We start from the raw sequence: 61,510 nt of genomic DNA on the forward strand, positions 1-61,510 counted from the left end.
GGTGTGATTTTTCTACAAGGAAATAAATTGTATGCTTTAGAAAAATTGGTCTGTGGAACATTATAAACACTCCTAATGAAAGGAAAAGTTTAGTATTTATGACATCAGAATCTCTCCCACTGTGCTCACTGGAAAAGCTCACTTTGACTTTAAGTAAAGAGGAAAAAGTACAAGATAAACAGCTTACATTCTGTCTCTGAGTCCTTACTCAACATGAAAAAAGCAGTAAAAACATTCCTATATAGTATTTCAATATGCTTATTAATTTAATTTCAGTGCTTTTTGTTTAAAGTGAAAATGAAAATGCTATTCACTGTGAATTAAAAAAGGTGGAAAGGCAAATCAAGAGCTTATATGCAATTTGTAACAGAAGGGAATGTGCGTGAAAATTTCTAAAGACTATTTTGATTAATTTTAAGAAAAATTTCTACAAGTAGAATGAGAGCTTTTACAACATCTTCTCTGTCTGTAGTAGTCATTACACAGTATTCCTGCAATGTCTTTAGATGATTTGAGCCCTCTTGCAAACAGGAACAAAACTCCTTTAATAACTTTTCTGCTGCTCTTACACCCTGTTGCCCCTCTTCCTTCTATTCATCTGAATTACAACAACATTAAATTCTCACTGGCATTTCCCAGCTCCTCAAATAATGACTAATATAAGCAAAATGCAGTTTTTGTCCATAAATCCTGGCTTCCCCATGTGTAAACAGGGTGGTTACTCATTTACTTTTCTAATTATCTCATAAATCACACCTTGCCCCAGCCTAGAAATTCATCACCTAAAGTGCTACAACCTGCTCTGTAGCTCCAGTGCCTTCAATCCAGACCCAGAGAAACCCACAAATAATACCAGGACACTGCACCAGAGCCCAAGGCTTGGTATTTCCTTCTGCTGCTTCTTGTGACACTGCTTGCACAGTTCCTGGTGTGGTTTTGCCCCATGCCAGCCACCACAGCCCCTGACAATACTTGGTCGTATTTTAGAGCATAAATTTTAGAGCAAAATGGGCCAAGAATGATTCCAGTGGGCAGCTGGGTTGCCCACACTCTTGTTTAGAGATAAAAGACTTTAACCACATGGACATGAGATGTGTGTTTCCAGCTGGACTCAGGAATAAATAGTGTGTGCCACCCATTTGGTTACTAATAGAGTGATTTATTCATCAGCTGAAACCCTCCTTTGTGTAAGCCTGATGCTGATGCAAAGTGTTGCAATTAATCTTTTCACCCTCAAGTGCGTGATGAGCAATATCACATTTTTTAAAAGTCTGGATGCTGTAAAACAGTTGAGCAACAGAGTTCTCTACTCATGGTCATGGTTCTGACCCATAGTAAACAACATAATTCAACCTGAGTGAGACCAGAAGATAGTAAAACAATATCCTAATGGGGATTTTCAATGGCAAACTTTAATAACAGTATTTGAATGACTGTGTTCAAGTTCCTCAAACCCTGAGTGGTTTCCCAGCCTCCTCTATTCTTTAACAGTGGCAAACTGTTTCCTCTATTCTTTAATAGTGGCAAAATTAGGAAACTGCCTTTGAAATATTTTTTAGATGGGTTTTGGTATTTTAGAGTAAGATGATCACCTGCAGCAGTGGCAGGTCCTGAGTGGAATCTCCTTCCTGCCCTGAGAAATCCAAGGAAAAGGATTGCAGAACTGAACTGTGCAACTCCAGGGTGGGATGCTGAACACTTTTAGCTCTGGGGTAACAGAGCTGACAGCTTTGCACTGAACATTGTGCTGATGCACAAAGGTGGGAATGGAAAGGAAAGAGAAAATGGCTTTGACACCTGGAACACGAACTCAAAATGCCTGTTTTGGTGTTAAAGGCCATGCCAAGGTGCTCAAGCACAAAGCACAGGGTACTGTCAGTACTGCTGAAAGGTTTGTGCTGTTCTTGAAGAGCTCACAGCGACTGGAGCAAAGAGAACATTGTGGGTTTAAAGGAGCTGAGGACACAGTGGCACATTGTTCTCTCCCTGGAGAATAACAGGATAACTCCTTGGAAGTGGTGAACCAAATTAGTCCCTTTCAAAGGGTCAGAACTTGCTTCAAGCACTGAAAAAGGACTGGAAAAATGAGTTCTGCTCTTGACACTTAAATGAAAATGCACAGGAAAACTTCAGGATAGCAACCAACCTTCCTTACAGACAGCCCTGCATGTACAAATGTTGGATTTGATAGAGACAAAGCTTGGGAATGGAGCCTTATCCCAAACAATGGAAGGAGTGGTGAAGTTCACCAGAGCAGAAAAATCACTTCCAGAAGTTATAAACAATCTGTCAGAGAAGTTGTGGTCCTGTTCCACATGAAGAGCCAAGGCCCCAGAGGATCTGGACAAATCTGAAGCACACTGTTCAGAGCTCTCTGTCCTTTCCAGCTTTCCCAAATTATCCCAGAGCTTGATTAGATTGTCCATATGCCTATTTGGAAAAAACAGAGGCTGACCAATCTTCTCAACATGAAATTTCCATATTGACCTATATAAAGCACCATGAAATAGAAAAGTTGTTTTACAAAAAAAGGACAATTTTGAAATATTTGCAGTAAGCATAGGTCTGCACATAAATTTAAAAACAGTAAGTGCATGATTTTCTTTCAGATAAATGTCTAACTTTTTACAATATATTGATGAATGTACAGGTTTTCTCATACATATGCCATCCTTCACATGCCATTTATAGCTTCACAGTTCTTACAGTTTTACACATCATGTGCTTGCCAGTTCTGATGCACAGATTAATGGAAAATCAACTCTTCAAAAAAGAGACAAATCAGGCACTAAGCATATAAACCCTGCCAAGGAAGAAGTCAGCCTGGGAGGAAAATTAGTTTGTTTACTTTTCCCCAAGTACCACAACTCTTCCTTCCAATCATGACAGCTTAAGTACCTTGTTTCTGATTATATGCTCAGACAAGGAGTGCTTCTGCAATTAATGAAGTACTTCTGTCAGGCACTAAATAAATTTAAACTCTGTCAATGGCATGTGTTGCTGGAAAGCTGCCAATCCAAATCTCTCCCTGGGACACAGATGCCTTCATTTCTCCAAACTTCTCCCTGAAATCTCCAGGCTGATGCTCCCCCTCTCACCCTGAAATCACAGCACACCCCCGAGCAATGCTAAGTGCACAAAGCTCCCTTTGTTTTTTATGAAAATCTCATTAAAAAGGAGATTTTACGGGTCATGCCAGGTGTTAACTGAGCTGTTTAACACCATCCACAAAAAGACACCTGCGTGGCTGTGATGGTGACAAACAAAATCCAGCTCAGTGTTAATAAAGAACAGCATTTCCTTTAACAACTGGAAGGAGAAATCCCTTGGGGCAGCTGGGGAGGGTAATTTATTTATTTATCAGAGGAGCATTAGGGCACTGGCTCGTGGCTCTGCATTTCCAGGTACTGATAAGTGATGATCAGTGCTGGGGGTGCTGAGTGTTGAAGATTGCAATGCAAGATGTTTTCCATTACCATCTGTATGGCAGATTAACTTTGTCAAGTGGGCACTTTGCCTTATCTCTGTCTTTGAGTGACCACAATCACACCTCCCTCTGGAGGGGGCATTGCTGATAACAGCTATTGAATGTCACTGCATGGCTGATAAGAACTGCAGCATCCCATTGGGAGATGTGAGCCCAGAGGGAGGAGCCAAGCATTCCTACCTGGATATAATCCAGAGGTTTTGAGACACCAGCACAGCTTCTCCACTGGATTCCCCAGAGGAACAGCAGCTGCCTCTTCTTCCACTGGATCTTCAGAGGAAGAATACATCCTTCTCTACAGGATCCCTGCTCCAGCAGAACCACCCCTGACACTGCAGGAGGGCTGTAGCCACAATTCCAATGGGACTGCCACCAACACCCTGACCCACAGGGTGTCAGGTTGGGTTCTGACTCTGTCAGTGTTGTTCTAGTGTACTGCATTGTTTATTTTATCCTTTATTTTTTTTTCTTTTCCCTATTAAAGAACTGTTATTTCCTGCTCCCATATTTTTGCCTGAGAGCCCCTTAATTTCAAATTTATAGCAATTTGGAGGGGTGGGGAGGGTTTACATTCTCCATTTCAGGGGAGGCTCCTGCCTTCCTTAGCAGACTCCTGTCTTTCCAAACCAAGACACTGAGCTGCTCCAACAGCTTGTTGCTGCAAAAAGAAGTGACTTGTTATCACTCCATTCCTGGTAACAGATCCCTCACTTGCCTTGAGCTCTGGAACCTTTCCTCTCATGGGGTGAAAGGATTTGATTCACTAAGCCAGGGAAAATGTACTCCTATTTTTGCTGGTTGTCTTAGAAAGCTGAATCAGGTGCAGAATTAAGGCTGGAGGAGGAGCAGGACCTCCCCATTTCAGCACAGCAAGTTCTTGAGGGGCTTTTTAGTTGGACATCAATGCTTACAGAAGTAAAAAATATGTACATCTAAATAATGAACATTTTACTGTGCTTTTCATCCAGTGCTGCCAGTGCCATGCAGGATAAAAGATCTGTGCCATCCACTCTCCCAGCCAAATCCCAGCCTGCAGGGAGCTACCCTGGGCAAACACGAGGAAATCACTAAAGATGGGAACAGATTCCAGTTACAATGTGAGTTACAAACTGAGCCTTAGAGCCACACAAACTGCACAGAATCCAAAACTGTGGATTTGCTCTGAAAATCCCAAATCCGCAAACATTCCGTCACATCCCTTACCAGCAGCAGAGTCCTTTGAAGTAGTTATAGCCAGATTACAAAATTTACTTTTTCTTCAACATTCCAAAGAGTTTTTAAAAAATATTTAAATTCTTTTCTCGTTTTATTAAAGTTACTACTTCTCAGAAAATTTAATATCTCCAGGGTTGAAAAGTTACCTAAAAATTATAAGGCATTAAATTACATTTTATCACTACCTTACAATAACTCAGATGATATCAGATCTGGAAAAAATTAAATACTGACTTAAATCATGCAGACTTAATTCTGTTTTGTTTTGTGTCTGTAGCAAATCAGAGAAATACTGCTTTTCTCTTGGGAAAAGAGTAAGGTTTTTAAAAGAAATTATGGCAGAGCCACAGAGCCAAGAGGAATTCAGATGCTGCTGACATCTCCAGCTTCTAGAAGTAGAAAGCTCTTCCAAAACTGTCAAATCTATTAATTCTCCATGTCACACTACAGAAACGCCTGTGAAATCTTGGATTTTACCCAGAAGGGGAAAATTTTGTAGGTAAAATTAAGAAAATGGAGTTTTCATCTTTTCATAAGTTGGTTTTTAAAAACTTGTAGTGGAAATCTGACTAAAATCACAATCTTTAAGCTTATTTAATGTTATATATTTATGATTTTTATACAAAATTCTGGTAAAGGTTTATTGCCTGTTCATATTTTTATTTCTTAAACATGAGATCTCTCCTCATCTAGAATACAAAAACTTGTGAAAATGAAAGGAGATGAACAAATAAAAAGCCCTACACATGCATTGCTGTTAAACAATATTCCAAATTTGTTTACTTTAAATTCTATCAGAATAGATAATAAATTAACTAATATTACCATTCCATAAAGCATGTAGGACATTTTCCCTTTTTAGGAAGAGTTCCAAACCCATCCTTAGGAGTCACATTGTAATGGATGGATGTTATCTGTGTCACCACTTTGGTGACAAGGACCTGAAAAACACATTTTTTTTCTTTTTAGATGTGTGTATTGAGTGAATATTTTTTCCCTCCTACAGAGACAGTTTTTAGGAGATACAGATATCTCATTTTCATAATTTCATTTCTTTACTTCTTTTCTATGACTTTCTCTGGAAAAAAATTAGTGATGCCAACCTATCTCATGGAGCAATTTCCTACTTGGTGCTTTTATGTAAAAACAGTTTGCTGGTGTGTAGTCTGGAGAAACAGTTATTGCATCTTGACAATCAATCACCCAAATTAAAAATAAGCCAACTTCATTATTGTCTGAGAAAATAAGAAGTAATTAAAAATGAAGTATTTAGATAACAATTGTAATAAGTATCAAGAACCTCTTATTTTCTCTCTGCTGAGTTCTATCACAAAAGACAGAAACAGAGCAGATCGATTTTTTTTCCAAAACAATTTCAATCTAGTTTTATAATTAAATCAAAGATAGATTTCCCCATTAGCACAACTATTGCAGTATCTGAGTAATTATGAATAATCAGCCAAGGGTATTTTTTACTGATTTTCCTTGTGCATCATTAATTATCTGAAGTGACAGGCCTAACATAATTTCTATCATGAATAAACAAGCAGAGGAAACACAGAGGAAGTCAAGTACAAATAACAAGGAGATGGCCTCTCTTTGAAAATCAGAGCAATCCTGCAAAATGTTAATGGCTGTTCTATTTAAATGAAGCTGCAAGACATTAAAGCTTGTGATATGTTGCATATCATTAATTCTCAGTAAAAGTGTAGATGGAATTCATACTTAATTCAATGCAATTTTCTGCCAGTTAATGGCCCTGAGAATCAAACAGTCACAAATGTAAATGGGAGTTTTTCCATACCAATACTTTATGGGCTTTAAGAACTGGCTTTTACTGTGAGTAGAAAACTATACCTGAGCAATTTTCCCTTTTCTTGAATGTGACCTGATTTTTATATTTGTAATATGATGCTCTCTTCTGATGATTTACTGTATTACATGTGGCATTTAAAATATTTTTCAATTTGATACATTTTATTTAATGGAAAAATAAGTACAAATATTGCTAACGTGTCTAAATTTCCTTTTAAAGTTTGTGTTCCTGTTTGGTTGTTATTCCATTTCAATGCCAGAAATACCACTTAAGAATGCCCCTATGATAATTCCATGATTTTGAAAAAATTAATCAATATTTCCTTTTCTATATTTTTGAGGCTGTGACACCAAAAGAACAATTTCCCTCACCTTGTATAGTGAGATACTGCTTGAGATTTTTAAAAATACTTTCTCTGCTATTTGTTGGAGTGGAGATTGAAGCATCTTTATAGCTTTCAGCAGCTTGTGCATAGTCCTGGTGCTGGTGGTGCTGGACATTAATCAGTGCTACCAAATTCTGCTGGGAAGAAATTGGTCCTGGCTCTGGGTTTATCTCGGCTGTTTGCAGGGGCCTGGAGAGCCCGGAGGTGGCCCGGAGGTGGCCCGGAGGTGGCCTTGACGCAGCCCGCGTATCAAAGGACGAGAAGAGGCTTCAGTTCTTCTTTCTGGTTTTATGTTTATTAATTGTTTATCTAAAAGATGTTCTTTCAGCTCAACAGAGATCTGCTCAGCAGTCAGCCATGGGCACACTCCCTCCCCCTCCGGGGCAGGCACCTATCTTTATACCCTTTGCTACGTATACAATATTTATCATTTTTCCCCAATACCATCTATTGTTATAACTCGGTGTACTCTTAGTAATAACCAATAGAAAGGTGCCACCGTGGCCAAAGAAGATGGAGGAGAAGAGGAAGAAGGAGGAGGACAGGACACACCCCAATTCCTCCATCTTGCTCCTCTAAACCCCCCTGTACATAAATCCTAAATCCTGTTTCTCACCCTCTAATTAACTAATCTTTCCACCCTTCACCCTGTGAAGCCCTCATCCTTGTCGTCTCCTGTGTAGGGTTAAAGTCCAGCTACCAGACACTTCTGGCAACATTCCAGGACTCCCGAGACCCCCAAGCTGGTCTCGGAGGCTCAGCATCTCAGGGCTGAGATTTTGAGATCCGACACCTGGCTGCTTTGAAGGGTCAGGGTTCTGTGTTCTCTGCTGTGTGTCAAAACCCTGCAGCAACGATGAAAAGTGCAGAAAAATAAAGTAATAACCACAACAATTCCTGAAAGATTTTCAGAGCAGTTTCATTTGTGTCTGTGTGAAGGGTTGGGCACATTGAAATCTCCTTTTCCTGGTCCAAACCAGAGCACTCAATTCAACAACTGGCTGGAAACTTCTCTCCCAAAGCTCTGAGGTGTCTTATCCCAAAATCCCAGTAATCCCAGTGTGCTGATGGCTGCATCACTGACTGCTGACAGCCCAGCTGAGCAGCTCCTGCATCCATCCTAAATGCTGGAGAATTTCCAAGGGTCTGTTTGCACAGGAAATATCTTTGCCTACCAACCTGATAGCACCAGGGCAGTGGCACAGTAAGGGAGACTAAAGAATAAACTGGGGAGGCTCTGCAAGGCTTTGCCATAAGAAAAATCAGATGTTAAACTCATATAATGCTCTACACAACTGCAATGAATAGAGCTGTACCACAACTTCCTTTACCATCAGCATCTTATTTCTATGAAATGGAAATTCTCTTTTGTGAATACAAGAGGGAGCTTGAAACACACCTGAACAACAAAATCCACAAAAATGGACATGGCTGAACCTTTGCCTCTGCCTGGCAGCTCTTAAATGTAGAATTATCTTTCTTTATGCTTCTCCAAGGTTAAAAGATTCAATGCTTTACAAGTTCTGACGAGGTGATACTGTTAACGAGGTGATATTGTTAACAAGGTGATGATAATTTAAATTCTTTATGTATGATGCATATATGAAAATGTTGTCTAATCACTGTTAGAATTCCCACTTATGAGCATCCTGTGCACGCCTTCCAAGAGGTATAAATAAATCTGACTGAGGATTGTGACAGATTTATTAATATTTACCAGTGAAGTGGATAATTCCATCAGATACATAATTGTTCAGGACTAAATCCAGTTGGTTCACATGATAAAGGTCCTGCAAGTCATCTGCACAAGTGGAAGATGAAATGAATCTCCTTAAGAAAATGCAGTTTAAACTGGTTTGATCCATGAGGTGCTTTCCTTTTAATTTTGAATAATAACTTTCTGTAAACATTATTGTCCTCTGTAATGTTGAGGTCTTACTCCCAATTATTTTGACCACAACATTGTTTAGGGTCAACTTATTTAATTATCCTAAAATTTATTATATGTCCATTACTGCATAAATATTTTGAATTTATAATAAAGAACTAATATTCTATTAATATTTTTCATTATTCTTAACTAATGAAACATATTCACAGATTTTTTCTCTGTATTACAAGCTTATTTTTGAAGCTTACTGATTTTAGACAATCAATATTTGAAAACATTATTCCTTTGAGATTTTGAATGTTATTCCTTTATAATTTCTGTTGAGTTCTACAGCAAAACAGTTCTGAAAGAAGCCAAAATCTTTCTACTACACAATTCTTCTGCCATACTGAAAAATTACTTGTACAACGGGCTTGAGAAATGTTTAATAACAGCTACAGTCAAGAATTGCCTGGTTTTCTCCACTGACTGAAAAAAGAAACCTACAACAAGCTCAGCTGCAGCTTTTTATACTGTATCTACAGATCTAAATGTAGAGCAGCCAGCACACATTTCACATTTACATAGGGACCTTTAGAAAAGACTGATATTGCAGGCAAGCTGTAAGTGCTAAGCACACAAAGACCTTTGAAAAATAAGCATTTAAAATGTGCAGCTCTCTGCAGGATCCGCCAGCTCTGTGTGACATTGTTTTAGTTCCACTGCCATGAATGATAAATGACATTTCTTTCAAAATTCAATACCTGCAAAAGCAAACACCTGATGTAGATATCATTGTGTGGAAATGCCACAACACTGAAGTATTTGTAGTGGGTTAAAGCCCTGTAACAACCACAATATATTCTGATTTCTGATATGCCAGTTGTTATAGTTCTAACCTTGCATTGCCAATTACCTGGTTTTTATAATGGACTGATTTTATTAGAAAAGGAAAATCTTCTGTGGACAAACTCTTTTAGAGAATGCCTAAAATATTAGTTTTAGCTATTTATTACAAATAATACAATCCTATTTTCACTGTCTAATACACAATTAACAGAATAAAATTTTAAAAAGTTAAATTTCAAAAAGTATTTGCTAAGAAATTTGACAACAATTTTCACCCACCAGTTAAGGATTTACCAGTTTTTTATGACATGAATGTGCCACCTTTGTTCAGTGTCACATGGGACCAAAAAGTCTCCTTTGACTGTTTTCAGAAACTTTTTAAGATGCTAAAACTTGAGCTTTTAAATGCAGACTGTTTCCTGTACAAGACAACCAACAAGGAAAGAATGATTACACCAAAAAAAAAAAAAAAAAAAAAAAGAAAGAAAAAGAAAGAAAGAAAAACAAAAACTCGCAGGAAGAAGAGGCTGAAAAATCTTATAGTCCTTGTACCTTTTTGTCACTAGGTCAGCATTTGCCTCTTGGGGGAACACTCAGTAAAACCTGTTCAGAAAGCTCTTTAATTCCATCTTCCTTGCCTCTGGCATATAATTAAATCAAAGTAATTCCAAAGTTGCAACCAAATGTAAGTAGATGTGATGAAGCAGTGTAAATCTCAACCATTATTTTATTTTCCTCTGTAGAAACAAATAAACTTTCTTCCTTGTCTGTAAAAGTTTTGGAATAATATAGAAATATTTACTAAAAAAAAAAATCAATGAATTATCCGAGATTTTATGGTAAAAAAGAAATGTAATCTAGATAATTATAAACTAAGGTACAGTATACATGAGATTTTGCATATTTATATTTATTCATATTTGACTAAAAGTCCAATGATCTCATTTTACTTTTTAAATAGTGAGGCCTTCTGCCTTGCTATGGGTGAAATACCATTGATACATTCCCTCTCAAGATCCAGGAGACATTTTCAGCCTTCTGTCAAGTCCTTCATCAATTTTATCCATTAGCTATAAAAAAGTTCTTGTATAACATAATTAATTAGTTTCCACATTCTTCCTGTTTCTTTGATTTTCCAGCTCTAAATCATCCTCAATCTAAAACCGAAAATATTAAAATTCTAAAGACTGAACCAAAAATGGGCTAAATGTGAAAAATTTTGAGAAGTGAGGTAACATCAACAAGACTCAAACAAAGAAAATCCTCCTGATGCTTGAAACACACGTGCATGCTTCTCAGATTGTGGTGCTGAAAGGAAAATTGTTCATCATTTACCAGATTGGAAAGTAAAGCAGTAAGTTTTCTCCTTTAGAAAGTACATTTTTAAAAATTAAATATTTTTGAAAAAAAAGTCACACTGAATATACAAATTATATATTCACATACATATTATATATATAACTCTCCACTGACAGATCTTTGTTTTCCTAAAATTTATTACCTCTAATGGAATAAGTAACTTTCTTCTCTAGTGTCTGAAACACTCTTGTGCTGATGTTCCAGAAACACCCATGCAACCATTTAAAATAAATCTTTAGTGAGGCACAGAATCATCCTCAAGGGAGCCACATGAAAATAAAACTCAGTTCCTCTCTGTGAGAAGACACAATGTGTCACTACAAATTCTGCTATGCAATGCTGCTCTTTAATAATTTATTGGAGTCTCTGTGCCCTGGCTAAGCTGACAAATTTAATATGGAAGTGCTGCTCAAGTGTTGAATAAACATGAGCTAAAGTATTTTTCCAAACAAACAAAACTGCTGCAAAAGAGTGGCACAGGGCAGATTAGGTTTTTTCCATTAATTTATTGACAGCAGCACTATTTTTGGTGCTAGTTTCTTTAGTAAATTAGATAAAATACTACTTACAACATGCTTACATTTACAAAATCACCTAGATTTGATTTGTTCTACAGCTCCTCATTGATCCTGCAGAGGTGGATGAAACACTGGGCTAATGGATCATCAGATTTCAGACTGAAGGAACTTGTGACAAGCAAAATGTAAAAGCAGAAGTTAAAAAAAGGATCATCTTATCCATATTTTTACACCTTTTGTTATCTCAGTGTATATCTCTCTTTCCAGGCTTTTAGATTATGAGGAAAACCAGTGTTTGGCTCTTTTGATAACGCTTTGAATGATCTTTCAGTGATCATTCACTCTCATCATGTATTTATCATTTAGCCACTCATTGATACAAATATAACTCAAAGCATTGCTGCTTAGTTTCCTTAAAAAAGCCTTGATAAAGCTTTGATGAGAGAGTTTTGAAATTCAAGCCAGCAGATTGCTCCTTTTTGTGTATTTCCAGATGTGTGAGACAGGGTATTCCTTTATCAGAGCTATGTGGGCTCTTCCTGTGGCATTCACATTTTTTGAAAAAATTTCTTCACCCTCTATCTCCTGAGCAGCTGAGAAACCTCAGAGAAAAGGGAAACAATTCCTATCTCATTTGCTTCTCCTGTGTTGTGCTCACATGTGGAATGTGTTTGGAGATTGTTTACCCACAGGTGATTGTTCCATTGGATTCTGCTGTGAGTTGTTTTCACTCTTTGGCCAATCAGAGCCAAGCTGTGTCAAAGCTCTGGAAAGAGTTACAAGTTTTCATTATTATCTTCTTAGAATTCTATAAGTATCCTTTATGTATTCTTTAGTATAGTTTAGTATAGAATTATTTAATAAATTATAGTATTATAAAATAATGAATTAGCCTTCAGAGAACATGGAGCCAGATTCATCATTCCTGCCTTCATCGGGGCAGTCCCGCAAATACAATATCTTCCCAAGAATATAATACTCAGCTACCCACTAAAAATATTACTTATTGGAGTTTCTTTTACTTTATTAAGGCTGGCAGACATCCTCTTCAGATCTCTGCTAGAATTCCTTGTGTCTTATGTTGGAAATGGGTGTGTGTATTCTGTTCCTATCTGATGGGGCATTTATCTGCTGTTCATGGGGCAGTTTTCTCTTTATCTCTCCCAGAGCCAACCCTCCCTCCAGGAGATCTCTGCTGTCCATGCCCACTGAGTGTCCCTGCAGGGCTGATCCAATCCCAGCATCCCGTGGGGAGATGCTCCGCCCAGGGGAGGAGCCAAGCAGTCCTACCTGGATCCAATCTGAGCCTGGCAGAGCGCAGTAGCCTTTGCCCCCTGCATTGCCAGAGGAGCAGCTTTCTGCTGCCCTGCATGGCCAGAGGGAGCCCAGGCCCATCTGCAGCAGCCCTGGAGCTGCAGAGGAAAACTCCCCCCTTGTGCAAGATCCCTGCTGCAGCAGAGCCACAGCTGGCACTGCAGGAGGGCTGAGCCCCCATGGGATGGGGCTGGGACACCCCCCTGACACACAGGGGGCAGGGACTGCTCTGACTCTGGCAGTGGGGTTTTGTATCACTGCATTTTTATTTTAATTTTCCTCTTAAAGAACAGTTATTCCTACTCCCATATCTTTGCTAGAGAGCCCCTTAATTTCAAAATTTTAATAATTCAGAGGGAAGGGGTTTGCATTTTCCATTTCAGGGGAGGCTCCTGACTTCCTCAGCAGACACCTGTCTGTTCAAACAAAGACACCTTATTAAAAATTTGGATGTTTTGTATTTCCCAGCCTCCTGCAGCCCAAGTGCTTGAAGCAAGCAATACAAAACATCTGCTTGTGGTGTGCCAGCTCATTCCCCTGCTCCTCCAGAAAGATGGGGTAAGTACCATCTATTCCTGAAAATTTATTGCTTATTTTCTCTCTTCATGGGCTCTTTCACCTCCACCTTAACATAAGACAATGCAAAGAAAGGTTGGGGATGGAAACATCCTCATTGCCTTCTGTGATAAATGCAAAGAATTCCTCTTTCCTTTCTCTTTCCTTCCTCTTTCTCTTCCCATTCTCTTCCCATTCTCTTTCCATTCTCTTTCTACTAATTTAGTACTGGAATCAGACTCTCTCCTCTGGCATCTACTTTTGGTAAGTCTGAAGAAATGTTTCTCATTTCTGTTGTTTGTAAAAATACAATTACACGGCCAACACTGCAGCTCCTCATTGGTTCACCTGTTATAAAGACACAAAAAGCAGTTTAATACAAAATACAGCTACGAGATAAGGTTCCCAAATATACACAGCATAAAAATCCCTCAGATAAATGTTAGGCATATTTTTTTTTCTGAATACTTTTATTTCCCATCTGCTCAATGAATGTGATGCACAGATCTGCAGTCACAGCTTAGAGACAACTCCAGGGAAAAGTTACTTAAAAAGGCTCCTGAGAATATCCTGTGCTTTCTCTGGATAAATATGAACCAAAGTGTGTGGATTTTCAAGCATAAATAGCTCCTGAAGTGTGACAGGGAATGTAAGAAGTTCATTTGGAAGTAAAGACAGAATGGAAAAAACAGCTTTTTTTTCCCCTTTTTTTACTGTTTTTATGCATCACACTTTATGCATCACAGAGATTATGTGGATGGATCCTTTGAAAAATGAGATCTTGGAGGTGACAGCAGAACTACCAAAGAGTAGTACTGAAATCAGTACTTTTATACTGAAATGAAAATGTTAATGCAAGAAATGAAATTAACATTTTAACAATATTAATGTAATAACACTTCCAATTATTTCTGCTACTTTGAAAATTTTCAGAACTTTTCCATTCATGAGTTAAAGGCAGAATCAGAAGGATCCATCCTAAATAGAACAGAGTGGGGCAGACATGAAATTTCAGGGGGCATAAATACCACCTAAAAACCTCTTAAATAGAAATACCTTTCTACTTAAAAATACTACAAACTACCACTTGTAAAACAGCAACATTGGATTATTGATTTAATAGCATTAATCAATGCTGAATGTTGTCTCAGCTGGTAGAAACACTGTTCTTGAGCACAATTCTCTGCCAAGAGAGAGGAACAGAAACACAATATCGCTAAAAACTTGGCAATAATATCTTTTTGGATTATACTAATAGGGGGATGATTTTTAAAGGCTGTTAGAATTAGAAATAATATCTTTTTGGATTATACTAATGGGAAAATTTTTAAAGGCTGTTAGAATGAGAACAGTAGTGGGCAAGTTTGGGGATTTTTTCAGTTTTAAGCTGTGCCAGGGGAGGTTTAGGTTGGACATCAGGAGTGTGAAAAATGCCAAGCACTTCTTTTATTACAATTTTAAAAGTTTAATAGTAATAAGATGGTTATAAAAATAGTAATACAATTAGAGTAATAATAATTTGGACAATTTGAATTAGAACAATATGAGACAACAGAAACAAAGAGTTACGGATGTCCAGGTACCTTTTTATGGGCAACATGAGCCCGAAAAGGGACCCACTTAATAAAGAATTAACCCTTAAAAACAACAGCCTGTTGCATATTCATACACCTCATACATGATACATTAATTCCATTCAAACACAGGATTCTGTCTGGGCAGTGTCAACTTCTTCCTCTGAATCCAGCAGCGCCTTTGAGGTGGGAAGAAGTTCATTTCTTCTGATAAGAAGGCAATAAATTATTTTTCTCTGAAAGATTCAGGTGTCCTGTGGCTGCTATCTCACTGCAAGTCCTTTCTTTAAAAAAGCATCCTACATAGCATAGATTCTATTTTAACATTTTTCATAACCTATTTAACACACTTACTTAAGAGAATTAATATAGCATTACTTTCTAACACAACACATATAATATTCATTGTAATATTTGCGAAAAGCCAATCATAAAATTGGCGTTTTTCACAGGAGGAATTTCTTCACAGAGAGGGTAGATCAGACATTGGAAGGGGCAGCCCAGGAAGGTGGTGGAGCCACCGTGCCTGGAGGTGCTTGTGGGAACATTGAAGTGCCATGGGCTGTCCCCACGGTGGTGTTCGTTGAGAGGTTGGATTCAATGATCTCAGTTTTTTCCCAACCTAAAAAATTCCGTAATTCTGTGAGTTTGTGGTTCTGGGACTCCAGCGCTGGCCCCGCCCCTCAGGTATGGCCCCGCCCCTCAGCATAGGCCACGCCCTCAGCATTAGCCACGCCCCTTCTCCTCTCCCCACAGCAACGCCTCGCTTCTCCCGCCCCGCCCCCGTCGTTAGGGGGCGTTCCCCACCGGTCACGCGCCAGGGCGCGGAGTCGAGCCGCGTTCCCCCATCGCTGCGCCTTGACCCGGCGCTGCGTTCGGCGCTCGGTTGCTCCGGCCTGCGGGAGCGGCGTGCGGGCGCTGCCGGGGACCGCGGCCGCCTGAGGGCCGGCTCCGCTCGGGTCCGGCGGAGCGCTGCCGGCTCGGCCGCCATGGGGCTGGGCTCCAGCTCCGAGGGCCCCGGCGGCGGCGCCGAGGGATTCCACGTGCACGGGGTGAGGCGGCCGCGGGGAGACGGAGGGAGGTTGGGAGGGCCGCGAGGGGCGGCGGGCGCTGGGGCGGCTCCGGCGGGGTCCGCACCCGGGCCGCCCCGGCTCCGGCTGTTGGCTCCGTCCCGGAGCTGCCACGGCGGCAGGGGCGGGGCGGGGCGGTCGCGCCGCTCCCGGGACCCGCGGGGGCTGCATCGAGCTCGGGGCCGCGACCTGGCGGGAATGGGTGCTGAGCTGCCCGGGAGAGCCTGAAATAATTCGAGAGTAGAGCAGCGATTCTTCCCTCCCTGTTCCCCTCCTTTTCTCCCTGCTCTCTTCCCTGCTTCCCTTCTCTTTCTGCTCCCCTCCATCTCTCTCAGTTCTCTCTCTCTGCTCTACTTTTCTCCCTGTTCTTCTCTCCCTATTCCCCCTCTTCCCTCCTTTCTCTGCTCCCTTCCCTGTGAATCCCCTCAGCATCACGTTAGGGGGTTAATTCCCCCTACAGCGGTGTTTCCCCCGTGGCTGGCTCTCCCAGATGCAAGTTTGTTGTAACTCCTCTATTTAGCAGATGTCTGCACGTACAGAGGTGTAAGTGCATATCTGGAAGTTTAAGGATGGTCAGATAACAGCTGTTTGCATGAATTATGCTTTCTTTTAGTGGGTATTTTCTTTCCCTGGAATAAGAATGGGAGCGTTGTTGCCACGTGTTGTTTCCTCTTCATGTGCATTCTGCGTTTCTCAGCATCTGTATAAAGCCGCCTGCTTGCTTTTGATGCAGTTCAGGGCTGTGATAAAAGTTAATACTTCGACTCCAGCTGTGGTTACAGTGTTCGGTCTTGACTGTTTAAAAATAAAGCATGAATTTTATTCTTATTTTTGCTTTAGAAGCTTTACTGCAGTAACTATGCTATTAAATACATTTTTATAACTTTTATAGACAGTTGTGCCAGCAAAGCCCCAATACCAATACAACTTTATCTATTAAAAACCCCCCTATATATATATATTTATATTTATATATTTGTATATAATTTTGGTAACACCAGATCAAATACAAGATGTAACTTTTCTAGCAATGAACTTCTCAGTTTAGGTGATGCCTGGGTTTTAATTTTGTGCTTAAATTGTGAGGTGGCCCTCAGGAGTCAAATATATCTCAGGTTAAGGGCTGCTGAGGTAACAAAAAGTGAAGTCAAGAGCAAATTGTCAGTGATTCCTTAACACCATCTTGCTTTGTCAGTGCACCTTGAGGTGGGTGGATTTAATGTAATTGCAGAATTTTTGTGGGGTTTTTCCTGGTATGAATGTGTTTTATGAGTGTTCTCTCTAGTGATGGCATCTCTTCTATGACAGCTTTGGTTCTAATGAAATTGAGATGTCCCAAATCTATTTCTTAGGAATTTTTTGTAAGTGGTGGCAGTTTCCTTGACCAGAACTTGTGAGAAGTGTGTGCTTGTGTAAATATTCCTGTTCCTGTGGGCTGGGAATGTGGGAACCCAGCTGTCACTTGTCTTCATGGAAGATGGCTCTGATGCAAGTGAGGACTCTCACAGTGCTCAGGTTGTTAGAACCACAGGAGAAAATCCTGCAGCAGCACCTTGAAAATCCAAATTTTCTCCAAAGTATTCAGAATTTAATAATTCCAGGCTATGAACTCTGAATCACATTATTTGTGTCTTATATGGGGTTCAAAACCTGCTTTTTACAGCTTGATTTGGGTATCTGTTCATAGTTATATAAAAGTAAGAGCCTAATTTTGGGCTGCTGCTTGAGGGTGGTCATTTGGTGCCTTATCTCTGGCTCAGCTCAAAAGTAAATATTGAATCAAGTGTAAAGATTAACACTTTCCCTTATGTAACTGGAGGTCAGTGTGGAATAACAATAAAATCTGTGTTCTGCAGGTTCAGGAGAACTCCCCAGCCCAACAAGGAGGACTAGAACCTTTCTTTGATTTCATCATTGCCATAGGACACACGAGGCTTGTAAGTCTGAGATGATTTTGTTTTCCACCTCCCATGAACTGTGGGCACTGTAGTGATGATGAAAGGTAAAAACCAGAACTGTCACAAGCAGAGAAACTTTTCATATTAGACATTAAAACTGAAGTAAAACTTGCAGAGGTTCAAAGTCTCTTTGGCTAGCCCCAAGTTTGAAGGAAAGGTTTTGTTTATGCTTTTACTCACATTAACTTCTTAGCAGGTTAACACAATGTTTTTGTTATTGCTCATTTGTACATATTTTCTACCACAAGGTGAATACTGAACTGGTGAGTCAATAGAGCTCAATGTTTGTTTAAACAAACTTGTTTCAACACTTGATAAAACATTGAAAAGAATCAGCCTACTTATACATCTGAGGCCAAGAACACAGTTCCTGTGTGTTGAGTTACGAGAGAAGAGTTGAGTTTTGGTTGATGGGGTTTTTTTGGGTTTTGGTTGGGGTTTTGTCAGAGCTGTGCCTTGTATGCTCCACCATAACCACATTCAAGCTGAATTCATTAAGTTTGTCTTGGTTTTATGAGAGGAGATGTCTTTTTTGGAAGTGATCATTATAAGGGCAGATTTTTGGGGAAGATCATTTCATTTTCTAACAATTCAGAAATGAAGCTGTTCTTTCACAGTCAGTGTGCAGTAACTTTGGAGGGCTGTTGAAGAGGATGTGGCTCAGACACATGAAGGGAAATGTTGCTGCTCCTTGTTAGACTACAGCTGGCATCTGATACTGCTGGTGTTATTTAACAGCAGTTGTGAAGGACAGGAATGCCAGTGATGAAATGGAATAACAGGAAATACTTATGTAAAGGGATGTGTGTTGACAGTACTGACTGCCTTCTAGTAAAAGAAAATTGAACTGGAAATTGCCGGGATTGTTTGTGAACCACACAGCCTAAACTTTGATAGTTTTGGCTCTTTGTATACAAATTCTGCCACATGCTACAGGTGTGACTGGAAATAATGTTAATCCTGCATCTGCTTTACAGAACAAGGAGAACAATATGCTGAAAGACCTGCTGAAGGCAAATGCTGAGAAAGCAGTGAAGCTGGAGGTGTACAACATCAAAACGATGAAAATCCGAGAGGTGGAGGTGATCCCCAGCAACATGTGGGGAGGCCAAGGCCTCCTTGGGGCCAGTGTGAGGTTCTGCAGCTTCCAGGGAGCCAATGAGCACGTGTGGCATGTTCTGGTGAGCAGCAGAGCTTGGCTGGCTCCTGACTGTCTGTACAACCTTGTTTTACTGTGTGATGTTTAGTGATGTACAGTGATGCAGCCACTCAGGGGAAGGGAACACTGTCTTGAAGGTTTGTCTGAGCTGTTTGAGTAGGGACAAGGACAAAAATAACTCCATCCCAAGCAGACCAAACAGTACAGGTGGGAAGGGTTTTTTCCTTTTATGTTGAAGAATCAATGACAAAAGTAAAAAGATTCTGATTGGTGTCTCTGTAAAGCTGGCTAAACTTCAGTGAAGTAATTTTAATCTTACAAAAAGCACCATGAATTTATTTTAAAATTAAGAAGAGCTGAAAGAGTAGAACTGAATAGGAAAGAATGTTTATGTTTGTGGTTGTTTAAGCAAGTGCATTTTCTCAGCATCTTCAGAGGATGCAATTTTAGATTGGTAACATCTTCTTACCCATCATGTTCTACATCATTCTTACTCATCATGTTCTACAGGATGTCACAGGTAGATGTAGACTATTTGAGAACTTCTTTTTTTATCCCATTAACAAAATGTTCTTTCCCTCCTTGCTCTGGGAGTTGGTTCTTTTTGATCTTGCTGGTTTCTCCTGCTGGGGGTGCAGATAACTCGTGTCATTCTTTCACAGGACGTGGAGCCTTCGTCTCCTGCAGCTCTGGCTGGTCTCCAGCCTTACACTGACTACGTTGTGGGATCTGATCAGATTCTGCAGGAGGTAGGGTGCACGTTCCTTCCAGCAGGCAGTGGTTGTCTTTGTGCCTGCCAGGGGTTTATTGTTTTGTATAAATCTCATCAAACACATGGTGGTGGCAATGAGGGATTTTGGAGGGTTGATGTTTATGACAGAAGCTTTATTGTTAAGGTAAACATTATCTTTCTTTGTAGTCTGACAATAAAAAGAATTTGCCACTTAAGATCAAACTACATTGGTGATTTTCCAATCTCTGGATGTTTAATATCTCACATTGAGTAAATAACTATATAAAATGTGGACTTGCATGTATGAGTTTATTAACTACTACTTTTTATCATTTTTTTCCTAGTCAGAGGATTTCTTTTCCCTGATTGAATCCCACGAGGGGAAGCCTCTGAAGCTGATGGTTTATAACACCGAGGCAGATTCCATCCGAGAGGTAGTTGTGACTCCCAATGGAGCTTGGGGTGGAGAAGGAAGGTACTGATCTCTCTTGATGACAGGTTTGACACTTGCTGTAAATGAGCTCCTGTTAGGAGTATTACTACTATCAGTTATTGGTGTTTCCATGTTAAGCCTTGTTTCCTCACACTTGTCACCCAAAGCTGTTAATCTTTACATTAAAAAAAAATCAGCTTAGAATTAGGAGTTGGGCACAGTCAGGATCTAATCCTGCTCAGGTAGAATCAAATTGCAGAACTCCTGTTTTGAGTTGCCCATTAGCAGATTCATTATCTGCATTCTCATAGTCAGAACATTCAGCTAAAGCAAGAACAAAGCCCACATCAGGTCCAATTAAATATTTTGTAAAGATATAAAATAGTTCACTGAAAGCTAAGCTGTGCATGTTTCAAACTTGATTGCAGAGCATTCCTTGAGTACTCTTTAGTGGAAATTCTTGCAGGTAGGTATTTCCTGCTATAGATAAAAGACATAAACTATTCTTGTTTTAAAAAGTCAAAATTTAAAATATTAGCTTTGTTAAGAACACCTTTTTGTGTCTTGATTTTTTTTTTCTTTTGTACAGTTTAGGATGTGGTATTGGATATGGCTATTTGCACAGAATTCCAACACAGTCCACAACATCCAAGAAAAAGCCAGAAAGCAAATCAGCTTCACCCTCACCAGAAACTGGAACTCCTCTGCCATCCACTAATGGTTACACAGAGGTAGGAAAAAAACAAATTCCAAACTCTGCCACGTTCTGTGGAGTTGGAAAATTTTCTGTTGCTTGGGACAGTGGTAATACAGAATGTTTGAGTACAGCATTCAAGTTTATTGAATGAACTGGAGTTGGGTGAAGGGAAGGGGAGAGCAGGTCCCAGATCACCAGTGGCAGCTGATAAAAATTCTTGCCAGATATTTTCTCCCTATTTTCAAGTCTTGCATGCTACAGCTGTGCCAGTCAATGGGGATCATGTTAAAACACCTACTTCACTAGGAGAAAGATAGATACACCTCCAGGAACCAAGTTCTGAGAACAGCCAGGCTTTGAAAGGCTGAGCTGGAACATGTCCTGAGTGGTGTTTGTCTTTCAGTTTCAGCATCACAGCTTCTCTCTGAACTGCTGCATGTGGAGACAGGCAGGATGCTTCCATGGGAGGGTTGGTGAAGTTTTTGATGTAAAATAATGTTTTTACTTCTTGCTGTCTTATTCCAGACTCCATTGTTGGCACCTACCTCTCAGAATGACAGCTCTGAAGCAGTTATGAACTTGGATCATTCCACAGAGCAGGAAATGAGTGGTTACTCACCAGAAAGCTCCCTTTCTCCTCCTCCCCCTCTCCAGAGAGTTATGGATCCAGGTATGTTTTCTTGGGTGCTTTTTTTCACCAATTCTTTAGAGTACATCTAAATAAATTAATATGGTCTTAAACAAGCTAGAGATTTAAATTCGTAACTGTGAGCACTGGTGGTGGTTTTCCTTGAGGTTTTTGATTTCCCTGGATTTCAGAGCTGTAGAATTTAGCTACCAGGTAAGTTAAATTTATTTGCCTTTAGTAAGAAGGGCACTTCACTGACTTCTGTCTGGATTGAACATGTCCTTTTGAATCTAGCATTTTGTGTTGCATCTAACTAATTCTTTCTTTCTCCTTCAGGATTTCTAGATATGTCTGGAATTTCAGTTTCTGAGTTCACAAGCTTAACAGAAGTGTCCAACCTATCCTCATCTGCCCCCTTCAACATGCCAGCAGCAGGAGCTTCTGTAGGCTCTGAAACATTAATGCCAAAGAGTGAAGCCTCTGCTTATTTTGGTAAGTGCAGTCATTATTTCCTTTGGGTCTTGTTTCTGGAATGGCACCAACTCATGCTAGCTTGAGATTTTGGAAACAGGCAGATTTTAATAAAAATCAGCAAAAATGGGATGGAAAAAGTAGCAGAAATCAGGTTTAGAAATGGAAAAATTGAATGTGCTTTTCCTTACGTTTATAGCATGTGGGTCTCTTTAAATGAAAATGCCGAGGCACTGTCTGTTAGCCTGATATGTTTTGGGTTTTTACCAACTCTCTCCATTTCCCAGAAAACTCCTCAGCTTTGGACCCTGAAGGACCAGGCAGGCAGCCCCCCCTGGATGACCTCCTGCCTTCAATTCCATCTCTACCTTCTCTTGATCTTCCTCATGACATTTCTTCAAAAACAACACTAGGAACTGATGGTGATAACCAGGAGCCCAAGGTGCTTGTGAACAGCATGGAGAGCTCCCTACCCACTGCTCCAGACACACCAGAGCATGAAGCAGCAAGTGAGCAGAAAGGAGAGGCAGCTGCACAAGATCCTCAGTGAAATGGACCCTGCTGCTGTTTACAGACTGCTGAATATTTTTCTGATCTTGAAAGAATTACAGTTACTCTATTTTGTTAGTGTAGACAATACTAGAAAAGAAATCACATGAAGTACATAGCCTGTTGTCTTTTCCAATCACTGTTTAATGGATTGATCTATGTTCAGAATTTGAATGCTGTCCAAAATCACCCAATCAATAGACAAATTGATGCAGAAACAAGTTGGACACGGGCAGAATGTCAAGTTCATGAATTCAGATTTGCCTAAAAGTGCTCCTGAATGTATTTACAAAGGCACTGTGCCTGAAGAGTGACACTTAGTGATGATTTTTATCAGTATGTTTGATGGCATTAAAAAAATATTTATAGTTTTAATTTGTTAGAAAGCTTTTCTAATGGTACATCTTGGTTAGACTGTTCTTGTGGCTTGCAAGGCATTTCTTACACTAAGATACTTTTACTTACTACTCTAGTACTCTAACTATTCTTTTTCTTGGTTTAATTCCCTCCTCTGCAACTGTCCTTTGTGTACCTTCTTTATCCCTACTTGGGCAGGAAAGAAATAATGTGGGGTTTGAAAGTGCAGCCTCAAATGGGACAAAGCCATGGTGGTGGCTCCTGTCATTCACTTCTGCTCTTGAGTGGACCAGGTGGGGGCCTTGCAGTTAAATAAACAGTGAGGGGGGGAATGATGGTGCTTACTTGAAATAAATTGAAGATGATTTTAAAGTAGGGGTGATGAATCTTTTTGCTGAAGATTGAATGTCTTGGCTGCTGTAGTGACCAAGAAATAGCTTTCCTTTGTGCTTTTCTATTTACTCATTGCTATTTTTATACAAATTATTTTAAGTTTAAAACAGGGCTGTTGTGCAGCACCAGCAATTGGTTTTTTTAGCCTTTTTTTTGTTTGCATTTGTCTCCAAATCACTTCTGAATGTAAGGGCAAGCATGACATAAACAATGGAAGACATGGATGGTTTTATAATCCTCAGGGCAGTGATTTATCATGAATTTCAAAGCTGCTGATGGGCAATAATAGAGCTACTGCAGTGAAAACCCTTTGTAAGTGACGAGAGTGGCGTACAAGGCTGGTGTGTGTTTAGGCTATAAACTAAAGTACACTTATTTAGCACAATATTGCCTGGTTTAGCTTTCCCTGCCCTGGCTCCTGCTCTGTTTCTGCACTGTCAGAAAGTGACACTGGTGCTGATGGAGGGGGGACTCAGGGTCCCACAGCTTTACCTGTGACAGCTCAGCTTCAGCCAAAGGGTGCAGGCAAAGCCACAGCACATGAGGGCTTCAGATGAGTCCACCCTGACAAAAAAAATCTGTCTCTGATCTGTTGTTAGTCTAAAATACTGCAAGCACAGTAGTTCTGAACAGGATTGACAAAGTACCTGTTGCTTTAAAGAATGTATTGAGTTTTGACTAAAGGCAGTAGAATTGACAGTGGATTCTAGTCTGCTAAAGGGTCTGTTAATTATGGGCCAGTTTTATTTCCCATGTTGCTAAAATAAATTTCCTATTTTGTTCCCTCAGCTGAATGTTACAAGGGTGAACAGCCAAACACTAAAAATAAATGTAATTTAAACTATTCCTAGGCTTGTTTGATCTTGGAGCTTGATGCCTAAGACACTTAGGTGGTGTTTTATTCATGTTGTTTATTTAGGACTGTTTCTAGTCCTTTATCTTTCTCAAAAATGGCCATGAGATGGCAATAGCTTATTTAAGTGACTCTGTACCATAAACACCTTTTGGAAATCTAAGAGCAGGGAATGTCAAAACTCATGCTAGATTTCAAATGTCACCATAATAAATGGGTTAAACTTCCTTCAGTCTGTGTCCAGCCTCTGTGTGTTATGTTAACTGGCTCTGGGAAGGGGTTTGGAAAACCAAGTAGTTAAACCTTGAGCCAGAGAATGTTGTGTTCTCCAAACCTGAAACCTGATCATTCAAATGCTAAATGAGGTGAAGAGTTGGACCTCCTCATCAAATTTCTTTTCTCTTACCAACTTGGATATTCCCTCACAGCTGCAAGTGGAGAGTACTCCTGTTTGTGAGTGTAAAGTGAGAAAAGTGACTGAAATTTTAGTTTCAAAATAAAACAAAAAGAATGGGAGAAGCAGCTGAGGGTGGCTGGATTCAGAGCCAATACCAAACAGCCACTCAGGCTGCTGCTGTCCCAAAGATCTGTTTCCAGGTAAGCAGGAGCTGGATGTGACCTTTTTCCCACTGTGTGAACTTTGAGAGCTCTTCTGCAGACACAAGGAGGATTATCTGGGCAGCATCAGGAGAAGGGTGGAACAAAGGCAGGAGGACAAGGTCACCTCAGATGTCACAGCAGCAGGGTGGTTTGCAGGCCAGACACAACAGGATGAGCTGCCAGCCCTGAGCTGCTCCCTACAATTACCAGCTGAGCCTGAGGCCACAGGCTTGGCAGGCATTAAATCCACAGAGGCTCCCAGCAGCTCAAGCATTAGAGTGAGGATTAGGCAAAGCCCATCTCCCCTGAGCCCTGCTCCTGCCAATGGCACAGCACCCAGGCATGGCTGATGAGGCTGGGCCAGCAGGAGCCTCTGAGCCACAGCATCTCCTCCCACCTCTGCTCAACAAAGGCCACAGAGAGCTGGCCCAGCCCTGCCCCAGCTGAGGCTGACCAGATCCATGGGAACTTTCCACAGCATAACCCTGTATAGGAATGATTGTAGCCCCCCAAGATCATGATAAGGAAATAGAGGTAAACATGCAAATCTCATGATTAACAGCAGTATGGATGCTGAACTTGAATGAGAGAATGTGGATGTGTTTATTGTCTTTAAGCCAAGCATCTACTAGTAGAACTATTTTAACAGCAAATTCAGGCATTGATTTAATTTTCCCTCTTAAACTTTCACAGCAGGTCTGACAATCTACTGAAGCTCCTGCTGGACTGCTCTATGCTCTGTGCAGAGGCTGCTCAGCCACACTTGGCTGCAGAAATGCTGCAGGAAAATGGATCTCTGCAGTGCTGAGCACAGATCACACCACACACATACTGGTGGGCTCATGTACTTCCACATGCATTCTCCATCTTCCCCCAAAACTGGGCAAGGATTTTCACCTCCAAGAAGTAACACAAAAACAGGCTCTTAAGAGAAAGCATCTACAGATTACTCATTGCATTGATTACCATGTTCCATTTCCTGGGCACTACCACACAACTTCCCTCTTGGCTTTTGCCTTAAGCAGACACAACTGGCATTGCTTCTGCTGTAGCAGAATCTCAACTGCTTGCTCAAAGTTACATTTCTAAACTACAATATGTAATTAATATCTGTCACAGTCATCTTTTAAGAAAAATCCTCTCCTTAGGATTTTTCCTTCTGAGAAGCTAGGAAGCCTCAGGAACAAAATGTAAACATTGATTATGTGCTGCTGTGGAATGCAACAGGTGCATCTGTGATTGGTCTCATGTGGTTGTTTCTAATTAATGGCCAATCACAGTCAGCTGGCTCAGATGGAGAGTCTGAGACAGAAGCCTTTGTTGTCATTCTTTCCTATTCTACTCTTAGCTAGCCTTCTGATGAAATCCTTTTTTCTATTCTTTTAGTATAGTTTTAATGTAATATATATCATAAAATAAATCAGCCTTCTGAAACGTGGAGTCAGATCCTCATCTCTTCCCTCATCCTAAGACCCCTGTGAACACGGTCACAAATACATAATTATTACATATGTAATTAATATGTAATGAAGCATTCAGAGTCCCCCAAAAAAGAATCTAGAATAGTGTCACAGTATCCTCAAGAGAGATGAGACATGTCCCACCCAGGCTCCAGTCAGCACATCTCCTCTGTGTTTGCACAGCTCTGGGCAGAAAAACCTCCACTGTAGAACAGGGAGCTCTTTCAATCAACCGCATTCCTGTTAAGTGTGTGTGTGCTCCCAGCAGCTCTGTTATCCAGCTGGGAAGTGACTTTCCCTGCCTCTGTTCAGGAGCCAGCACATTCACAGTGTAAGAGCATGTGCTTAATGATCGATTCTAAATGTCAAATTCAATACATTTCCAGGGATAAAGTTTGAATCAAACAGGACCTCTGTGAAAGGAAAAATCATATCTTGGTGTAATATCTCTATACCAGTAACTGCCCTGCCAGTCCCTGGCTGCCCCTCTCCTGGACAATCCAACAAATAAATCCCAAGACCAAGAGGCAGAACGACACTAAGGTCCCTTCCAACCCAAACCATTTATGATCCTGTAATAAACTCATCCAGTTCCAACCCCCTGCCATGGGCAGAGACACCTTCCACTAGAACAGGATGCTCACAGCCCCATCCAGCCTGGCCTAGAACACTTCCAGGGAAGGGGAGTCCACCACCTTTCTGCCTAGAGCTTATTTTGAATTTTTTTTTAGTGTTTCTTAAAGTTACTGGTAAATCCTTCAAGCAGTTCTTCTCATCCTACAATGGTACTTACACTTCAGCTATGAGATCTGAGCCAAGCTCTCCTGTTCTCACCCCCACCCCATCTAAAGAGAATAAAAAATTACCTGTCACACACAATTTAAATGCTTCTCTGGGAGACAGGCTGCACTACTACACACCAGATTTACAACTCCTTCCCATTAAGAACTTGGAAATTAATTAAATTTTTGCAAATTTGCAGCCTTCTCTATGATTCTGGCAATCAAACTCTCTGCTCACAATGTTCCCAGGGGCTGTGACTCTCATATTAACTCAATGCTCTCCTCCTTCTGCCTTCAGGACTTTTACAGACAGCACAACTCCAGAAAAGGTGACAGAATTTTAAAGGTAATAGCAAAAAAATCCATTCTCTCACTTTATATACCATGTAAGTCAGAGCTGGGAATCTGGGAGCACATTTGGGCTCTGAAATACTGTGAGCTCTGAGAGAGCAGCTCAGCTGACAATTCCCACAGCAAAAGCTCTGAGCATTCTGTCCTGGCATTTTCAACATCAGGAAACCCAGTTTGATTTCCCATGTGCTTCTTACAGCCTTTCCACACCCAGACAGCTCAGCAGCAACTGGCACAGGTCACCTGTTAGCACAAAATACTTCCATGGTACAAAAGCAGCACTGCCCATGTGACATTGTCCCCTCAACAGGACTCAGCTCACATCTGAAGGTCTGCTCACCTCAGAAATTTTTACATCCAACCACATTACAAGGTTATCTTCACAGAATTCTGCTAATTCTGCTAAGGCATTGCCATTTCTTCAGCCATTGCATTACTTCAAAGCGCTCTGAAGCCCTTTGTTAAATTCAAGCTCCAAAATCACACAATTTATCTAGTACACAAAACAACTTGAAAATATTGTAACTAAAGCCTTTTATTCTATACAACTGTGAAACATCATTTACCCTTCTGGCATTGCAGACTCTTCCATTAATCTTTCCTGTTACTGTGTTTTGGGATGGTTAGAAAGAAAAAAAAACAGAAGGAAAGTTACAACCTTGGGCTGATTTCAAACAAAAAATTACTGTGAGCAACTCCAAAGTATACAATAGGACAGGAAGACAACCAGGAAACAAAACATAACCCAAACAGTGCCTATTGGAACAGACACAGACCCTTGCTAGTAATAAATACAAGTCAGGACAGATTACCAATAAAAGTTACAGTTCTGTTTAACCATTTAATTCACAAACAGCACTAAAAATGTGCAGTTAAAGCACAATTGTGTCAAACTAAGCATACACAGAAATGGGGATAGACAACTGAACCTGATTCTCAAAAGATGGCAAAAGACATGCTAGCTTGATTCTGAACCATGGTTTTGTCTAAGCAATGAATTTGTTTTGCTGGGTTTAAAGTGCAGAAGGGAATGACTATTTGGACTCTACTTTGACTATTTTTTCAAATAAAACATGATGAAAAATACTTTACTTTTTGTCTGACCAATACAATCCCAGTAATAGAATTTATTGGGACTTTCCTTAGGCCTCAACCTAAATCTTGATCACAAGATACAGGAAGGGCTAGAGCATGTGTCTCCTGAAGAAACTCCAATATTATACTGCCCCTTGAAGGCACTTGTGCTTCTGCTTCAGACAAGAGTAATTTTTAAACCATTTCTCTATGAGGATTTGTGATTTGCTCAAATCTGGCTACAAATGGTTTTCTGGGATATCCCCACATTTTCCTCACAAAAAGCTGAAAGGCCCTTACCCTCCCTCCCCCCAATAAGTTAAACTTCTATAAAAGATTACCATGAGCCTATGACAGTCACAGATTTTTAGAAATAGCAGTGAAAACAAGATCTGCATAAATCTCTAACAAAAGAACAATTGCATATAAAACCTCAGAAAAGAAGAATCAATATTTTTATCTCATGAATATGAAATCTGCTGAGAAGTTTTTTAAGTTTAACATTAAACATATGAAGTTATAATCAGAATGGTTTGAAGTTTTAACAGAATGTCACATACTGTTGGAGCACATTTACCAAAAATTAGACTAGTGTGTCTTTAGAACACCTAGGACACAGTGCAGGAAGAAGTTACATATATTTAGAAAAAAAAAAAATCTCTAAGTTGCTGCAAAGCACGTTCACTCTATTATGATGCACAGCATCACTGGACTCACATTGCTCTGATATTTTTCTAGTGTTCTTATCTTGCATGTCAACAGCTCTCTAAAGCAATTAAAACAATTCTCATGTTAACCCTTGGTTTGCAATTAAATGGGCCCATTCATTCAAGTATGAAATACCTATTTTCTGGTGTTTTCTTTTCCAAATTTCTTTTAGTGGTAGAAATGTTTAAGTAACCTGTGAGAAATCATTGCTGGAACTTTATGAATGGAATGTACTAAAAATACCTCGTGTGCAGTTCTTAATTACATTGTGAACAGTGACTAACACGGCCAAACCTGTTTGATACCGAGCACGAGCAGATGAGGGATTATGTTCTGGAAAAAAACCAAAAGCCAAAAGGAGGAAGCAAAAGTCTGCACTGGGTTATCATCCACTCTCTGTACACCTCACACAACACAAACCACTCAGGGACCTCCCATCTCATTGACTGAGACTAGGACAGACTTTAGTTTAAGTCATATAGATTTTTTTTTTTCCTCTATATTACAGGTCTATTAGTCACTTCAATTAAATGTTTACTTCCCATCCATACTGAGGCATTAGAAGTCTCATCTACCTTAGGGGTTCAGGGCTGCTCTAGAACTACTCTTGGAACCAGCACAGCAAGGTCAGGTCAGAGCTGGCTGCTCTGGGTCCGCGCTGCCCTCACGTCGATTTCTGGCGGTAGTGAAGCGTCAGGTCCCCGCCACTCTTCCAGATGAAGTGCTTGACAGTCCGAAGGTCCATGTTGGGGTCCAAAACCTGCACAGCAAAAAGGCAGCTTTTACTTAACAATTCTGCTAGGCTGGCAGAAATTTAAAAAAAACAAAGCAAACCAAACTGAAAACTGATACAAAGATGAGCCATGCTGTCACCATCATATTTTCTAAAAAAATCCCTTTGCCAGGATTTCTTCTCCCGGGAAGCTGAGAAGGCTCAGAGAAAAATGAAAATAATAATTATCTGATTTGCTTCTTCTGTGTTTTGCTGCTTTGGAATATGGTTTGGACATTGTTTATCAACTGGTCATTGATTGGTTTAATGTGATTTGCTTTTACTTAATGCCCAATCACAGTCCAGCTGTGCCAGAACTCTGGAAAGAGTCACAGGTTTTTCATTAGTATCTTGTAGTATCCTTGTATCATTAGTATTAGTATCATTAGTATCCTTTTCAAGCCAAAGGATACAATTGTCTGTATCCTTTCTCTATTCTTTAGTATAGTATTTCTTAGTATAATATAATACAATACAATACCATAAAGTAATTTATTAGTCTTCTAAGAACATGGAGTCAGATTCATTCCTTCCTGCCACGGAAATACCACAACATGCAGAAGCTCATATTTTCCAATTAGCAACTGAGCCTGATGCATTACTGACAAATTTTAGCAGAGTAACATGTAAATTCAGATTACAACCACGTCCTCAGTGCCTCATCTCCATTACACTTATTAGGCAATTAGTGGTTTTGGACCAATTTTGAAAACTGTCAAAAAAGCAGAACTCAAAACATTCAAGAAATGCTAAAAATACAACTCTATGGAATTGTATTAAGGCCATTTGCTGACTGTAAGCAAGTAACCCTGTAAGGGCCCCATGCCAGACCAAATGAAACAGGTTTATTATGAAAACTCCTTCATCTACCTATCTGCAACTGTCAGAAACTTGTGTCAGCACTAAGTTAACACTTAACACTAAGTTAACACTTAACACTAAGTTAACACTTAACACTAAGTTAACACTTAACACTAAGTTAACACTTAACACTAAGTTAACACTTAACACTAAGTTAACACTTAACACTAAGTTAACACTTAACACTAAGTTAACACTTAACACTAAGTTAACACTTAACACTAAGTTAACACTGTCAAAATTTTATTTAGTTTTGAAGTTAACAGGTAATCTGTAGCATATTTCAAGCTCAGAACTCAAAAATTCACAACCAATTTACTGCTAGAGCCTGGTCTTGATCACAGGGAACTTACCTGGTCCTGGCACAGAAGTTCAATCTTCTCCTCTGCTAGCACAGCAATGTCCTCCTCCTTTTCTTGCTCTCCTGCTTTCTCATTGTTGGAGGAGCTCGTTGTCTGAGACTCATTGTCCAAGTTGATGATTTTCTCATACACATGTTCCATCACCTTTCTCACCTGAAGCATGTCACTGGCTGACAGCCGGTCTCTGCAGGAGTTAGAGGAGTTTGTCAGGAAAAAACTTGAGAAACAAACTGAATTTATCTTCACACCACCTTCCTTAGCTGTAGCAAACTATGCAACTACACAGATCGTCTTTATATTGTCTAGTAGTAAATTATCAGGATCATCCAGAATGCCATGATCATAACAGCAATTTAGCCAAAGAATCACACAGCAAAAAACTCAAAAAAGGAATTGAGATATTCAAAAGACCAGATAAAAATCTGCATTGATTTCTAACCAACCCAGCTCCCAGTTACAGCTCATGTGACTGGCAAACTCGTTTGCATTCCCTACTGGCAGTTTTTGTCCCTTTTCCTTTCAGAAAGCAATTATTCATCTCTGTTAGCAACAGGAAACAAAGCTGTGGTTCTGAACAGAGTAACAATCTATAAATGCATCTGTTTTCTGATTAAAAACCACAAAAGACAAAGTCCCATTTTAGTAGGCAGTTCATAGACATTTCTTAGCATAAACTTGAACTGCCTGTTGAACCCAAATCCACAGTGCTTTTAAATATTCTGATGTAATTTAGTGCTTTAGAGCAATGCTCCTAAATGATTAAGAACTTCTACAAATCTATAAGCACAAAACAATTCTCTGGAAAAATCAGTGAATTGGTTTGGTGGGTTTTTTTCCCCTTGAGCTTGCAGGTTTTTTTCTGCAATTTGGATATTCAATGTTAATAAGCCATATTTGCATTACTTACTTTTTTAGAGTTTTTGCCCCTGATGATGAATGAGGTTGGAGGTAGAAGGGAATCTTATTGAACTTGGGCATATTTTTCTAGAAGAAAACAAGTTACAGAAGTGTTAATTCAGGATGAACCATTATTGCAGCAGCTGCTATGTGAAATATATTCAGCTCCTAATTATCAAAACTCATGAGAGATTCCTAATCAACATCCCCACCACAGCTAAATTCCAAATTACTCATACTCCTGAGACACTTCAATTTAGATGATGCACAGATCATCTAGCTTTTGAATATAAATTATCATTTATTTCAAAGGCAATTAGATAGTATCAAAAGGCAGCAGCAATATGAAGTGTATTCTCTATTCCTGAGTTCCTCACTAGGAAAGGATACCAATTATGCACAGGACTTTGAATTCTTTATCTAAGACAGCCTGTCAAAAGAAATTGAGCAAGAAGTACTTTAACTAGACACATCAAAAAATGATGCATCTCAAAGGGTCTTGATTACAGACCTTGAGACCACTTATTTTAAATACAAACACAGCAAAAATTTAAAATGTCATTTCAGATGCTGCAAAGTTAATTGTACTACATCTTAAAAAAACCAAAAAGAAGCCAAACCTATACACCCAATACTCACATCCACAGTGATGTCAATTACCCATTGTGGCACTGTTTCATTAAGAAGCATGGATTCAGTTTCACCACCTGAATCCCGACATAGCAACCTGAGACACAAAGAAATAACCTTTATTGTAACAACAATTATTGCCATTTGCATTAAAAAGCTTTCAGGAGAGATTCTGCCCTTTTAATGGGCAGAGAGCCTGAACTCTGTTAGGATCATGAACTTACTGGGGAAGAGATTATTTATTTTCTGTAAAGAGCAGAAGGAGCTGTAGGAAGACAGATCCCAGAAACAGAGTAGGATCTCAGGAGACTACAGCTATGACACAGAAAATAGATAAAAGTACTTTGCTCTGGATTGTGTTATGTTTGTGTGTGAAATACAGAACTGTCAGGAGAAGGGGAGAGGCACATGGCATAAAGCAATTCTCTCCCCCTTGAGAAAAATGAGCTTTGCATGTCAAAAATCTGCTAAGCCCTCACTTGAAAGAAAGAATAAAACCAGTTTCAGATAATGTGCACATGCAATGATGCAAAAAAGCCACATTTTGTTTTATAAATTGCAATGAGGTATTTTGTCAGAGTCCTGCAAGCCACCTTTTAGCTCCCACAAATGTGGCTTGCTCCCTCCAATGGAGTCTTTCCAGTGTTCTCTTGAGGAGCAGGAGCAGATACATAAGAGGGAAGATCCGCCAGAAGAGAATGCAGGCAAATACTAAGCCCCAGGTACAACATAAACACAAGTCATTTTCCAAGCTGAAAATGGTTTCCCTGTTTCACTGACCAAAAGTTAGATCATTTGGGGCCTGTTCAGCCTGGGAAACAAAACCAACATATCAAATATGCCCCACCCCTTAAATTTAAAATCCACTATGTCAGTAAATATCAAACAATTCACAGTGTTTGCAAGCTCAGCACTTGTTTTGCAGCACTATTAAACTGTCTCTGATGTATCACACATCACAGCTGGGTTTTTCAATGTAGAACAAGAAGAAATAGAAGGGTAACCAGTACACACATTGCAACACAGAACCTGTGTTCCTCCCTGCCAGAGATTAGGACCTTCTACTGGATTTATCAACAAATTTTTGGAGCAGAAGCCAATTCTCTAGTGAGTATCAGCTCCTGAATAATTCATCCTCAGAGATCAGCACAACACACAATCTAAAGTAGCACAATTTCATTCTAAAACACAGTTTAATTTATCAGTTTGCAGAAAGAGGGCACTCAAAAATACCACACACAACTAAGGACTGTACACAACTCTTACTGCTTTAAAACCCCACATGATGCTCAAACTCACATGCTCAGCTGGACAAATCATCAACAGCTGCTTATTTTGCCTTCTCACAGAAGAGAGTGAAATAATATTTTTGATAACATTCCTGCTTGCGCTAAGAAAGGGATTGCTCAGCCACTGAATTTATATTTGTAAGCTTTTATACCTGAACAAAGTGCGTCCTCCAGCCTCACCAAAAATAACTGGTGTATGTGGTGGCACTTGGAAGTATCCATTTCCCTTCTGGACTCTGTTCTCCTGCTCCCCATTCACTGTTGGGAAAAAAACCACATAAAACAGCAGTGAGACTGCACTAGGCCTTAAAAATGGGCACACATTCCACCTACAGCAGGTGCATTTTGTAAATTACTAAGATCATGAGCCTCATGAAAACCAAGAAAATCCCCATTTCCAAGATACAGCAAGTGTATAAAACCCCACTAGAGAGTAACAAGATCAATACAGGTTTGTGGCAGACCTATTTCAAAAGCCTGTGAAAAAAAAAGAAAATAAAGCCCAGGAGTCAAAACCCAATCATGAGTTTTTTCACCCCATTTCTTTTGTCAAACTGAACAATAGTAAAATTAGGACTCAACAAAAGAGACTCTGCTGAGACAAGACTGTTCTGCCCTCTGGAGTGACAGTACAGAACTCTGAAGGGCTGTTTGCACTGCTCTTCTACCTGGATTTGCCAGATGTCAAAACACTGTACTAGGAAAGCTCAGACTCACAGTGCCTTGAACTTCCTCTGTTATAAATTCAATTTATTATAGCTAATTACAGCAGTAGGGTCTTCAAAGACTGAAAAACCTGATTCTATATCAGGTGGATAGGACAAGATTAAAGAAAAATCAGCATTATTTATACACCTCTTGAAAGTGCAGCTTCTAATCAGTAGATATCTTGAAACAATGTGGAAGAATTTGGATGCCTGACTTGCTCTGGGGAAAATTATCTCCATTACATTGTAGCACCTCATTACTATATTTGAAGAGATGTTGACTTCAAGCCACGTTAAGAAATTTAAATAGCACAGACTGATGAGATTAATGATTCCTCAGCTTTCTAACCAGAAACTTATGTAGGCAAAGAAAGGTCAAAAATTGTAACAAGCAAAGAAACAAAAAAAGAAAATCTGTATTGGAAGGGGTAAACATGATACTGAAGTTACAGCAAGTGAAAAATCCTATAGTTTGAAAGATTTTTTTCATAACACTTCTCTGAATAATTGAGAGAAACAATACTGCACATAATTTGTGTTTATTTGAATTTGTATCTCTACAAAAATGCCAGTGTGCAACAGGTACACTTCACTTCTCAAGCCACTGCTCAGTGTCAGTCTTTTATTTTTTTCTTTTGGAAGGGCAATAAAAATATTCTGTTGGGAATACTCCAAACATTCCACTAATCCACAACTCCACACAGGAATAAGCAGTGTAGCATCAATAATCCAACACCACAGAAGCCTGTGAGTGACACTTCTCAAACCTTGTCTGGCTCTAAGCTGCAAACTGTCAATACACAACAGTCTGAGAATCAGCAGCTGGATCCAGAAAAATCTGCCAAGAGCTCTGAACCTCCTTGGAGGCCAGTTTTGAAAGAAGAAAGCAACTAATTCTTGGCACAGTCCTGTCACAAAGCAGTGAGATATGCTGAATGTGCAGTTTTCTTAATTGCATCATCTATCTATAGAAAGTAATTTCTAAATAACCAAAAATGAGACTTCAGTTAACTCTGACCTGGGTTGAATTGATTTCCAACTCAAGAGTTACAGAGTCTCTTATTTTGCCAAATTCGGCCTCTACCTTACATTTCACATGGCCTTCATCTAAGGCCTGATTAGACTTGGCATTATTGCCTTAATAATGCTAAGGACTTTAAGGACCACTTTAAGGACTTCTCTATGGAATTACTTCATGTATTATTACCCTGAATGTATTTTTTCCAATCAAGCTTTTCTTTGTTCACAATACCTAGAAGAAAACTGGAATTATGTCAAGAGAATACTTGCTAATGTTGGATAACTGAATTATTGCTATTTACTATCATTATCTAGTGTTTCTTTCCTAAGTCAAGCCTCAGTTTGCCAGTAATTGTTTTTCATCAATATTTTTCATCATGTTTCTGTAACTTCAGAATCATTTATTCACCTACTCTTTTTAAAGACAGAGGGAAGATTTTTGATGATACTTTCAGAAATACAACACACTTTCTAGTGTAAAGCAAATTCAGAAGTGCTAAAAAACATGAAGTCTATAATGCACAGAGAGATAGGTGTAAGACAACAAATGTATCTGTTAAAGAAACATATAAACAAACAATGTAATAAAAAAGAAAATATTAAAATACTGACCATGGTTTATCTCATTTTCCTCTTCATCCATTGGATTGATATGTGTTCTAGGCCAATACTCCAGAAGTGCTTGTAGCAGAAGCCCTCCAAGGTTTACTGTCAACACACAGTGAGGCAGAACATCAATCACACAAAAAACCATGGGCAATACAATATTGTCCATTTGATCCACAGCTGAAAATTCCCCATGGGTTTTGTTTCCAAAGCAAACTATTTCTGGGCACAGAAATCTGCTTGTCACAATCTGGGAGCTGCATGTTACAATTTTTCAGGAAAAGCTGATTTTAGAATCCCTGCTGTTGGATCACTCCTGTGCTTTAACATTCTCTAAATTAGGTTACAATTACTTTTTCCCTATTGCATCTTGAAAATTTAAAACAAAATTAAATGTAAACCCTGAAGATGAGTGTTTCAGAAAAAAAAGGAAATATTTTCTTTGGAGAATATGCTACAGAATTTATTATTTAGAAAGCCTCAAAATCCAATCAGATACTGACATAGGTGGCACTGGAATACTTTAAAACAAATATACTGGAACTTGTTCTGATTTCTTTGTTAAAATAAACCAGTATTATTAGTACAAACTTACATTTTGGATCAGAACCATCAGGACTGCTAAATCCAGCATCCTTTGCTGAAACCCAGGCTGCAAAGCAGTCACTTTCATCCAAAGTAATTGTCAACATCTGTTGGCAAAAAACCATGAGAAATGTAATAGTTGTTTGGGATTAAGTCAGTCTATAAATCTCTAACTTTGCTCCAATAAATCAAAGAATTTCTGAAAGCATGACAGCACACTGTTTACCAAACTGTATTAATTCATAATTGGTATTGGTGGACTATACCGCAAATTAATTTAAAAATATGTTACTCCAATTATTAAGAAACAAAATTTGCTGTTTTAATTGAAAATAAATTTAATCCATCAGATAAGCAATTAATGTTCTTCTAAAGTTAACAAACTAAAATATTTTTGAACAAACAATACATGAAAAAATGTGAAACATGACATTAAAACAACAGATATAGGAGCTGTATCTCACCCCAGTTTTCAAGTCCACTGAGAACCAGTTTGGCACATAAACCATTTTAAACCTCTTCTTAATTTCTTCTTCAAAATCTACTTTCCCAAGGTCTTCAACTTTACATGCCTGTTCACCAAAGGAAATGTACAAATACTGAGTCATATCAACACCTCAAGACTTTTCCTTGATTTTCACACACACTTGGAATGATTGTTACTTATGATCTCTCCCTGAGCACTGCAGTCCAAAAACATCCAAGTTAAAGGTTAAATCTTTTTAAAAAGTCAAACACTGATTTATACTATAAGTAATTTTTATTCTTCATTTATCTCTGAGGTAGTGGAATCAAGCCAGTAGAGAGGTCTGGAAATGTTACTACAGATTATTAGAAAATATTTTCCCTACACAGAGTAGACTGCTGTCTTCTAATACTTTTCTAATACTAATGACATGTTTTCTCCCCATCAGTACCAATATTTCAGTACTCCATCAAACACCAGTATTTCCAGCACATCTAGCAACAAATTCAGCTCAACTACTGCAATGGGAACAGCAGTGAGTGAATTTCTGTGCAGATGCTTTATTTCTGTTTTTTTCATACTTTTACTTTAAAAAAGTAATTCTGTTAAAATCCAAATTATTATAATCCACTTGCAAAGTCATCCTAAAATACTTGTTTTAGGCAAACACTAAGGACTGTAAACTTGGAATTTATTCTCTCAAAATCCAGGAAAAGTTACAGGAAGCAAAGACTGAAGGGTGCAACTTCAGGTAGGAAAACCTCCCTCTCTTCCTCCAGCATCCTCAATAAAGTCTCAGCTATTGAGTGAAGAAGCAACACTCTGATCTGGCAAATTATCTCACCTCTACAGTGAATATGTATTTAAACATGTATCAAGTGACACTTCTCACAGCCTTACTAAGAAAAAAATTACCTAAATGAAAATAAAAATTAACATTAGCATTTAACTTTGGTCCTGAAATCTAATATTGCACACTTAAATACAAACTGAAATAAAGACAGCTTTTACAAAAAGAACCCAGATAATTTTTAGTATAAATCTATATCCTCCAACTTAATTTCTTTTTTGCTTCAGTCAACAACTCGGTAAGTTGGCTGAGCATGCTTTACCTCATTACTGATCTTGGCTGCTGCCCTGCATAGCTCAAGAAGGAAAATATTTAGAATTTAAACAAGCTTTTGCCAGAGAAGAAATTGCTGACCATCTCACTGATGTGGGATTTGAGTCCTTTCTCTCTGCACTCTTTCCCCTCTCCTCTGAGCAATCATTGGGTAAAACCACACAAAGAAATGTCACACCAAGGCAACACCAGGCAGCAGCCAGGCTTCCTTCTGCTCATTTTCCTGCCTTCCTGACTTACCAGCAAAGACAAACCCTCTTTGAAATAAAACCCCATCCAAACACACATTACTATTTCCTGGAAAAAATTCAAGGGTCTGCACTTCAGGAGAATGCAGATGTCAATACTGGATTGAATTCAGGTGAATGCAGATATCAACCTCATCACAGGGAAAGCTACAAAAAAGCTCAGAAATGCCCCCTCCTTTTTCAAAAGGCAAACCTTGCATGATATCCTGAGACAAAAAGATGATTTACTTTCTACAACAGAAATCTCAAACACTAAAAATGTATAGATAAAAAAGTGGCACAAAATAATTAATCATCCAACAGTAGAAAATCTGAAATTACATCCTTACCTTCAAGACATCCCAGTATGCCACATTATTATTTGTGTCTTTGGTTAATATGTGCCTCTTGTCATTAAGAATGTGGCACTGAATAATACTAGCACCCCCTGGCAAACAAACAAGAATTAAGGTTACTACTGTCATTTTAATCTAATATCACATTCAATTAAATTGCATGACATGACATATGCTGTTCTTTGCTTTCACTTTTTTTGTGTAAACCTTGGACACCACCAAAGTTTAAACATGATTTTAACTGTAACCAACAGTGGATAGGCAATAACCACATTGTTCTGGTTGAAATCATAGTATCAAGTTTTTTAAAAACTAAGTCAATCTTAAAGCTCTATCACTTGTGCTAAAGATAACAGATTTTACAAGATTTTTTTCCTCTGCAAAACAGCTGCTTACCTTTTATAACTTGGTCAGGCTGTGTACACAGGGGTGGTATGGGATTGGTACAATCATTATCATAATCTCCTGAAGCTCTAAAATTATGGATTCCCTTCAAAGTCTAAAGAAAGAAAGAAAGAAAATAGTGACACATTCATAATCATCTGCCAGTTCATGCTGCTATTTAGATGTTAACTATCCAGTTGCAAGAAATATAATTTATTTCCAAAGCATCATAAACACAGAAGAAAGTAATTCAAAGCTTCATACCTTTTGAGCAATTTCAATGTTAGTATTTTATGATTTATTCTAAAGAAAACTTACACATCACAGTACATCCAAATCCCATGACTACTCCATTGTATTCACAGACTGTAAAATGTATCACTTACCCATTTATTCACAGAGGATTTAGTTGTTGCTACCCAAAGTGCTGGAGGAGGATCAGCTGATCTATCCAGTTCCATCTAAATAATGAAACAAACTTTCAGTCATGCCTGACTTAGTTTTCCTTAGATAATTTGTATTGTCATGTATAGAGCCACTCCTATAATCAAGAGTATCTCAGAAACAGCACTACTTTCAGTTTAGTGTAGAAATACAAAGTTTAAATGAAAAGTAACTAAGATGAAACTTCTGAAAAATCAAGAGCAATTATAACAAGTACTCAACAAATGAATTCTAGACATGGGCAATAACATGCAATGTGTATTAACACAGTAGAGATCCTTCCAGCATGATGCAATCTTGCCTAATGGACAGTTTCATTGTACAGTATTTTCTCAATTACATTGTATTTAGACACTTCATATGGTAAAAATGAGAATGTAAGAAGTTCTATACTAAAGAAAAATCAGAATTTTACACATTTGGCTCTGCCATTACATTTCTCAGATCACTGTAGCCAAGATTAGAGGCCCCTTCTGACCTTTGTACAGCTGACCAGCACTTTCATTTTCCATTTTGAACTGAAATCTCACATCCTGACTTTTCCAGAACTAAATTAACATATCCAGGATTTTATCTTAATACTCTAAGCTAGAATTCACTCCCAAGGAAAGCCAGGCTGCTCATATCTATTAGCATATGTTCTGATTGCACACTCCTTATACTTTTGAACCTTATATATATATATAAGATTCAAAAGTCATGTCACTACAGTAAAAGATAGCAAAAAAATTAAAAAACCAGCCTCTTGGAAAGATTCAGACTTGTGCATGCAAATATCATGTTTAGGTGTTCAAAAAAACCCACAAACAACTTTACTCCTGGTTCCCATGAGTATGTAACAGATTCTACAGCAGTCCTGTGCACATATGCTGCTGCTAAGAAAAATTCACTTTTGTACAAAACCTTGGCAATGCCAGCTCAGTTTCTTAAAATTTCTTAAAACTGTACTAGAGCCTGATAAACCAAACTTCTCATGTGTGAAGCATATTCAATTTCAGTAATATTCAAATTTGCACATTTTCAGTAGCTGCCAGGCATCCATCTTCTTCAGGCAATTAAGCTTCAGATGCAATTTAGGAGAAAGAGCCAACCTGCTGAAGATGTGGTGTAGTAAACACTTGTTAGCCAATCTGAATTCTTTAATCAATTTATACCTCAAGCCACTGTTTCATGAGAAAACATGCAATTATCCTTTTTGTGGTGGTTTGAGCAGGAAGAAGTGGGAATTCTGGGAGGCTGTGGTCAAACCAATGGGTGCTCGGATTTTGATATTGGCACCTGGTGTGGCCAGTGGGGTTTGGACACACCCCTGAGAACACACAGGGGTTAAAAGCAGAGCTTCGGCCCTGGGAGGCCTCTTGGGGCTTTGAGGCAAGGAGGTCAGATCGCCCTCCCCTGTCCAGCTGCTGCTGCTGGGCGGGGCAGGGACAGCCATGTGGTAGGCCTGGGCCTGGACAGAGATAGGGGGTGAGGAGGCCCTTGAGGATGGAAGGGTGGAGGAGCCCCAGGAGGCATCGGGCAGCCACCCCCACCCCCAGCCCTCCCAGGAGAGAGCTGGCAACAACGGAATGTGATAGCGGCCGGCCAAGGAGAAGGGGGGCAGTGCAGCAAGGAGGTGCCGGCCAGAGCAGCAGCGAGTGTGGGAGTGCCGGAGATCTGGGACAGGCAGAGACTGAAATTTTTAACCCCTTTCTTTCACGACTGGGACCTCGCAAAAATGCTGATCCTCCTCGGAGCTGAATAAGAAGAGAGATAAGAGATGAGATAACAAGGACCTGGCCCGAGGGAAGTGGAGAAGACTGGCTGAGTGGGGAGAGAGATGATTGGAGTGGCCTTTTGGCTGGACTTTTCTTGTGTGGCCATAGACTGAACCAGTTTTATTCCTGTGACACAGAGACTGCATTTAGGGGGAGGCAGTGCCTCAGAACCAGGACGGTTCATTGTGGGTACCCCTCGGCCCCAGGGGGTTGGAAAAATATGGGGGGGACAGATGTCCCAAAGCAGAGACTGTGCCTTTTTGGAGTGAGACAAGGCATCCTTAAAAGACAACCCTAAAAGCAGCTCTGGTCCATGCACAGTGGTGAGAGCACTCGGCATGGAAGGAAGATGTCACCATGGCAAAAGGACTTTCCAGGCGGTGCCGAGTGACATGGAAGCACACGAGGTTTCAGCGTGTTTCCAGGGGAAGCCTATGGTGCAAGAAGGACTCCTCTCCTCTCATGGACTGAAGTTTGAGTATTCTAAAGGGTGGTGCCAGACTGGGCAGTTGGTGATTTGGGGGAATGTATCGGATTGGGAAATTTTGGTGGTGGGGAGAAGGAAAGTGCTTTTTATAAGCACTTTCCTTTTTTCCCTTATAGTTTTTTTTTCCTATTTTCTTGTAGTTTAGGTAATAAAGTTTTCTTTATTTCTAAGCTGGAGCCTGCTTTGCTTATTCCTGGTCACATCTCACAGCAGACACCAGGGAGAGGGTATTCTCATGGGGGCACTGGCTCTGTGCCAGGCCCAAACCATGACACTTTTATACTGTGAGAGTGACAGAACACTGGCACAAGTTGTAAATTCTCCATTCTTGGAGATGGGGGGAAAACTCATCCAGTGCTCTTGGGGAGGGCAGAGAACTGGATCAGATGATCTTTAGCCATCACTCCTAACCTCACACATCCTATGATTCTCCCAATTAAACTCAATTACCTTAAGAACCGGTGCCTTTTCTTCACAGATCAGCACCCTGATATCAGGATTTCTTAGATCTGTACAATAAATCTTCCTGTCTCTTCCTCCTGAATAAATATGAGTGAAGGCTTCATTGACCTGCAGAGCCCAAACACCCTCATCATGGACTCTGTACGTGGCTATGCACCTCTGCTGCCCAAGGGACCACAGGCGGATTGTCCCGTCAGAGCTGCCTGAAAGACACTGAGCAACAACCAGCACATTTCAATCAAACAGTTATTTAAGTATTTAAAATATTTTTTTAATATAAAAAGATTTAATCATTTATATAGTTATATTTTCCCTCTAAAATGGTGCTAAATCCTCGTCAGGATTTCCAGTATTTTATGTAAATCCACTGCACACTTAAATGAACAGCAATAAAAGCAACTTTCACCCATCAACCTCCCCTCCTTAACCACTAAATATCTGTAATTTATGACAATAAATAATTACATTGAAATGGATTAATGACTTTTTTCTGCTCTCTGTAAAATGCCTGTCTCAGGTTAAAGCACATACCTGAGTGCCATCTCTGTTCAACAACAAAGCTTTGACATTGTCTGTGTGCCCTTTGAGTTTCATGAGTTTTGCACAAGTCCTTGGATCCCACACCCTTAGAACCTATGGGAACAGACATTGGATAAATGACATTAACACCATTCTTCTCAGCAATGTGAGAAATTGAGCCTTTATTCCCTTATTCCAAACATGTGGACATTCATCACTGAAAATATGTTTGAACAAGACAGACATAACTATATCTCATCCAGCTCTAATAATCAGATGTGATCTTCTCCTGATTTCAATTTAATTTGTTCTGGCTTCTTCTGTCCTAAAGAAATTAAAGAATGGAAGTGACTATAAACAGGACTATGATGTGGACATAAAATGTGCTTCTGAGAATCCTCTCAGATGCTTCACTGGTGTATCCTAATTTCTGTTTTATATTGTCTTGGAAATAAAATTCTCTCAAGGTTAGATTAGGTAAAAAAAAAACCAACCAGCTCAGAGATTTAAGCCTGTTTTACCTTCCTTAACAAAGAGCAAGGGCTGTCTCTTGGGAACACTTGAGCTTCATTAGCTCACTTCATTTCCCACCTCCTGCAGGGATTTTGCAAATTGCTGGCACCTTCTCTCCTACCTGCAGCAACTGCTTCAGTTTTGATAATCATCTGAGTCATGTGTCCTCAAAATCAGAGCTCTTGTGGGGAAATGTAATGATCCCTGACAAAGAGGGTTACACAAGATGATCTGATTGTCTCCCCTACGTATTAAAGCTCTATGGATACATCACATTTCAGACTGAGGCAGGGTTTGTATCCCACACTTGCACTCCCACTTTAGAGAAGTGTCTGCCCTCACTATTGAAAACACAAAAGCTGCTACAGACATGACATAGAAAATGAATAGAATTGTCTCTTTATACTGAAATTGAACTGAAGTGAAACGAACCCCACCACATTTTGCTTACCTTTTCAGTGGACCCTGATACAATAACTGTTCCCATTTGATTCATTGCAAGGCTGTAGATTGAGTCTTTGTTCCCACTCAGGGAAGAAGCTATTTCAAAATAAAATTCACATTTTTAATTTTAATGCTGTTATTTGAAAAACATACTTATTGACTCAAAACAGGTATTTTAATACTCCTTGACTTGTGAAAATAGTGCCACTCTGCCCCATATACAGAGTTGCTTTAAGAAAGACTATAGTCAGCATAGTGCTGGGAAAATCCCATTCCAATTCTGAATCTACTGCTGCATAAAAAACAAGTAACCCCTCAGATTTATGGTTATTACAATTTTGGTGACCTTTTGGCACCACAGTTCTGTGCCAGGGCCATCAAGCCACCCTTGCTAACTTATATCATTGCAATATGACACTTCTTTGTCATCTTGTAACACAAAGCATTTGGATTTAAGTGCAGAGGTTTTTTTTTCTTCCAAGCCAAGTAATAGTAAAATTCTACATTTTGTATTAAAGGCTCTTCTAGTTCAGCAGAAATGCAGAGAAGCTACACTGCTGCACTGAAATGTGTTATTTGAGCAGGGATGCTACCTCTGCACTTGTGAAAACCATATGGCAGCTCCTTAGCATCACACCTACCTTCAGAGCTGAGGAATTCTATACCAACCAGCCTAACCCCCTTTTGGAGATTAAAGTACCAGTCCCTCAACTCAGAAAAGCACAGACAGAGCAAATGAAAATCATCTAGTTAGAGAGCACAATCAGGCATTTCATCAAGCCTCAAATCCATACCATTAATATGCCAAGAAGGCTGAGAATAGCAACAAACTGCATGGCCAGTAAAAATGTGAAACTCCACAATGATTTATTTATATGATGGAGCTAGGTTTCCAACACAGGACTTGTAACCTAATATCATAATTTAATATCACATTTTGTCACAGTGGAGAAACCTGTGTCAGGGGGGGTTAGGCTGGAAATCATGAAGAGGTTCTTCCCCCAGAGGGTGGTGGGACACTGAACAGGGCATTGTCACAGCCCCAAGGCTGCCAGAGCCCCAGGAGCATTTGGATAACAGTCTCAGGCACAGGGTGAGATTTTTGGGGGTGTCCCATGTAGAGCCAGGAACTGGACTCAATGATCCTTGAGAGTCCCTTACAACTCAGGATATAACCCTATATTCTATATATATTCTATAATGTCTTTCTGGGAGAGAGAAGCAGGACAGGTGACTTCCTAAAAGATGAGGGTGACATTGAGAATTAACCCTGATGAGTAGAATTTACAGTTTCTCCTTGCCTTCCACTCCGAGTTAGATCTCACCAGTCTGTTATCCTTATATGTAATCAGTGCTTTGTGTTACAGTGTGCTTTTTAGTCTAGTTTATCTAGTAACTATTCTTCTGACAGATCTGACAAATGTATCAAATCCTACTTTAGGAGCTGTACTTCCTGTTTTTTTCAGTATCTATACCAACAAAAAACCAACCCCAAATCACAAAAAATGTAGTAACAAATAAGCTAAGAGAACATTTCCATAAAAGGCTGGTTGAGAGGTTAAAATCTTCTCAAGTTAAAGTTCTATCAAGTTTCAGAGAAACCAGCATGTCACAGTTCAGGAGAAACAGTTCACAGAGACTTGTCCTCTATTCTAAATGCCATGACTGTTGGCTGCTCTAGATTTCCAGCTATTACATAACACAACAAATGGACTCAATACATGCAAACTCCTCCTTCAAATTTCTTGCCCATTTTTTATGTACAGACAGAAAAAGGCATCTGTAGTTTTAAACTGACCTCACAGGTTATGCTACTCAATAAAATGGATTGCATTTGCCTCCCCTCCCCAGGTACCTACTTGTGACAGTATTATTTGAGGCAGTCAGTGCTGTGAGAGTATTTACATCCCAGAGGAATATCTGTCTGTCCAGCCCAGCAGATGCTACCAGCTCCTTATCTTTTGCATATGCTAAGGCTTTCACATAGTCCTACAATAAAATAAATGGAACAATATGAATCAATGTTATCATTTTGAGGTCTAAATCTTAATAATTGTAAGAATGGCACTGATCACACACAGTATTTACAGATAATGTTTTTCACCTTATGCGTCCTTAGTGTTGACATGCAAAATCCCTTATGTGCATTCCACACTTTAACAGTAGTATCTGAAGAAGCAGATATCACTAAATTGGAAAGAATAAAGACTAAATTTTAATGGCTTATATATTACTTTAAAGCATATTTGTACTATTCTAATTTGTTTTTCAAAAGAGATTAAAACAATTCATATAATATTTCAATTTTCATTAGAACAGCTGCTTACGCTATTTACCAAAATTAAAATATACATCAAAAATTAATTTTACATGCTAAGAAAAGATGGAAAATAATTAAAACAGCAGATAATTTACTTGTATACAGTTTCTGAATTCTGCAGTTCTGAAACTTTTCAGTACTTACATGTTTTGCCATTGCAGCAGAGCACAATGTCATTTACCCAATCTGTGTGATGTTCCATAGATGCTATATAAGGGTCTTGCTGCAAATTAAGAAAACAAACTCATCACCAATGGAGAAGATTGTGACTATCACATCCTGTTGTGGTACCTCCTCCAACCTGCATATGGATTCAAAGTCTCCTAGTGCAGAGTTGTTTGAAATCACTCTCCCAGAACCCTTTCTGTGAGAACTACACAGTTATGTAAGACACCACAGTACGAACAATATCAAAGGGATTCTGTGATCACAATAATTGGCAGCTGTTAAAACACAGCATCAGGTACAGCCCTGTAGGCAGCTTACCACCAGGATAACTTGGAAAAAAAGCAGGTTTAGAGCCAGGGAGGCTGTCCTGACTGACCTTGTGCTGATTGACACTCCATATCCTTATGATGGAGTCTCGCCCTGCCGTGAAGAGTCTGTTTAATGCTGGGTCCAGCTGAAGCGCATTCACCCCGTTCCGGTTGTACTTCTCCACTTCATCTCTAATCACATAGGAAACCTAAAACACATTTGCACAAATCCAATTATGGTATTAAGATATTGACATGGCCATAAAATCTGAGCATCTAATTTCATCTTTGTAAGGTTCTTGAGCAGAAAATACAAAGAGTTTTACAAGCATTGTCTGTCAGTTTGAGAGTTCAGCACCACCAAAGTCATTTGCTCCCAAAAATGGGGAAGAGTCAGAGGAGATTCAGCTGGAGCCCAGTAGATTATTTTAATCACTGCAATTTAAGCTGAGTTAGACCCAGAGAATCCTCAATTCAATTCCCTGCTGTGTGTGCACATTCTGGGTGATCTTACACAACACACTGGGTCTGTGTGTCACTTCCCAAGTGGGTTCCACAGTTTCCATAGCAGCAATGCCAGTATTTCCCAACCTCACAAAGGAGAGGATATGGTCACCGTGGCTTACAAAGCACTGAAAGACTGCAGATACAAATTCAATAGGTGTCACTACTAATTTTAAACCAATTTTTAAGAACTACCTACCTGCCAATATAATAAGAAACTCAAACTCTTAGTGCTCTTTCAGATAAATTATCCCATTAGTTTCTTTCCTTCCATGTTTGACAGTACTGTGTGTAAAGGTTATTTGATGGATTTGTTTAGAAAAACTAAAAGGAAATTTCAGGAGACCCTGAAAGGCCATGGCAGTCTCCATTATTAGTGTTCAGTAAATACAATTCTAAGACACTGCAGTTTCCTCAGAGCTACTGCACTCACTTTCCTGATCCCTGGGTTTACACACTGCTCTGAGAAAAGTCCTCAAAAAAAAAAAAAAAAAAGCTCCAAGCTGAGGGAAAAGGAGGGGAAAGATGCCAGTTATGCATCCTGCCAGATTCTATAAAATATAATCAGAACAAGGTAAAATTTCATGCTTGGTGTAATCGAACCTGCTGAAAACAGGAATCCTCTGGATACACAAGCACCAGTGTTCTGAAAATGCTTACAAGGAGTAGTCATGGGCTAGAGATCTGAAATCAATTTTTCACTCCACTAACTGCGTTAAAGTAGTATAAAGAAAATGTTTTCCAGAACAGATCTCAGTGACAGAAAATAAATCCAACAAATTGTGATGTTCAGTGGTCCTTATCACAGAAGTGTTTTACAGCAGCTCAGATTCTGTACCATGAGAGCTGACAGGTCCACTTGGTGAATGCGGGAAACACCTCCACCAAATTATCCCATCCTCAGGCAGCACAGCCAGAACATTGATGCCTCCAGAAAACACATGTCCAGTGCTCTTCTCTGGTTGAGAAACAGCTGCAGCAGCTCTACAGACCAGCACTGAAGGACCAAAATTAAGAGCCTCCTGCCTCAACACTCTCCATTAACATCCCACAAGTCCTTCACTACACTTAACAATGTACATGATACATAATTGTATATGTACAGCACCATAACTGTATTATTACATCCCCAATGCTCTTAAAGACCTTCTGTCAGCCACTCTCAGCCCTTTTAGTACCACAGCTCTTCCAGCTTTAGATTGTGTCCTCATTTCCAATACTTTCAGCTTCTCTCACCCATTCCAGACTCATCCATAACATTCTCACTCCCCATGCTCAAGTTTCCACCTACACACAGCTCCAGAGATGCTGCTGCAAGGAGACACCATCAAGCACACAGAAGTGCTCTGATAAAGCACTTCAAGCACTTGAGGTATTATGTCTTTGTGAGATGCAGGGAGCAAGATCTGTGCCAATCCTTACCTGGGCTTAATCATATCATGGCTCTGTTGCTGAAAAACACACACAGATTATGTGTACAAAAGTCAAGGTTTAACATGATTTCAACAAAAGGCAAAGGGATGCCCATCAAATTCATGTTGCTATCAAACTCTTATAAAACCAATGAATACACTCAGTTAAAAATACTAAATGTGACCAGCTAAGACACAAACCAGTAGATCAAATTTAATTTTATTCATTAGAGAGAAGAATATTTTCCAGACACAGTGTCAGATTCAAGATCAGCAGGGCCCTCCACCTCTTGTTTTCCCAAATGCTACCAGGATATTCTTGCAGAAATCCTCCATTTTCAGATTTGTTCCTCCTCTGTCAGTCACCTCCCATATTTGTTATATGATAGGGCCCTCCATCTCTCATTTTCCTAAATGCTACCAGGATATTCTTGGAGAAATGCTCAATTTTTGGATTTGTTCCTCCTCTATCAGTCATGTCCCATATTTGTTATATTTTCAGGTATAATTTAAGAGCTCTTCATTCCACTCATAAGTTAGATTGTCAAACTATGTTAGTCACCTAAGCATAATAATGCTGATGTTTTTTGTACATAATGATGTTACTTCTTTTTAGTTTAAAGAAAGTCAAGAAAAACACAGCCATCAATATTTAAAAATGCAAAAAAATCCCCAAATGATGGCTTACTTTAGTAAATAAGGTACTTTTCATGCATGATTAAGACTTTCACAGGACTTTGGAAATTGAGTCATATTTCTACATTAATCTTGATGAAATTAAAGTCAGCTCAACCAAATGCTGTTTTTCCCTCAAAAAGAGACCTAATCAGAGGAGAATGACAACCATTTCTCATTATCAACAGCACTGAAATAGTCAAAGTTAATTTGCCCTCTATTGCCTTTAATGATTAGTTCAAACATCTCTTGGCAAGTATTGTTTTTTATTTTAAAAGAACTGGGATAAAGAGAGGGGTTATATTGTTTCAGTGTTATTGTTCCCTGGTAGATCTGAACTGGATCTCAGCAGAAGTTGAGCAGGGAATCCAACATCATCTTTCTTTCTCCCTGTGAAAAACTTGAGTAAATAAATCTGCTGTAACAGAATTAAAAAAGATTAAAAGCTTGTGTTCCTTTTATTGGTGTAAATACAAGAGACCTTTGATGCAAAAAATATAGCAAAACAACAAAAAGAGCTTGATACAAAATTTCCCATCAGTGCCTGCTACTGAGCACAGAATTCAACCAGTTATTTTTGTCTCCTCAGAATTTTACAAAGTGGTATTTACTGTCCACAGAAGGAGTAATACACTTGTCCTGATAAACTGTCTTAAAAATTGAAGGACAAACAGTAAGAAAAAGAAATTCCTATTTTATTAGGTAATGATAACCTCCTCCATGTCATGTGGAGAAACCATGACAGATATTTTCCAATCATAAAAGTAATTCTAATCCAAATTAAATAAGGACTTCTTATTTTTAATTTCTGATACTACAAGGACAAACAAAGAAAATTATTCTGTGGTCAGCAAGTTGATAGGACACAACATCAGCACTTGAAATGAACACTGCAATTTGAGCAGCTGGCTAAGGACAAGGCAAACCATCTGTCCTGAAAACAGTATGAGCTGAAAAGGACTACAGCAAAAAATGCACTCTCCAACTCCTTTTGGAGACCTAATGATGTCCAAGTAATTGTCAGCTGTTTACACTGAAAATACGGAATAAATTTATTTGCTCATCCAAAATAATAAATATTGATTGGTCCACTCCTGGTAACCAGGCATTGGGACTGAAATAAACATCTTGTGAATTAACAAAACTAGAATAAGACATACAGCACATGTGGATGAACTAGAAATAACCTCATGAGACATTTGTTGCACACCACATGGAACCCTTTGGAAAGGGAGGTATCACACCAGAAGCATCCAGGCTTGTACTTAAATGCATTAATTCCATATTAACATAGAGGGAAAAATTGGGGGCTCCACAAAATCTGTTGAAATGCATGAGGAACTTAAAATGTATCAATAAAAGCAACAGCAAGTTGACTAAAAGAGCTGAAACTTGTGTAAGAGTGGTGGAGACACAGCCAAGTCCACAAAACCAAAACATTCACAGAGGAAGACTGCTGAAAACCCACACGTGTTTGTCCATTATGTTCTTATTTGGGGAGAAAAAGGTGAAAATGCTTTTTTGTTTGGTTGGGTTTTTGAGTGACACTTAGCATAGACTTAAGAAATATTAGAAGATTTAGTAAATATACAAAACTACAAAAACAAAGTATATTTTCAAACCTGTGTGTACACAAACATATCTAAATATAAATGCAGTGAAGTTCTGGCTGAGGAGAAACTGCTGGGATAAAATTCACCTCTGCTCCTGAAGAGCACAGATCTTATCATTGAAGATAAAGCACTGGAAAGGGGTGTGGAGACCCCAGAAGTGAAGGCTCTGAGACCTCAGTGGCATTTTCTCCATGCAGGACAGGCTGGAGCAATCCCTGCTGTACCCTTTCTAGCAGGGGCAAACCACAGACACAAAAATTGGGATTTAGATCAGCACTGGCTGGGAGGAGCAGGGCTTGTGGCATGTGAAATATTTAATAACAACCAAAGCTTTGCCATGGACACTGCTGCAGCTTTTATAAGCTCCCACAATGAGTAAGAATCTTCCACAGCAGCAGTGCACAAACATCCACTCATCATAAAGAGTTGATGGGATTCAGGAGCCTAAATGGATCAGGAATAATCATTTTAATGACTACCTAAGAGCTCCAGACATAAAGCTGCTGCCCACAGATACATTTTGGCACACAAAGCCAAGTGAATTTGTTGCAGGACTTACACTTATCCATGCAGGAAACACTTGTATCAACTGATGTGGGATCATGTTACCCTTGTTACATTACATGCATTCTAACAGACTTCATCTTCACAGATGGGTAAAATCTGCTTTTAAAACATCCCACCAAAGCACATGGAGGAAACAGTAACCAGCTGAGCTCTGAGGACACTCATCCCTTGTTTCTAAGCGAGCAATTTAAAAAAAAAAAAAAGGTATTTCTCAAAATCATGGGAGGGTTCTATGAGATCTGAATGAATGAGATAAGTAGCAGTGAAGTACCGAGGAGAAAAAAAAAATGAACATTGCTTTAATGTCTTGGTGGAGCATATGTATCCCAAAACCACGGTTTTTAATTAAGTAGATTATTTGAATTTTTATCTAGGCTCCAGAATAAAAGTAATGGAAGGCATTAAGAAGCTCATTTCATTTTATCCTTTTAAAATGGAACAACATACTGGTTATTTGTTTGCTTAAGCATTATATATGAAGTCAATATATTTGTAATTATAATTTTTACATTTATTATATAAAAATAACATAGATATCACATCTAGTAAGCTGCAGTATTAGTGCACAAATATGACAAAATCAGTTCAAAAAGATCACAATGGTTTGGATTGGAAGGGACCTTAAAGATCAACTCATTCCAAGCACTGCCACAGGCAGGGACACCTTCCAGTAGGCCAAGCTGGTCAAACCCCCACCCAGCCTGGCCTTGGACACTCCCAGGGATGGACAATGAGATTTTCTTACTCTGTGTAAGACTTAAAGCTAAAACATGCTTAAAATTCATGTGATCATATTATAAGAATCCTTATATGGCAAAATTCTCTGTGCTGATTTGAGTGTGGGGGTAAATTTGTTCTGCCCAAGGAGCAACTTTGGGAGAGCAGTTATAGTGAAACCACTGCAGGGCAGCTCCTTCAAGGCACCTGCTGGGAAAGCTTCACCTTGACTTGACTGCCAGGACATCTGAAAGCTGCAGCACATGGCCAACAGCAGCATCTGACACAGCCCTGCACCCTCCCTGCCCTCCCAAATCAGTGTCTGACACAGCCCTGCACCCTCACTGCCCTCCCAAATCAGTGTCTGACACAGCCCTGCACCCTCACTGCCCTCCCAAATCAGTGTCTGACACAGCCCTGCACCCTCCCTCCTTCCCAAATCAGTGTCTGACACAGCCCTGCACCCTCACTGCCCTCCCAAATCAGTGTCTGACACAGCCCTGCATCCTCACTCCCTCCCAAATCAGACACTGACACACCCCTGCATCCTCACTGCCCTCCCAAATCCCTCAAGCTCACTCCTGCAGCCTTCAGAAAGGCAGGGCTAAACTTCACAAACACCTGGTGCCACTGGACACTTCAAATGCCTGACTCCCATTTAAAGAGTTTTAACTTCTTTTCTTTTTCTATGCATAGAATTTATTTTGAGGCCTAAAACATCCACTCTGACTAAACCATTAGAAACTAAAATTATATGCAGAAGCACCCTAAACTGACTATTTTGGATGGCTTTGCTTACCAGTAGAACAGGTGCATCCAAGCTAATAATAGTTCTGATTTCCATAAATTTCAACCAGCTCTCCTGCCACATAATGAATCAATATTCCTTCATGCCTGAGAGGTGTCTTTTGTAAAAGCCTCTTCTTCCATCCTCACAGGTTTGGAACAAATATCTCCAACTCTGTCTCTCTATGCTCAGCCATTGGGAATTAAAATAAATCATGAGTGGTTTTATTTGTTCATTAGCAGCTGATGGATAAAACAGACACTTAAAACTCCTTTACTTGAACAAAATCCTGTCACTAATGAAGCAGGTGAAATAATAAGAGTCAAGAAAAAAAATCCAGCTTTTAGTTAAGCTTTATAAATGTTTATCATGGAATGGTTTGGGCTGGAAGGGACCTTATAGATGTTCTCATTCCACCCCCTGCAAGGGACACTTTCCACTATGCCAAGTTGATCCAAGCCCTGTCCAAGCTGGTCTTGAACGCTTCCAGGGCTGGGAAACTTCTCTGGAAAAAACAACCAATGTGGATCTAAACCACAGTGCATTGCTGAGACACAGACCAGTGTCATGTACATCGAGTGTCATTAGTACATGAGGTGAAAAAATACACACAGCACAATAAGAACAGACAAAACATCATAAACCAGAAGAAAACCACCTGTAAAAACAAACTTGGACAACAAAAAGTAGTAGTGACAGAAGGAAAGAGTGAGCTCTTTGATGCATGCTGCTGTCAGGGAAATACCACTTCATAAATAGGAGTGCATCAAACAAATATTAAGGTATAATAAAATCCCCTTCCTTAGGGGTGTAACCTGCAAAAACTTGTTCACAGCACAGGCATTCTTATATTTTAAATCATGTCCAGTTTTTTTCTGTCAAGGCAAGGGAATTCTTTATATAGAATTGAAAGAGTGCTTCCCTTAACCACAGAAAACACCAAATGCTCTAAAAGATGCCATTTCCTCTGTGTGATAAATGATATGCCAAAAACCAAACCCACCTCTGTTTTTAAAGCTCCTAATGCTATTTCAAGCCTAATCAATATTTCATTTGATCCCACTGGATAGGTAGAGCTGAAACTGGCCCTTGCCACTAAGCAGCTTTGCACATTGATAAAGCATTAAATCTTTTCCATACTGAAAGCTGTAAAAACATCTGAAGGGCAGGCAGTATCACAAACAAGAAGAAAAGCATTGAGAACCATAAAATAAACCCATTTTAATGGCTTTAACTGTTAAAGTCTTGACCTTTATACATACTTTGGTAACTCCATTCTCCACCAAGGCTACAACAAAACACTTGGGCCCAAACCACATGGTTTAATTCTTGCTCAAGTGTGCTGAGAAAGTCTACACCCACTTGCCATGGGTTTCCTTCAATAAATGCTGCCTGGAGCTGGCAAGGAATATTTCTGAAACTTGAGCAGAAAACAACCCTGCTCCTTGCTCACGTGTGCAAAGGCTCTTCATGGCTGAGCAAGGCAGGAAGAAGTTCATTTCTTCTGATAATGGAGCGATAAATTCTCTTTCTCTGAAAGATTCAGGTGTCCTGTAGCTGCTATCTCACAGAGTGTTTTACAGAAACTAAACAGAAATATGATGCAAATCAGATCACAGAATCATGGAATGGTTTGGCTTGGAAGGGACCTCGAAGATCACCCAGTTCCAACCCCTGCCCTGGGCAGGGACAGCTTTCTCTAGAGCAGGTTGCTCTGAGCCCTGTCCAACCCGGCCTTGAAATATTCCAGGAATGGAAGAGCATCCACAGCTACACTAGGAAAACTATTTCAGCGTCTCACCACGCTCGCAGCAAAGAATTTCTTCCCAATATCCAACCTAAACCTACTCTGGCAGCGGACACAGCCGAGACAGGAACCGCAGCTCTGCCGCTGCTGGGAACTCCCGTTCCACCCAAGCAGGTCTGGGGACACCGTTCTCTCGCTCTCCCCCCGTGCTCCGCCGCTTTTGATCCGAGCTGCCTCAGCTCAGCCTCCGGCGGGCTGCAGAGCCCGGCCCGGTTCGGCAGCGAGCAGCAGCTCCCCCCAAGCGCTGCCTCAGGCGGCCGCTCGCCCCCTCGGCCGGCGGAGGGACCTCGGGGGCGTGCGGCGCTGCCTCCCCTCAGCGCAGCGCGGCTGTGCGAGACAAGGCGACTGCGCTGCCATAGAAACCCCCAAGGGCTGACGCCCTGCAGCCGCTGGCGCGGCCCGCGAGGCTCCGGGCTCCCTTTGAGCCGTGCCGGCCCCGCCGCGCCCTCACCTGCACTTTCCGCCGCCCCGCCGTGTTCTGCCGGTGATGCGCCGCCATCTTGCATGTTGACACTGTGGCGTCATGTCCGACCGGAAGTGCCGGCCCCCTCACCCAGCCCGCGCGAGGCTTTTATATGCGAGCGGCAGAGGTGGGCGTGGCCAAAGGGGGCGCGCCCAATGGGGGCGTGGCCGCCGTTCCCGCCCTCACGGGGTGGCCGCCATGTTGCCGCCCCATGAGGCACCGCCTCAGCCCGGCCCCAGGGCGGGTCAGGTTTGTCTCCTTCCCCGTCCTGCTGCTCTTTCTTCGTCCCTGTTCGCCTCCTGGTGCTCCTGAGGTGTGTTCGTCCTGCTTTGCTTCGTCTCGAGTGGTGGTGAAGGGTCTGTGTTGAAATGAGAAGGGCCCACTTTAATAAACTAAATCAGCGGTTTCAGCTGTTGGTAACAGTGAAAAACTCCAATCACTTGTTTTTTAAATTTTAAAAGTTTAATGATAATAAAATGGTTCTAAAAATAGCAATATAATTAGAGTAATAATCATTTGGACAATTTGGATTAGGACAATGTGAGACAACAGAAACAAAGAGCCATCTTTCTGGGCAGCACAAGCCTGAAAAAGGACACACATTAACAAAAGATTAACCCTTAAAAACAATAACCTATTGCATATTCATACATCTCATACATGATGCAGAAATTCCATTCAAACACAGGATTCTGTCTGGTCAGTGTCAGCTTCTTCCTCTGATGCTCTAAACAGCATCTTCATGGCTGAGCAAGGCAGGAAGAAGTTCATTTCTTCTGATAATGGAGCAATAAATTCTCTTTCTCTGAAAGACTCAGAGAATCTCTGTAGCTGCTATCTCACAGCAAGTCCTTTCTTTAGAAAAAGTATCCTACATAGCATAGTTTCTATTTTAACCTTATGTTATAACCTAAAACTATATTTAACACACTACTTAAGAAAATCAATACAGCATAACTTTCTAACATAACACATGCAATATTCATTGTAATATTTGCCAAAAGCCAATCATAAAATACACATTTTCCACAGTAATAATCAGACAGTCTTTTAGCAGTAGTTTCATACTTCATTAATAATAGCCAGAGGTTTCTCTGTGTGGGATATATCAATTAAGAAGTAGGGATGTTGGTTAGAGCATGGTGCTGATCACTCACCATGGGTTTGATCCCCATATGGGACACTCTCTTAAAAAAAAAAAAAAAGTTGGACTCGATCATCCTTGTGGGTCTCTGCCAACTCAGAATATTTTGTATCTCCTTCTGTATTCTGTATCTTCTGGGTGAGGAGCTGTGTGAAGTTGTGTGCAAGACAATATTCTCAGCACACCATAGAATGCTGTGAGAGATTAAATGCAAGGGGTTAGATAGGAAATGATGCATTCAGGTATTCCTATTCAATGCTGGCTGCAAGGCTAAGTAGAAGATAAGGATATTTATCACTTCTGCTGATTTAAACTTTTGTTTTTATACAGATCACTTTTTCTAGCAGAGCAGAACGCAGTGTCCTCGTCGCAGTTGCAGGTGGAGTGTGTGGTTTGTGAAATGAGATCTGCCTTGGCCAAAGCCCTTCCTTCACTGCAGTGTTTCACAGAATCATGGATTTGGGTTGGAAAAGACCTTAAAGCTCATCCAGTGCCATCCCAGGTTGCTCCAAGCCCCATCCAGCCTGACCTTGGACACTTACAGGGATCCAGGGGTACCCACAGCTTCTCTGGGCACCCCGTGCCAGGGCCTCACCATCCTCACAGGGAAGAATTTATTCCTAATAACTGAACTAGAATCCAGTATTTACTGGTTAGAATAAACAAATTTAACACAAAGTTAATGCTGCAATAGTGATTTCTCTCCTTTAATCCAGCAGCAAGAGTTGCAGTTACAGACACAGCACTTCCAGAGAGCCACTGCAAACACTGGGCTCACTGTACATTGTTATGTGAATAACAATGAATATTTTTGTGGCTTTTACAGCAGATTTTGGACATGATGGTGTCTAAAAACTGTGGGTTGTTTTACTGGAAAGCCTTGCTTATGCAGATGTGGAATATGATATCTCAGGAGATTTTAGTCACACAAAACATTTAAGTTATATTTTAGATCACCAAGTTTCACATCCCATAAAGCACAGCCTAAATACAGTATTTTCAAACAGTTGCATCTGAGTCATGCCCATAAATTATGTATAGCCTACAACACTTTTGGTTTCAAGCTATGTAGAATCTACCATTCCTTTGGGTATTTTTTCTGTGATTATCAGATCTTAAAATGCATGTCTTATATCTTGAACTTGTGTAGCTCTTATCCCAAGTAGAGAACCTATTACAGCTTTTCCTGCAGGATTAGAGAGGTCTTTTTTATGAAAAATATTTTCTACTTGTAGTTGTATAATGATATCTCTTAAAAATGGATTTGGGAGTGATGTCCTAAAACCAATTAGTTCTTTTATCCCAAAACAGCATCAGCTCTACTGATGTAATTCCTGGAGATATCTGTTTAGTCCCTAATGGCAACAGATGGTGATTCCAATACTTTCATCTGCAATATATTCTACTCTTCACTGTTCTCACTGCAAAAAAAAAGGGTTTTCTTGTGCTTCATCTGAATTCCTGAGCTGCAGTCTGAGCCTGTTACTGCTTGGTTCACTCTTTGTGGACATGAAGATGAGTTTGTTCCACATTTCTTCTGACCTATTTGTCACACTGTTGTGTTTCCTTCCATCTTCTCTCCCCTGGACAAAATCCTACTTCTCAGGCTGCAAATCATTCTTACAGTGTATTTCTAAAATCTTGTAACATTTTAATTTTGTGACTGTCAAGCTTTATGAGAGAGAATGCAGCAGCACACAGAGGAAGCTGGGAAATCCCACAGTGTTCTAGAAGTCACATTTATTAAGGAAATACAATCTCTGTATTCCTACTTACATTGCTTGCTCTTCATTACAATGTTTATTCACTCAATGCTGACATTCTGGGCATTTCCATTCTTCCTTCTCTCCCTATCTCAACATCCTGGCTTCACTCCTGAGACCTGTTTGGCTCTCCACCACTTCCTTTTTGACTCAGCAGCAGTTTGCTCACTGCAGTGTTCTCAGAAATTCCCACTCTAGCCTAAGAAGATCAGATTTTTATGGAAATTGAAAAATAATCCCTAGACTCATATAAACATCATATTCTTTCTCTTCCAAAACCTAAAGCAAACAGGTAATGTTATAGACCAGCTCATCTTACCACTTTCCTACTAAGAAATGACACAAAGATGATGAAAAGCTGGAAGGTTTCCTGCATAACAAAGAAATCATTACCTACCATGTTTTTTAATGTAATATTGCTTTTAGTTCAAGTTTGGTACACATACACACAGAAACCAGAAAATTATCACTATTATGATACTCATTTTTAGCTGCCCTCAGTAAATGTGATCTTTGTTGGAGCAGGCAATCTCCAGAGATCTCTTCTGACCACAATGGTTCTGTGATACAAAGGCATCACTGTACATTTTTTCTTCTCCTTAAATTTAATGGCCTGACAAGTTGAACAAGCACTACATTATATACATTAATAGCAGCCACAATATACTTGAAGTTCCTTGTTGCACAAAAAAAAAAAAAAAGAGGAAATCCTATTTTTAAATTGCATAGAAATATAAAAAGCAAACTTCTCTGTCTATAAACAAAGTCAATTTCAAATCAAATGTACAATAGATGCTGACTTTTGTACATTATGTACATTTGTACATTATGTAATACTGACACAGTATTATCTTTATTAAATGAATAATCCATTGGTGATTATGGATAATGAAGTTATGGTTGGGGTTTATGAATGAAATTAGTACTTCATTTATCAAAGAAAAACACAAAACTAGCATCAGAATTTCACTACCTCTAAGACAAGACAAGAAATCACTTAAATGTGTGCATGGAAATGACTTTTTTATGAGAAGAAGTAATCTGATTCTTAATGGACTAATGTATAGTGGAATGTAGGCAGGCACTTTGCTCAGTATTTACTTACAGAGAAAATTTCACTTTGCCTCATTCTTTTCCAACCCCGAATCCAATAAATCTCCATGCTTTGTGCATGACAGCATCTGAAACACTTTGGCAATTACCATTAGCTTGATGCCAGCACACATCTAAACTGAAAAAAACAAGCCTTCATTTAATATTTTAAAAAAATAAACAATAAACACATTTCAAGTTTGTCTTAAATCTTAATCTTCCCACTGGTGTAACAATCTTCCCAGTGTGAGTAACAGTCAGGTTCATGACACCTGAATGTACCTAAGTCTATGGGACCTGATGGAACACATCCTAAAGTCTGAGGGATTTGTCTGATGTCATTGCCAAGCCTCTCTCTAAGTATTTGACAAGTCCTGGCAGTCAGGTGAAGTCTCAGGTAACTGGAGAAGGGGAAACATTTTTGCCCATCCTTAAAGAAGGGGGACAGGAGGCTGCTGGAACTCCCACCCTGTTCCCTCAGTGCCCGGGGAGATCACAGACAGATCCTCCTGGAAGCTGCAGCAAGGCACACAGAGGACAGGGAGGTGACCCAGGACAGCCAGCATGGCTTTCCCTTTGCTCAGGATTTGTCTCCTAGGAAGCTGAGAAACTTCAGAGAAAAAAGAAACAATTCTTATTTCATTTGCTTCTGTTCTGCTCATGTAGAATGTGTTTGGAGATTGTTTATTTATAGGTGATTGTTTAATTAGATTCTGGTGAGTTGTTTACACTCATTGGCCAATCAGGGCCAAGCTGTGTCAAGACTCTAGAAAGGGTCATGAGTTTTCATTATCATCTTTTTAGCCTTCTGTAAGTATCCTTTCTGTATACTTCATTATAGCTTAGTAGTATATTCTTTAATATAATAAGAATAATATAATAATTACTATATAATAGTATCATGAAATAATAATAAAATATTTATAATAGTGTAATAAAATAATAAATTAGCCTTCTAAGAACATGGAGTCAGATTCATCATTCCTTCCTTCATCAGGGCACCCTGCAAATACAATACTGCCTGACCACCCCAGTGGCTTTCTGTGATGGAGTGATCTCATTAGTGAACAAGGGAAGGGCTCTGGCTGTCATTTCTGTAAAGCCCTTGACATGGTCCCCACAATATCCTTCCCTCTGTTATGCCTCAGGTTTTAGCTTTTATATTTTTCAGATTCTGGGCTGCTTTAGTGTGTAGTTCTGAGCTTCATATTAGGGAACTGTGAGCTCTCTACACAGAGTAGGGAGACAAAACAATTCCTGCTCCAGCTGGGCACCAAGGACAAATGATCCAAATCTCAGCCCAAGAGCACAAACACCGTGGGCTGGAGAGAGAAAAACAAGAAAGATGGGACTGCATGGGCTAAAGCTGGAATGGGACAATGAACTGCAATATGCAAATTGAGCAGAACTGATCAAAGTGAGAGACCCTGTGACCGGGCATCCATTTTGTGACCATTTTGGTTCATCTTGGGTGCAGCCCTGGCTGGGCTCTTATGCTGCCCAAGGTGGATCCATGGGGGCCTTCTAATAAATCCCTGCTTTATTCTTTAACTCTGTCTAGCCTCTGTTCTAGGTCAGCCTTCACAAGGCATCATCTGAACTGGAGAGAGATGCATTCAGTGGGTGGAGTGTTTAGTGAATAAGGAATTGTGATTTCACCCCAGCCAACAATCAAAGCTCCTCAGAGCCACTCGTTGACTCCCCCACCATTTTACCCTCTGATTCAGGGAGGGAATCAGAAGGGTAAAAGCTGGAAAACTCATGGGTTGGGTTAAAGACAGTCTAACAGGTAAAGGAAAAGCCATGTCCACAAGCAAGGAAAACCAAAGCATTAATTCCCTGCTTCCCATGGCTGGGCAGGTGTTCAGCCATCTCCAAGAGAGAGGGGCCCCATCATGTGGAACAGTGACTTGGGGAGACAAATGCCAACACTCTGAATGTTCCCCCCTTCCTCCTTCTTCCCTGCACTTTTTCCTGAGCATGATGCCACATGGGCTGGAGTATCCCTTTGGTCAGTTTGGATCCCCTGCCCTGGCCGTGT

The 61,510-nt window shown here is 39.8% G+C and overlaps 2 protein-coding genes across 2 annotated transcripts; one reads left to right on the forward strand and one right to left on the reverse strand.

The window, feature by feature from the left end:
• Window positions 1–15,786: 15,786 nt before the first annotated feature.
• Window positions 15,787–24,475, forward strand: GORASP1 (golgi reassembly stacking protein 1). Its single transcript, XM_064703845.1, has 9 exons — window positions 15,787–15,994; window positions 17,869–17,949; window positions 18,948–19,151; window positions 19,792–19,878; window positions 20,207–20,337; window positions 20,885–21,026; window positions 21,518–21,662; window positions 21,957–22,112; window positions 22,379–24,475. Exons 1-9 carry the CDS (start codon window positions 15,932–15,934, stop codon window positions 22,639–22,641), a joined length of 1,272 nt encoding a protein of 423 aa, XP_064559915.1. The 5' UTR covers window positions 15,787–15,931; the 3' UTR covers window positions 22,642–24,475.
• A 3,478-nt stretch (window positions 24,476–27,953) lies between these two features.
• On the reverse strand, window positions 27,954–55,547 carry WDR48 (WD repeat domain 48). Its single transcript, XM_064703846.1, has 19 exons — window positions 55,459–55,547; window positions 46,994–47,134; window positions 46,594–46,672; window positions 46,234–46,316; window positions 45,989–46,118; window positions 44,137–44,225; window positions 43,185–43,286; window positions 42,642–42,866; window positions 39,890–39,964; window positions 39,516–39,618; window positions 39,114–39,211; window positions 37,412–37,519; window positions 36,958–37,054; window positions 36,369–36,464; window positions 34,182–34,287; window positions 32,750–32,837; window positions 32,121–32,197; window positions 31,205–31,397; window positions 27,954–29,978 (listed from the first exon to the last, which is right to left on the reverse strand). The coding sequence occupies exons 1-19, from the start codon at window positions 55,504–55,506 to the stop codon at window positions 29,883–29,885; spliced, it is 2,034 nt and encodes a 677-aa protein (XP_064559916.1). The 5' UTR covers window positions 55,507–55,547; the 3' UTR covers window positions 27,954–29,882.
• Between the last annotated feature and the right edge of the window lie 5,963 nt (window positions 55,548–61,510).

The sequence above is a fragment of the Zonotrichia leucophrys genome, chromosome 2, assembly GCF_028769735.1.
Source record: "Zonotrichia leucophrys gambelii isolate GWCS_2022_RI chromosome 2, RI_Zleu_2.0, whole genome shotgun sequence".
NCBI classification, from domain to species: domain Eukaryota; kingdom Metazoa; phylum Chordata; class Aves; order Passeriformes; family Passerellidae; genus Zonotrichia; species Zonotrichia leucophrys.

What these genes read in the sequence shown, in the direction of transcription:
- GORASP1 (XM_064703845.1), top strand. Translation starts at nt 15,932, where the DNA reads ATGGGGCTGGGCTCCAGCTCCGAGGGCCCCGGCGGCGGCGCCGAGGGA. An exon ending in AGCACGTGTGGCATGTTCTG is followed by an intron (nt 19,152 to 19,791) that starts GTGAGCAGCAGA and finishes ATTCTTTCACAG; the next exon opens with GACGTGGAGCCTTCGTCTCC. An exon ending in CTGATCAGATTCTGCAGGAG is followed by an intron (nt 19,879 to 20,206) that starts GTAGGGTGCACG and finishes TTTTTTTCCTAG; the next exon opens with TCAGAGGATTTCTTTTCCCT.
- WDR48 (XM_064703846.1), bottom strand. Translation starts at nt 55,506, where the DNA reads ATGGCGGCGCATCACCGGCAGAACACGGCGGGGCGGCGGAAAGTGCAG. An exon ending in CTGCTGCAATGGCAAAACAT is followed by an intron (nt 46,317 to 46,593) that starts GTAAGTACTGAA and finishes TTTCCAATTTAG; the next exon opens with TGATATCTGCTTCTTCAGAT. An exon ending in GGAGGACGCACTTTGTTCAG is followed by an intron (nt 32,838 to 34,181) that starts GTATAAAAGCTT and finishes TTTGTGTCTCAG; the next exon opens with GTTGCTATGTCGGGATTCAG.